The following is a 72,089-nucleotide window of genomic DNA, read 5'->3' as shown; positions in this document are numbered from 1 at the left end:
GTGGTTTTCATTTTGGAGTTGACTTAATCAAAAACAATCAGGCTAACAAAAGAGGGTGGGAGGGAGTCTGCTTTTCCCAATTTTACCATTGTGTGGCCAATTTAATGTCAGACTTTTCAAAGGGTTTTAAAATATAAGACAGCAGGAAAAACAATTTAATATAGAAATACCAGCATGGACTAAACTTAAGTAGACTAAATCAAGCATGAGGAAGTAGAGTGTATTAAGGGTACTGGTTTTGCTTTTTTTTTTTTTTCCTCTAATTTCAATGCTCAACAGCAGAGTACCATAGAGTTTGCTTCTCCATGCATGAACATAACTGGAGAAGACTTTCATAAGATACATGCCAGCAGGTACTAGAGTACTTCTCATCAGAGTCTTCAGCCAGTCTGATTTCCCTGTTGGTTAAATATGATGAGAATTTAAGATAGGCCTAGACAGAAAAAGAGAGTGATTATATAATGTGATATCCACACTTACCCAAAATATTTCTTCTACTCAGCTGGAGTACCTGAAATTCCTCTGTAAATTTTCCTTTGAGTTAGAGCATTGTAAGCCCTAGAGCACAGATATGGTATTTTATGTGGAAACAGCAACCCAGTGGCTATCAACTTTGACTGCATATTAGAATCACCTGGAGAGTCTTTAAAAAATATTTATGCCATTCAATATCTATAAGAAAATATAATTTAATTGCCGTAGGGTAGAACTAGGCATCAGTATCTGTTAAAAAAAAAAAAACAAACAAAAACGTCTTTCACACAATTTTCTGATCTGCAACAAGGCTTGAGAACAATTGCAATAACAATTTAAGCTCGGGTCCTTGGATATTTTTTTTCTGAATCAAAACGTCTGCTGATTACCACACAGTTTATCGATCACAGTTACTCACCTTGGCATTGACTCATGAGATAAAATCTTGGGTTGGGGTAAAGGGAACCGAGATATTGGAGAAAAACGAAGGAAAGGCTCATGTAGGGTGGACAAGCTCCTCCACAGCAGGGGGCGCTGCCCTGAGCTGTCAGAGCAGATGCTGCTTCATATGGTGTCCGCTGTTTCGCATACCCCTAACTTTGAGAATCAGGGTATCAGGAAACCAGTACCTACTGACTCTTTGACACCGAATTCATCCTATTAGCAGCAGTCTCCTAGCAAAAACCTAAGTCAGGGGAGGGAAGGGAGAGTTAAGAGTATTCAGGGACCACAGATGCAGGGTGTGGGACTGGCTGTCTAGTTGGGGTGGGAAAGGTTTAATAATAGAGCAGCACTGGACTGATTTGGGATAGAATAACAGGTGTTACCTGCTTCCTAGGGCTGCGTTGGTTCAGCCAAGTTCTTGGGTATTGGGAAGTTTCATAAACATAGTGCCCTTTATAAGAATTCTAGAGATGAACCATAAAAAACTTGGAGCTAAAAAAAAAAAAAAAAGGTCTTTTAATGAGAATTAATGGTTCTCAATAAACTCCTGAGGGTCACATAACAACCAAACTATAAATTGTAAAGCCTGAGACACAAGCAAGGGGTCACCGTAAATTGTGTACATCTTTAAACTAGTGACCTTCTGTTTGCCTGTTGGTGGCCATGGCCCTCTCTCCTGCAGATCCAATCATCTGTGTTTTTTATGAGCCTAAAAAGTTCCAGGGAAGAGAGCAGTCCTGTTTTCAAGTGCTCCTCCAATCCCAGCCTGGCTCTGCCAGCATTTCCTCCTACCCCAAAACCTTCTCTATAGCAACCCTGGTCTGTTGCTATAAGGCAAAAGTTGGAAATACAAACTTAATTGAAAATTCATACTTAAAAGTCCAATGTGTAATTGTCCTCTGATGTGGGAAATTTGCCTTGTCCCACATTAATCAAAGATGCTCTTTGATATTAGTCTACCTTTGACTCATTTCAAGTTGATTTGAAAAAATGATGAACACTGAAAAAGGTATGTTCTTGCGGCTATTGAGCATGCTCAAGAGTTTAAGATCAGAAATCTAAAAATCAATCCATGCCATGTGCCTTCAGACACATTTCTAAGCTGTAGTGATTTATTAAAAACATTTGCCAGATATTTTCTTGTTCCTCGTTTTCTACAAATGCTTAACTGCTCATGGACAAGATTTTCCTTGACAACAATGAAGCATTACGTTGCTGAGTGGTTATTTATGTGATTTTTGAGGTCACGAGGATATTTGATCTCACCATCACTACCACCTTCAAAGAAAAGGAGAGTTAATCTTATTTCCTAGCAACCTACTGGTAAGTGAAAAATATCCTGGTGGCAAAGACAGGTTGTTACGGAAAGGTCATTCCAGCTCCACTGTAGAACAGCCTTCATTCCTGGTTCAGAATCAGTGTTTAATGTCTGTACAAATGATTAGTGACAGGTCTTCATATACAGCTTCAAGGCTTTCTTCTTAGCCCGAGACCCCCATCCAACCCTTCTAAAACTGCTGCTGTATACATCTTTATTTATTTATTTATTTATTTATTTATTTATTTATTTATTTATTATTTATCTGTCTATCTAGCTATCTATCTACTTACTTACTTACTTACTTACTTACTTACTTACTTACTTTAAAAAGTTCTGTTGGTTTTGGACCTCCGGTAGAAGGCTTCAGTTAATTGTACTCAGCGGTTGCTGCCACATTATCCTCATTGTTCTATGAGAGATTCTCTTCTGTTCTGTTTGTCCCTAGTCCTAGTGGGATGGGCTGCAGCCACCCTCATTTTCCCAAAAAGTTCTCCCGGTGCTATCAGCATGGGCATGCAACTTCCCTGAAAAGCCAACAACTGTGCACGGCCTGTTTTGGCCTTCTTTTGCCTACACACAAGGCAGCTCTCAAAGCCCTATACAGGTGGGAGGAGATCTCCCTCCTGGGGCATAAGCCATGATACATCTGGCTGCACTCTGGCCCACGAACATTTCTGCACGAGATGCTGTCATGAAGGGAAGCTGCATGTCCAACATCCTGCTGCAGTCCTTCCCTCTGGGACTTCTGCTGTGTCCATATGAGGTTTACAGGGTGTGTGACAAAGCCTGCACTCAACAAAGATCTGCATGCACCTGTTTGCAGTCCTTTGTAACTGCTGCACAGTACTCTGTGATGTCATCCATTGAATTTTACCTAGTCTGCTGTCCCCGTAGTGGACACCCAATGCCTAGCCACCATACACGGTGTAAAAGAACACAGTTATTCATGTCCCATTTTGAACCTGGGGGAAGTTTCCCTTGGAGTAGAATTTCCAGGTCACAGGCAATGCATATATATAATTTATCTGAGTATTTCCAGGTGGCTCTACAATAAAAAATTGCCCCTCTGCTGAAAGCTGATTAGTAGTTGGATTCTGTTAGAAAATTGACCCTGGAAAGGTAGTCTAATCACTTGAATTGGGGACCTGAAGTCTTCCAAGTTTTGGAAATGGCCAGTTTCTGTCACCATGTCTAGAGTGGCAGAGAAAGCTGTTTTACAGAGACAGACCAAGTGGACTGTTCAGAAATACAGAGCATCATGCAGAGAGGTAAAGAGATCCAACAAATGGCTATCTAGTTCTTGGGTGCCATCCTCCCTTAACTATTTCCTGCCCTTGAGTTTCACAATATATTTTGTTCTCCTATCCCACAGCAATATTCAGAGAATTACTGTTACTTCTGACCAAAATGAGCTTTTAACACAAAAGGGATGAATCCTTATAAAAATCAAGGACAACAGCATCAACAACAACAAAAGCTTTAATCTGAATGAAAGTGTTGCTAAGTTTGCTTAAAGCCATGTTCTAGAGATTTTTGGAAATGAAGTCTTGGGTTTGAATGAAAGTCAAGTTTTATCAGTGACTTTTCTCATGAAAGATGGGATACTTTCATCAGATAGAAGCAGTCCTTAAATTTCTATTCAGGGGTTTAAAAAAATAAGGTAATAATATACATCAGAGAAGTTTCATAGGATGAGGACCCTACAGAAATTAGATTGCAAGTTGCTAATGTGAAGACAGCTGTTCTAAGATCTGACTTTCAAGCAAAATTTTTGGCATCCTGCAAGCATAGTGTGTGTACAATGAGTTGAACTTTTCCTATTTAAATATTTTGTATCAGAGTATAAATTGCTCTTCTTCATTTAATCATGAATTTTAGCATAACTTTAAAATTGTAGGTATTTCTTCAGTCAATTCACTCTGCCCTTACCTGTTCTAGAATGCTTGGATGGGCTAGACTTGAGTTTGAGTAGACACTGGTTTCATTAACATTTTTTTGCAAGACTGGTTAAAAACTGTCTAGTGAGTTTCATTTCAGGGAAATGCAGTGTTGAGTCAAAACTATAGGAGTTGAAGGATTTAAGATCACTGAAAATAGTTCCTTTGTTTTATGACCAAAAAGTATACAGAGAACAGAAAACCTTGATGGCGGGACATAAAATATGAAATAATGCCAAGATACCTCTTTCTCTTCTTTCTTTCTGGGTTGCGACAACACTAAAGGTAATGCAGCTATTTCTATAGCTTTATTAAGAAAAATGTTTTTCATCGTGTAGGGTTACTTGTGAGATCATTTTTTGTTTTGTTTTGTTGGAACTACCTCTTCCATCCCCATTTTCTCATATCTGACAGTTGTTCCATCCTCCGTGCGTCTTTTGCCCCAAAAGTTTATCTTTTCTTTCCTCCCATTGTATTTTTCTTGGTTCATGGCCCATATGTTGTGAATCTCAGATAAAATGTAGTAAAATCCAGATTTATGGCAAGAGAAAATCAGAATCAGGTGGTTTGCAGTTAAAGGAAAACAGGCTTGTGATGGCAAACATTTTGCAAAATCATATGTAAACCTGGAATATATTGGGTCTTCTTCACAGAAAAGAATAAGAAAGGTAAGTTGAAATGACCTTGATTTTTCAGTTGAACATTTCCACATGATCAAGGCATAGATTGGTACAACAGTTGAGGTTGTGAGAAAGCAAGAGCCAAGGTCTTGTGAATTCACCAAAAGGAAATTTAGCTTTTTCCAGTTTGTAAGCACTTGCTTTTCCCATGAAGATAAAAGGCAGAATTTCAAGGCCACAATTCTTTTGCTCCTAGGAAATATTTTTGTGTTCATACTATTGTTACAAAGTTTAACTTTTTTCTTTTTAAAATGAATTGTTGGGGTTTTACCACATGTTTAAGTTTTAAACCTCTTTTAGTCTTTTAAACTCATGAAATGAATCAGGAAAAGTGGATGTGGGCGCCCCAGTCCCTGGTTTCTAGGGTGTGGGATAGCCTTCTTCCCTCGAGTTGAATTTGTGTGGATACCCTTTGCTTCCTGTAAATAGAAAGCAGAGGTCTTGCATGGAGAGACTGTGGTCATGACCTGTCAGCAACAAAGCCCTCTTTCCTCTTTGAGGGCTAATTAGATGGGACTTGAGGGAGGAGTTTCCTGGACAGTCTCCTAAAAGGCCTACATTAAAAGCTGCCAAAAAGTGTAAAAATGTTTTATTTTGCCAATGTAGGGTTTCAAGAAAATGTTAAATTTCAATGTACTCTCTACCACTCCTTTTTACTAACCTCCAGCTTAATTCACACATTTATGCTACTTGCTTGGCCTCTGTGGGGATTTTCTAATGCTTGGCTTTAGACAATAGACAAATGGCACCTCACACTGTTTATTCATTTATCCATCCATCCATCCATCCATCCACAAAAGTTTACTTAGTCCTTTCTATTTACTAGGCACTGTGTTATATGTTGAGGATGTAACGGTAACATTAAAATATCAAGTCTCTGCTATCCAGGAACTTGAGTCTATACAAAAGACAGGCACTATTCAAGCAGCCCTACTGAATGAGTGCATCATTAGAAACATACCTAAACACTGTAAAGGAAAGACACTGCCTCTGGATGCAAGAATAGGATATGGTCAGAGAATGCTGTCCCCAGTAGACCAGTTGAGATGGAATCTGAAGAGTGAGCAGGGATTAATGGAGAAAAAGGGGGTGAGAGAGCACTGTGGCCTAAGGAAGCATTTGTGCAAGGTCATGTGACACCAAGGGCTTGGTGTGACCATAGCACAGTGAGGTGATCTTGAGCTGGCTGAACACATGGGGAACTGGCTTCAGTTGAAAGGGTCAGGTGCACAGTGGCCATCTCTACAAGGGCATATCAATTAAGGTATTTGTTTTTTATCCTAAGAACAATGAATGTCACTGAAGACAGGGCTGTAGCCTGGTAGATATTTCACAAGAGACACCTTGGCTGCTAAGTGAAGGCAGAGGAGCAGCAGGGAAGCAGTGAGACCAGCCAGGAGAAAGCTGTTGCTGGGAGAGAATGGTGGGTTGGACTTGTGTGCTACAGGGGACTTGGAGAGTGTTTGGCAGAGCAATAGATAGGAGATAAAAATGACAGGTGATGGGTTAGATGTGAGGGTGAGGAAGAGACAGGTATCAAGAGTGATTCCTAGATTTTTGGCTATGCAACAAGAGGGATGGTGGTAGATATCAGCAAAATAGATTACTTTGGAAGAAGTAATCCTACTGCTTCTTGGTCATTAGTGTCTTACAGCCTCTCTCTGGTCACCTGTGTTTCATCTCCAAGTCAGTATACTCCAGCTACAACTTGAGAAAGATAGTGCCGTGGGGAGATTTTGAAAGGTGACAGGTAGCAAAAGAAAGAACACATTTGAAAAAATGTTTATTTATTTTGAGAGAGAGAGCGCGCACTCATGAACATGGTGGTTGGGGAGAGCAGAGAAAGAGGGAGAGAAAGAATCCCAAGCAGGCTCTGCACTGTCAGCATGGAGCCCAATGCTGGACTTGATCTCATGAGCTGTGAGATCATGACCTAAGCCGAAATCAAGAGCCAGATGCTTAACCAACTGAATCACCCAGACACCAAAACAACACATTTTTTACTGAGCACTTACGATGTGCCAAGCAATGAGTAAAACAGTGGGGTTTTAGTAGTAGGGAAAGTTAGATCCTGTTCCTGCTCTTTTGGAATGCCTTGTCTAATAGGGGAGACAAGCAATAAATAATTAGAGTTACTTCATTAATTATTTTTTTTTCTGTGATAAGTACCATAAGGGTAAGACAAAGTGAACTAATCAGGTCTGGTTGGGAGTGGGGGAGGGAGCATGGTCAAGGCAGGTACCCAAAGAGGGAGAATAAGAATAAGAATAAGAATAATAAAATATTCCAGGAGAAGGAAATAAACAGTTTTTGGAGGTCCCAAGGAATAAAATGGATGGAATATCTAAAAAACCGAGGGGCACCTGGTTGAGCATCAGTTGAGTTCAGACTTTGGCTCAGGTCATGATCTCGCTCGCAGCTCGTGAGTTCAAGCTCTGCATCGGGCTCTGTGCCTACAGCTCAGAGCCTGAAGCCTCCTTCCCATTCTGTGTCTCCCTCTCTCTCTGTCCTCCCCCTCTCACGTTCTGTCTCTATCTCTCTCTCAAAAATAAGTAAATGTTAAAAAAGTAACAAAAAATAAAAATAAAAAACCGAGACAGCGATGTCCTTCCACCTGGTGAAAACAGGGGCATGGTGTGACAGTGATGTCTGATAGAAATGGGGTGGAGACACAGTCCTGGCAGTTAGGGCTTCACTGCTGTCATTTATGTAGGCAACTGAAAGTTGCTTTTTACACCTTCCCATTCTTAGAACCCAAAAGAAAAAAAGAGGAACTGAATGGATGGGGTGTGGTGCTAACAAGGCAGAAATTGTAACTATACACTAGTGGAAAGCAAGGAGGGTGGTCTAGAGGAAGAGTTTTGAACTTCATCTGTACTTCTGACTCAAGCTCTGATTCATCCCTTTTGTGTTTTGCCCTGGCATCCTTGGTCTGGGATTATTTTATTTTATTTCATTTTGTTTTTATTTATTTTGAGAGAGAGAGGGAGGAACAGAGAGAGAGGGAGAGAGAGAGAATCCCAAGCAGGCTCTGCACTGTCAGCACAGAGCCCAGTGCGGGGCTCAAATTCACGAACCGTAAGATCATGACCTGAGCTGAAACCTAGAGTCGGTCACTCAACAGACTGAACCACCCAGGGGCCTCTGGGATAATTTTATTTGATGTCCCTTTAGTTACCATTAGTTCTTGAGGTTACTTTTGGACCAGGGTTATAGAAGATGTATGATATGGCAGGTGAACAGCTTCCTTAAGCACCCCCTTACTCCCCACCGTGGACATGTTTTCTCCCGTGTACTTACCTCACCACCTTCTTCAGAAGACAGGGGCATCATTCTTGCCCTGGATGAGAAAGGAGGTGAAGATGATTCGTAAAAAATAAGATGCCACAGTGACATAGTCTTTGTGGCTCTGTGCACCCTGCCTGCCTTCTTTTCTGACATGTATTTTGGTAGGAGATACCCTGTGGTTCTCTTCCTCTTATTTTTTATTAAAATTTCCCTATCCTCTCTTCTCAGCTTTGGTGTCCTTTGCCCTGCATAATCAGAATCCTTTCCTCATGTTGTAAGTTCCTTTTGTGAACTACAGGAAAAATAGGCCCCGTAAAGAGCTCTGTCTCATTTAATAACCGGCTTGAAAGGAAGAAATGTGTCAAGGAGCATTTTAATCTTTCCCATTTTCTAGATACACTCAGCTGAACATTAATTTGAGGCACCTCTTTAGAAAGGAGATCATGGCTTTCGTATCTCAGTGGCTGTCCTGATAATTTCAGTCGTATGCATGTTCAGACATTGGGAGTTTCTTAATGGGCAGTTCTGGGGACAGCATGATTGGTTCTATCTGGGAAATGAAATAATCTCCCACTTGTATATTTCTGCTATCAAAGATGTTCCAGCAATAGCTTTTCTCGGTCTGAAGACAGAAAAACATAAATAGCTTTTAGATTTGTTTTGAAACACATTAGGCACCCTAGATTTCACTTGAGTTGATATGTGTGTGTGTGTGTGTTTGGGTCAAGGAAGGCACAGCAAACACAGGGCCATGGAAAGAACATAGAACAGGGATTCCAAGTTAGAGTCTTGGCTCTGTCTGCCTCCAGTCTAGCTGTATAATCCTGAGCACATTCTGCTATGGTGAACATTAAAATATCAAGTCTCTGCTATCCAGGAACTTGAGTTTGTGCAAAAGATGGGGTCTCTGTTTCTTCATCTGTGAAATGGAAATAAGGATCATAATTCCCACCCATCCTCATCAGTGTGCTGATTTGAAGATATGGAGAAATGCTTTCTGCACGTGAGAAGATTATTACAGAATTGCTGCTTTTCCTCCTATGGGATGATCATTCGTCGGTACATTCATTCAGTGATGCTGGGGAGTGGCATGGCCTGACTTGGTAGGGAGAGGTTGACTGGAGGAGTCACCAGTGGAGGAGGCAGAGGGGGCCAGAAAAGAAGTGAGAGTGGCCTGGACCCCTGTGGTGATGAGAAGGTAGCAAGAAGTGGACGATTCAAGATGAGATGCAGTGGTCTGGTCAGAATCTTTCGAGGGGGAGATAAAAGTAAAGAACAGGATGAGTTCTTGAGGACAAATGGTAGAAAGGTGTGCTCTGAGAAGGAATAGGTTGGTGAGGCTTGGGAACTACTTTTTTGTTTCCTTTTTAATCCTCAAAATCGTATGTTTAGAAAGGCTAAGGAAAAAAGTTGCTTTCTACATAAAAGACCACAAGTCATCAAACTGATGGCTTTTCATTTTATGTAACATATGGCATGAGTAATTTCTCTCTCTATTAACTTCCAATGACCTTAAACTAATTTCCCGGGGTGTGGCAATAGCAAACTCCCAAAGAAATTTGAACCTTGTAGCATGGTTCAAAATGACTTTTATGTCTTATTGAACAAAGGCTGACTTTTGGGAGAATCGCAATACCCATGGAAAGTGTTAAGACACAGACTCACAATGGAGCTGCCGACACTTTCATTTGGCTGTTACACATTCACTGTTAACAGAATCAGAATAAATATCAGTACCAATCTGTGTAGTAAAGCCTGCGTTATAAATCTGCGTAATGGTAACGGGCCTGTTGCCTGACTAACTTACTCTTTTTTTAATATTGCTGAGTGACAAATGGATAGCACGTGGATATGAGTTATGCTGTTTGAAAATATCACAACAGCAGACGACACTGTTTAAAGACTGATTGAATTGGATTAACTACAAAAAGCATGCCTACTTTTATTACATTCTCTACTTCTAGATGGGCTAGTGCATAGTTTTTTATGATAGAAGTTAACGTACCATTATTATTCCATCTAAGTAAATGAAGGACACACATTTGTGTCACTTTTCATTCACATAGTACTGTGAATTTTCTAGCTATATTTTGTGGGAGTCATTTATTTTTTTAAAATTTCCTAATTACTCATGCATTTGGTGAGCATTTGTCATACCATATGCTAGCCATTGTTCTAGGCAAGGGGATTCATGGAGGACAGGCAGAGATTATTTCTTCCCTTCTGAATGGGGAAGACTGACACATTCCCCAAAAGGAAACATGCAGATTCATAAAACAATTGCAAGGGGTAACATAATGCAGGGCCAAGTGTATTGTGGGGGGTACTTGAATTTTAGTTTGAGGGTAATGGGGTAGCTTTGTAGAGTTTTAGGCAAAGGAATATTAAGACGTAGTATAGATAAAAGATTATCATTTTGATCCTGTGTGGAGGATACATTAGGCAGAATAGAATAGCCAATAAGCACAATAAAAGGTATTCAACATCATTAGTCATTAGGGAAATGCAAGTCAAAAGCATAATGAGATACTCACCACAGTGAGATAGCACTTCACGTTCCCTAGGAAGACTGAAATCAAAATGAAAGATGCGATAAATATTGGCAGAGAGGTAGAGGAATTGGTAGGTACTTCATGTATTGCTTGTGAGAATGTAAAGTAGTGAGGCCACTTTGGAAAATGGTTAGGCAATCCTTCAAAATGTGAAATATAGAGTGAACCATGAGATCCAACAATTCTGCTCTAGGTCTGGGCCCAGGACAAATGAAAATATGTGTTCACAGAAATACTTGTATATAAATGTTAATAACAGCATTACTTGTAATAGCCAAAAAAAGTAGAAATAATCCAGATGACCATCAACTGATGAATGAATATAGAAAATGTATTATATCCACACAGTGTAATATTATTCAGCCACAAAAAAGAATAAAGTATGATACAATGAGGATAAACCTTGAAAACATTATGCTAAGTAAACCAAGCCAGTCAGAAAAGACTGCATATCATAGGATTCCTTTTATATGACATGCTCAGCATAGGCAAATCCATAGAGACGGAAGGGGATTCATGTGTGTCCAGAGGTAGAGGATGGGGGTGAGGATTGGCTTCTGATGACTCTGGGGTTTATTTCTGGGGTGATGAACATGTTTTGGAATTAGACAGTGGTGATGATTGCAGAACTCAGTGAATATACTCAGCGACTTGTACCCTTAAAAGGGTAAATTGGATGGTATGTACATTTTATCTCAGTAAAGATGTCAAGAAAAAGAAAAATGAGAGAGGCGACCAGTAAGAACCAGTAATACATAACCGGTGTCTCTTCTTGCTAATGTGTCACAATTGGACAGGCCTTGCAAGTGCTCCTGGGGAATGAAAGTGTCTAATACATACACACTAGCAATCAGGGTTCCCTCAAATTGCTCTCTGTACCTCACATACCAGCTCCACAAAATGACCTCCATTTCTCAGAACCAGTCGTGCACTTTTATTTTTACTTGCCTTTGCTCAGTCTGCTATGATTTTCTTTGCCTTCTTTTTCTATTAGAAAAAAAAATTACTGGGGTGCCTGGATGGCTCAGTCGGTTAAGCATCCGACTTCGGCTCAGGTCATGATCTCACGGTCCGTGGGTTCGAGCCCCGCATTGGGCTCTGTGCTGACAGCTCAGAGCCTGGAGCCTGTTTCAGATTCTGTGTCTCCCTCTCTCTGACCCTCCCCTGTTCATGCTCTGTCTCTCCCTGTCTCAAAAATAAATAAAACGTTAAAAAAAAATTAAAAAAGAAAAAAGAAAAAAAAATTACTAATTCTGCAAGCTCATTTCAGATTCCTCCTTGAAACTCTTCTTGGTTGCTTGGCCCTTTAGTACATCATTCCTGTTTTCTCTGGGCCTATTACATGTGGCCTGCGTGTCTATAAGAACTCAACCACGCATTTCAAAGAACTGCTTCATTTTTGATGTTTTTCTTTTTTTTTATTTTAAGTATAATTAACATACAGTGTTATATTGGTTTCAGGTGCACAGTATAGTGACTCAACAATTCCATACGTTACTCAGTGCTCATCATGATAAGTGTACTCTTAACCCTCTTTGTTTAACTCATCGTCCTACCACCTCCCCTCTGGCAACCACCAGTTTGTTCTCTGTATTTAAGAGTCTGGTTTTTTGTTGCTGTTGTTGTGGTTTTTTTTGGGGGGGGGGTCTCATTTTTTCCCTTTGTTTTGTTTGTTAAATTCCACATATAAGTGAAATCGTATGGCATTTGTCTTTATCTGACTGATGAATTTCACTTAGCATTATACCCTGTGGGTCCATCCATGTTTCACAAATGGCAAGATTGCATTCTTTTTTGTGGGGGAGTAATATTCCATAGATGTTTTCTAAAGAAGACCTACCAATGGCCAACAGATACACGGAAAGATGTGCAACGTCAGTCATTGTCAGGGAAATGCAAATCAAAACCACCATGATATATCACCTTACACCTATCAGAATGGCTAAATCAGCAACAACAAAAAACATTAAGTGTTGCAAGGGTATGAAGAAAAAAGAACCCCATGAGAATGCAAATTGGTGCAACCACTGTGGAAAACAGTACGGAGGTTCCTCAAAAAATTAAAAATAGTATTACCATATGATCCAGTTAATTCCACTCCTGGGTATTTACCCAAAGAATACAAAAACATTAATTCAAAAAGATATATGTACCCCTATGTTTATTTCAAAGATCCACTTTGAATTCACTCTTTCTTTCCTTCTCTTCCCCTTTCTCTTCTCCCTTCTCTCCTTTTCCTTTCCTTCCTTTCTTTTTCTCCAACTCCTTTTGCTCTCTTCTTCCATTCCTTTTTGACAATCAGAAAGAAGTTTCGGGCACCTGGGTGACTTAGTCGGTTAAGCATCTGACTCTTGATTTCAGCTCATGTTGTGATCTCAGAGGTTCATGGGATCAAGACCCACATTGGGCTCCACACTGACAATGCAGAGCCTGCTGGGATTCTCTATTTCCCTCTCTCTCCGCCCTTCCCCTGTGTGCTCTCTCTCTCTTTCTCTCAAAATAAATCATAAATAAATTTTAAAAAACCTTTAAAAAAAGAAGGAAATTTCTTTGCCCTCTAAAGCTGCTAAAGTAGTGTCTACTGTCTGTACATAGTAGATCTAGTGTCTTCAGATCTGCCTGCAGTTGGTTTCCCAAGGCTACTTGTATAATGGAGATGTTCCTCTTACAGAGGTTCACCTTACTCTCATTACAACGTTTCCCTCCTTCCAGAACTCAGCTTCTGCTGGAAGTGTCAAAAAGGCTGTAACAAGCAAATTGTTTTATAATCCATTCAGCATAACTTCCCAGTAAATATTTGTTGAGCAGCTACTACATGCCAGGCACTACTTCCAAGGGATGGAGCAGGAATCAAAATAGTTAAAGTCCTTGATATTAGTTAAGATCAGAAAATGACAAGCGTGCTGCAGAAGTTTAAGTTAGGAGATGTGAGAAAGAGTGAGTGAGAGGCATCTTGAGGTTGAATGGCCAGAGAAGGTCTGTGGGGAGATGTCATTTGAGCTCTGATCTGAATGACCGGAAGGAGCAAAGAAAAAGTATTTGAGGCAGAGGGGACAGCTCATGCACAGCTCTAGGGTCAGATGGCATTTGGAGTATTAAAGGACCGGAAGAAGGTTTGGTGTGACTTGAGTTTGGCAGATGAGGGAGAGGAAGCAGCAGGGCCTTTGGAGGAAGAGCCACAGGCTAGATCTTCTGCGGAGTGTGCACGTCAGTGGAAGGGGTTGAGATTGACTCCAATTCCAAAGAGAAACCACTAGAGGAAAATGGGCACGTGCACAGGTTTGTAAATGTGTTGACATGTGGGCATTTCACGTTAAAAGTGGTTTTTCTTTTTGGCCTCCAAAATAGGAACATCCTAGCTCAGAAAGTGAAAAAGGAAGGTGGAAAGATAGTCAAGAGGAGCTGACTAGCCAAGCATTGACCCGGTAAACAGGGAACAGTACACAATCCTGAGCTTCACGTGGCAAAGAGAGAACATCTAGGGTTGTGCTTGCCAGAGGTTGCACAATAAATATTGTGGCTATGGTATTTTTGCATAATTTAATTCCGGCTTAAAGGCAACAGGAAAGGATTCTTTTTTATTAGAGTTTTAAAAGCCCCTTCCTGTTAAAAACGTAAACCAAGATGGCCTTAAAAAAAGAGCCCTTTTATTGCCCCACAGAAGAGAATGTGGATCTTACAATGGAACTGAAAAAAGATCCTGTTGCTTAGAGAGACAAAGAACTATAGCAGCACATATTTCTAGCCAGGAATTTTAAAGAGCACTTTGGAAGAAATAATGCATTACGATAGAGAGCTATTGAATATAGCAAAAGCTTTAATAACGTTTATTCCTCTTGGATATTGGAAATTCCATTCCTAGTATTTACCTTTAGGACAAGTTCATGGACCGACACAATCATTTATCTCTAAGGGTGTTTGACCATTTTAAAAAAAATAGTAAAGATTTAGAAACCTTCTAAATACCCAGTAATAGCAAAATGGTTAACTAAATACTCTGAGGCAATGTAATATCTTGCATTAGGCACAATAATGTTGTAGAAGAATATTTAATGAGAAGAAATGTTTCTGTGAAGTATGGTTAAGTGAAAAATATGACACTTTCCCCCAATAATTGGCAGTTAAGTGGAAACAAATCAGGTTACAAAATAGCATGTACACTTTGGTCTCAGTTCTGAAATTGTTTAAAAAGCCAATTGGAAGAAAACTTTTTCAAAATGTTAACAGTGGTTATTTCGGAGAGGCTGAATAGCAGACGATTTTTTTTCCCTTTTAATTTATTTTCTGAAATTTCTAAACTGAATATAAATAAAATAATAAGAGAAATCCATTCATTTTTAATGGGTTATAACAAATTAATAAAAAAATTAACAATTTAATGAATAAAAATAGCTAAAGATTTACCTCCTGTGTGCCAGGCACTAATCACTTTACCTTTTCTGAAATAAGTTTGTTTAATGCTTTTATTCATCTTCTGAGACAGGTACTATTATTAATTTCACTTACCGTTAACAAAACTGAGGCACAAAGATGTTAATAACATACCCAAGCCACACATCTAACAAATACTGTCACTGGGTTTGGGATCCCACACGGCATGATGTTCCAAGTTTGCCCTTTTAACTGTAGTACTATACTTCTAGCAAATACCTATACAGAAAGTAAAAAGTTTCTCTGTTGTCAGACAGATAATGAGAATTGTTTGCTCAATTTCATTTTTAAAGATTATCACCAGTTCCTGGGGCACCTGGGTGGCTCAGTCACTTGGGTGTCCAACTTTGGCTCAGGTCATGATCTCACAATTCGTAGGTTCAAGCCCCACATCAGGCTCTGTGCTGACAGCTTGGAGTCTGGAGCCTGCTTCTGATTCTGTGTCTCTCGCTAGCTCTCTGCCCCTCCCCTGCTCATGCTATGTCTTTCTCTCTCTCTTTCTCTCAAAAATAAATAAACATTAAAAAAAAAAAAAAAGATTATCGCCAGTTCCTTAGTGAGGAGTGGCCAGATACTGTCTTTTACCATCAACTTTCTAGAATGTAGACTTCCTTATAAATATGGAGCCTCTCCAATTTTGCGATTAAGGAGCACTTCTTTGTATTCTCGAATACGTAGTTACTTAGACACATGGATCATTCCAGACTTTCTGAGTCAGGATTTTAATGACTCACCAATGGGGAAAAAAACCAGGTAAGCTGACTTTGCATAATTGGCTTAAGTAGGATTCTACCCCTCTGGGTTGGCAGTGGGCTACACCACTTGTATTTACTGTCTTTTGTGCCAGTTGGCTTAGGCCAGCTCTTGTCATGTGTTCTTTTCATAAGGCTAGAGTCTACTTTAGAAAGAACACACAATAAGAGACACAAAAGAAAACTTTATACCAGGAATGAAGCTCAAAAGAGGCGGGAGTGAGAACGGCCAGTAACTGTGACAATCATATATGTCATCTAACGTATATTGTTAATAAGTGCTTGCTCAGTGCTGGGCATGGTACTAAGCATACATAACTTAGGTTATTCCCATCATTCTTCACAACGTGTGCTGTGAGATGGGTGCTATCATTCTCCCTACTTTATGCTAGAGGAAGCTGGTGCTTGGAGAAATAAATTGCCCAAGGCCATGCAGCCGGCGCAAGTCCTTTGAATCACAAGGCTATTGTTGTTTCCACAGGGGCAAATGGCTTCTTTTACCGTCACCACCCTATCTCCCTGATGCTTCTCCAAATAAGAATCCATAAATTACTGTTTTTGGTTTTTTTTATTATTATTATAGTTCTACTGGGTGGTAAAGAAATTAAGCTTTTTTCTTTTTGTGAGCTCTCCATGTTCTTTGTGAGAGAAGGAATCCTTTCCCTCCTATTATAAAAACTCTGTACTGAAATGTTTGTGTTCCTTTGGCCGCTCCTAAGGATTCCTGATCCTGAGCTGTGCTGGCAGGCAATGTGATGCTCCATGGTACGGAGATCTGGGAACAGTCGGATCGTTGCAAAATGATTTCAGTGGGCAATGAGTCAGAGTGGCTGGAAGCCTTTGGAATCTGACAAATTCACACCCTTCTTTATTTACCTGTCACTGTGGCTTACTTGGGGTATTCCCCAGACTTCAGGGCTGACGTCCCAGTCACTCTGGTGTCTGAACACGGCTGAAAGGCTTTCTTGTTTTGCATCTCTCTGGCCTGTCTTCTGTGCAGCATCCGAGGCCACAGGCACAGAAAGAGCTTGTCACTGTCAGAGGATCGGGCTGGCTCTTGGCCTTCTGGGAGATCAGAGCCCCCATGTGGGGACAGCTCCTCTGTCTCTGCCTGCTGCTTGCCAGAAATCTCTAACTGTTTGTCAGCAGTTTTGCGGTGGTCCTTCAAACTGGGTATTCCCACCGAATGCATGGTCATTGCCGCTTGAGTCATTTTCAGCTCGTTTTTAATGTGGCACCTTTTCCTCATTGGCATTCTATACTGATCTCCACTCTCATGTCCTGAAAAAGATACTCTTTCACCTTGCTGTTGAACACATGCTCCAAGTGACTACGGTGCTTATAACCTCACTTGCAGCATCGCTTTTCTGTTTTAGCTCATGCTTCAGTGAATTATGCATTTTAAAAAGAATAATCACTCATTCCGTTACATAAGAAACAACCAATGCTCATTTTTTTTTTTTTTTTTAATAGAAGAGGTAAAAAAAAGAAAATGAAAACTGCATGCAATTGAAGTGGCCGGAGATGACCATTGTCATTATACAGGTGTCTTCCTTTTGTATTGGTGCATGTATCCTACACTTTATGGGTAGAGGTATACATATAGCCATACAGCTGTGAAAATTTATTTGAAAAATTGTCTGCACCTGTAGCTGGGTGACCAAGGAGGATGGACATATTCTCTTGAGAAAATTGTTGTTTTGTTTGGCTGGTACTTATTTTTCTCATTTAAAACATGAATACATCGGGGCGCCTGGGTGGCTCAGTCGGTTAAGCAGCCGACTTCGGCTCAGGTCATGATCTCGCGGTCCGTGAGTTCGAGGCCCGTGTCGGGCTCTGTGCTGACAGCTCAGAGCCTGGAGCCTGTTTCAGATTCTGTGTCTCCCTCTCTGTGACCCTCCCCTGTTCATGCTCTGTCTCTCTCTGTCTCAAAAATAAATAAAACGTTAAAAAAAACCATGAATACATCACAGTATACAAATACTCAGTGTATACTTTGAGAAATTCTTACATATATATGTGCATGTATATCTAGATTTAGATCTAGATATCTTTATATATACCTATACAACAGCTATCGAGACTGGGACAGGATGTTTTCAGTGCCCCTACCCCTCCAAGATTCGCACTTGTCTCTTCTCATTCTCTCCTTTAAGAGAAACCACTGTTCTGATCTCTCTTCCCATAGGTTAATTTTGTTACTTATTGAACTTCATATAATTGGAATCATACATTAATTACCCTTTGGTGTCTGATTTCTTTTGATTAATATCACACCTGTGAAAGTCATCTATGTTGTCGAATTAACAGTAGTTTGCTTTTTTTTTTTTTAACTGCATAGTGTTCCTTGTCTGAATATGCCACAATTAATTTTGTTGATGAACAATTTTGAATTGTTCCCAGTTTTAGGCTTCTCTGAATAAAGATGCTAATCTGAATAAGGCTGAGGCTTTTGTAGTGATTACTTTGTCACCCAGCATCTCCTCTGCCCGGTCCTACTTCCCCTTTTTCTCCCCCCACTGCCATCATTCTTAAAGGACTCCCTAATAATCTTCTCTCCTGGTAATTATCTCCACCTTGCAGTCCTCTTCCTGGGACCCTAACCTCTAACAACAGCCTTGATCAACAGCCTTGATGGATATGTTATATCAAAATGGCTGTATTGTTTTATTTGGCCCTAACACTTGGACAGAACAACCTTAGCAGTCCAGTTTTCATAAGGCCCTGGTCACAAAAGGGACAGAAACTGGCATGCCACGTGTACTTTGAGAATGAATATCTTGGTCAAAGGTAATTTTCCAAACATGAATGTGTCTTCTCGATACTTTTTGGCAAAAATGTCATGTAAAATGAGAAAAGTGGTGTTTTAAGAGGTATAATCCAGTTTTGTAGGTACAAAGTGAATTGGAGAAGAAGTCTATTTTGGACAATTACATTAGTTCGGACATAAGGAAACAAGGAAGGAGGGATGTGAAGAAAGGAGGCACAGTCTGAGGGCATCACGGCTGTGTGTAGAATTGTCAATAAGAAAACGGAGAAGTTAATGACGACACCTGTGCTTTCAACCCAGCTCACCAAGATTGCATTTCTCGTTCTCTTCATTTGGTAAAGAGTGTAAAGGAGCATGCTTTTAAGAAATATAGACATCAGGACAAAATACTGGTGTGGGGTTGAGGACATGCAAAGTTTAGTTTAAGAGCATGAAGAGATGTTTATGATGGAACTGTAAAAAATACCCATCAGGGAATAGGAGATGTGGGGCTTTTGTCAATGAAGAAATTTTATTTTATTAAAAAAATGTTTTTTAACATTTATTTTTGAGGGAGGGAGAGAGAGAGAGAGAGAGAGAGAGAATGTATGTGTGTGTGAGAGAGAGAGAGAGAGAAAGAGAGAGAGAAAGAGAAAGGGGGGCGGCGGACAGAGAGAGGGAGGGGGAATCTGAAACAGGCTTCAGGCTCTGAGCTCTGAGCTGTCAGCACAGAGCCCAATGTGGGGCTTGAACTCACAAACTGAAAGATGACGACCTGAGCCAAAGTTGGGTGCTTAATCAAATGAGTCACCCAGTCTCATGTATGAAAAATTTTTTAAAGAATAGAAATATGTAGACATTATATTGTGTATTACTTACCTACTGCTCCACAACAGATGGCCTCAAACTTAGCAGCTGAAAATGACCGCATGTTACTTCATAGCTTCTGTGGGACAGGAATTTAGGGGCAGCCTAGCAAGGCTTTGAGTCTGTCATGGTGCTGTGGTCATCTCCAGGCTTATATGGGAAGGATTCACTTCCAAGCTCATTCATGTATTTTCTGGGAGGATTCAGTTACTTGTGCGTTGTTGGACAGAGTTTTGGCTCCTTATGTGCTGTGGACCACCGTCAGTTCCTTCCCGGGTAAGCTTCTCTGTTGGGCAACTGACAGCACGGTAGCAAAGACGCAAGAGGGTCGGAGAAAATGCCAGCAAGGGAGAAAGCTAGCAAGATGGAAGCTAGACTCTCTCATAACGTCATCATGGAAGTGACATCCCATTACCTGTGCTATATATATATATTTTTTTTTTGTTAGGGGTGAGTCACCAGGTTTCATACATATTCCCATGAAAGGGGTTACACTGGATGTGGATACCAGGAGGTGAGGATCACCGGAAATCCCAGTGATCACTGTCACAGGCTGCCTACCACATCTATATAACGTTTGAGGACATGGTGCTGATACACCACAGAAAAGCTCTAAGCATTTTTCACCACCTACAACTTCGCAGCTAGGAACTTCATTAAGAATAGTAGAAATGTTTTCCTTTGATAGGAGGCCATATATCAGTGGAGGTGTTTTTGGCATTTACTAATGCACTCAGTAACTTGATTTGAGAAGTCAACTGTGCAATACTGTATAATTTCAAACACTTTTCTAGCAAAACTGTATTACTTTTAATTAGACTGATTTAAAGCTGTTAAGTTTCTTGTCAGAAATAATTCTTAAGTGGATGTGTCAAGATAAAAACAGCAGTTGTCAAGTGAAGAAAGCAGTAATTTGTGCATGTACTGTCTGGCTTATGAGCAGTTGGGTCTTTAAATGCTAACTGAGCATTTGTGCTTACAATTTCTTTTATAGAAGCCATTCTGGCAGTTAGATATTCAAACTGTTGGAATGCTATTGTTTGTGGTAAATATTTGTCCTATGACTAGTGAATTAAATTTGGTTCCTACCCTGTAATATAGACAAAAGCATCACTAAGAAGAGAAAGCATTTAAGCAATTCAATTCAGCAATTGGTCAAACACAGAGCATGAGCAAAGCATTCTGGGTGATTACAGAGTGGAATAATAACAATAATGAGGACCACTCTTTGATGAAAGCAAATCAGGTGACTTTATGCACTTGGAAAAGCTTAAATTCTTTTTGGAATCTTTTTAGGCTATTAATTTCTTTAGAAAGCTTTTTGCTGTTGGGCAATGAAAAGGAGGGCTTTTGCCTGATCTCTGTGGCAGGATTTGTTAGTACCGGTACTTGATATTTTGGGTCACACGATTCTTTGTTGTTGTGGGGGCTGTCCTGTGCATTGTAAGACATTTAGAGCACTCCGGGCTTCTACTCACTAGATGCTGATAGTTCTGTTCCCTCCACCCCAGTTGTGACAATGAGATATATTTCCAGACATTGCCAGATGGACCTGGGCTTGTATGGAGGCAAGCAAAATCACCACTCTGTGGGAATTAACACAGCTTTTGAATTAGGGAATCCTAAATTAACAAGATGTAATGTTATCTTACTTTTATACATTGCATTTATAAATCTGTTACCTTTTCTCTTGGTCCTCAAAAGCAAAATTCCATATGGTGAATAAAAGATCATTCATTTTCCTATTTGTGGAGTCAATAAACATTCATCAAATACTTATTGTGTGCAATTGGCTTTATGCAGGCATTGTGAAATATATGAAAAAATGGAGATTTTTCTTCTCAAGAAGCTTGAAATCTCAGAGGTGGTGTAGAGATTTAAGTTATATACATATATATATATATATATGTATATATATATATATACATATATATATATATACACATAGAGAGAGAGAGGGGGAGAGAGAGAGAGGGGGAGAGAGAGAGAGGGAGAGAGAGGGAGGAGAGGGAGAGAGTTATTTGTTATATATATATATATAGAGAGAGAGAGAGAGAGAGGGAGAGAGAGAGAGAGATTTAAGTTATATATATATATGGAGAGAGAGATTTAAGTTATATATATATATATATATATATATATATGGGGGGAGAGAGATTTAAGATATATATATATATTTTTATATATGGGGGGAGAGAGAGAGGGAGAGAGGGAGAGCACGAGTGTGCGCACTAAGTTTGACAAAAGAAAGAGGTAAAATGTATAGGATGTTTTAAAGAAGAACTTCTCTATTTCCCTTGAAGACCAGTAGTAAGTGTACGTTCATCCCTCAGCTGGGGTTCTGGAATCTGAGTTTAAGAGGGTGAAGTTGACCTGTCGTTTTAAGGTATGAGAGTAGACCTGGAGCTGGAGCTAGTCATCTGGGCCAGAACATTAAATCTAAGGGGCTAGGCAGAGAGGTAGAAGCCCAGCCCAAAGCCAAAGGTTCTCAACCAGAAGTGGCAAGGTGGAGGACACACATATTTAACAGGACCAAAAAAGGGAGGAGCTTGGAGAAGTTTCCTGAAACACTGATAAACAGAACTGGGTCCTTTTTGTAGGAAACTGGTAACAAGCCCCAGGTGCGGTAGGAGCCGTGAGAGCACTAAACTGGTTTCATGGGAGGGAGGTCTACAGTGGGCTCACGGTTCTTCTGTTACCCATGTTGCCCAGTAGGTCAGCAGTTTCACATGGAGAGCGATTCCAAGCCAAATGCAGGCAGTAGAAGACTAATTATCAGAGGGTCCTGCTTCCAAGAACAGAATGCTGGCCAGCCGTGCACCCAGCATCTTCACCATTAGAGCTTTGTGTGGGGGATGAGCCTCCAAAAACATAAAAACTCTCCCGAGAAGGTATTATTATCTACAAATCTCTTAGCATTGCAGTGCTCAAAGTATATTCAAAAGACTGTTAATATGTGTTACCCTGAATAGTTTTATCCGTTAATTAGTTTTGGGAATACTAAGCAAAATAAGTTAAACCTATTCCTTTACCTCAGGACTTCTCAGAGCCTTTAAGATGCATCATAAGTCTCAAATGGAGGCATCAAATATAAACATTTCCCACATTTATGTAATTACAAAGCCTTTCATCATGTAACATCTCATGAGAATACAGTCTATGCTACATGCTTTGTGTGACTCTGGTTCTGAGTGAGTTTGTGAAATGAGTGGCTAGACTTTAAGTGAATAGTGTATCTCAGGGAAAAATGCACCAACATGTGAACCTTCACAGATCTGCTTCCCTCACCTGCTGAAGAAAAACTTGACTTTGCCAGCTTGCCTCCGGGGCTCCTCCTGCTCCACCAAATAGATTTCTGTCTTGATCATCATCATCTTGGTCTTTATTATATACATCACTGCAAATGGTGAGGTCTGGAGATGCTAATTACTCTAGAAAGGTCAAAAAGCAAATGATAGGAGGAAAATGATAGAGATATTAAGGGGGAAATGAAAAGTGGGACAGGTTTGGAGAGGAATTGTTGGTGTTAGAGCAGCGCAGGTTCACTGACCTTTAGAGCCACCTTCATTCATCTCAGAATTGGAGAAGGAGGGAATGCTCAGAGAATATTTTTCCGGGAGTTACAAGAATAATACTTAAGCTGGCATTTTTCATATCAAAATGTAGTAAATATTTAAATTGATTTTTATTTACTTGTGGTTGCTAGGCTGAATTTCTTTAAGTATGAAAATGAGATGAAGTAGAGCTTTAAGATGGTCTCCAAAAGGCCGGTCTTTATAAGAGTTATAGCGGGGAATATTTAGTGGGAAACAAAGGTCATCAGTTAAGGCACAGGAGGGTCAGAGTGTGTGAGTATCCCGGAAATAAAGGCTTAATGAGGTAAGCCAGTGAATAGATGCTATTTTTGTCTTCCCACCCACCTTCTGGGAACACCAAACACACCTCTTTTCGTAGGAACTGTTCTGGTTGTGAGGAGCTGCTAATCACAAGACCTAGCCCTGTGGCTGCTGGCGTGGGCACACAAGTAGGCCAGGCCAATCATAGCTACCTGTTTCCAAGGCTACGGGAATGCGTGCATGACCCAGTTCAGGCCAATCAGAGTCCTTTCCTGCAATTTTATATAGAGCCATGAGGGAAGAGAGATGCTCTGGTGTGGCTAAGCAGGGGTGATGGAAAGCTGGAGTTTTCTGCACTCATGCTTCTTTACCATTCCATCGCTGAGGCTGGCCGCTAGCCAGCAGCCAATCAGTAGAAAAAGAGGACATCAAGGAGAATCTGAGCTGGGAGGTGGAGAGGGATGGTAAAATATAATCACATTGTCTAAGTTACTGGGCTCCTTGAGGCCAGCTTAACCCTGGACTTCCCCATTACTAGAGCCAAACACTCCCGTGTAGCTTAATGAATTTAAGTTTAGTTTCTGTCACTTGTAATCAAAGGAGTCCCGTGGATTTACCCAGCATTGTTCTGAGTGTCTTGAGGACAGAAAGGTAGAAATGGTTGCAGTGAAGGGCCATGAAGAGGGAGATAAAAGGTGTTACTATAAGCTTTCTCATGAGCTCTGCTGGGGGCAGAACCTGATGGGGAACCTGAAGTCATACCAGGGGCGGAGAGGCGACGGTAAAGTGAGTAGGAACTGAGGAATTAATATCTTTTTCTTGCGCTGAGTTGGCTGCCCTCTTGCAGTGATAGGGTGAGATGAACTGGGTTCCTTGAATGGTGATTTCATTTTGAATTACCTAAATTTATGCTCTAAAGGTTGATTTTTTTTTCTGTCTTGTCTGTTTCATCCCTGTGGTTGCTGTGGTATATTTGGGTAAAAATAATAGACTGGCCCACGGTTTTTATCAGTTGCTTGTTTCAACCACTTCATTATGGTTAGAAGAGGCTGTAGGTACAAAGAAAATATGATGCTCCTTAATGATTCATGTGGCATGGCGTTTGTGCTGTCGACATGAGTGTGATGAAATAGTGGAATCTACCCACATGCGCTGAGCACAGTTACTCCCATCACCAAGGCAGGGCAGTGTGCTTTGCTGCATTGCATCCACAGATTCTTCTCATGTACACTCCCCATGTATACCTTTTGGAAATTCAGTTCATGCTGCACAAATTAATGTCTCACTTTGTGTCTTTGTGAAAGGCAGTAACTAAACAGATGATATGCTTTGAAGTTGGAAGCATTTGAGATCTTGAAAGAAAAGACAGAGACCATATTGATTTTTTTGCCGTGAACCTGAAACACAAATGAGAGCGCCGCATCAGGTTTTTTTGTTATTTTATTTCTCCATCCTTCTGTTAAAAAGAAAGTCCTGATGTAGTTGCCTCTGGTCCTTACTTGTCACCTACCGTCTCTTCAATTCCCTCTACACCTATAGGGTTGACGTAGTAGAAACTCAAGTTGAGTTAGAAATCCCTTTCTAAAAGCAACTGAACCAGGAAATTAACTTACTCTTTGGTCTGTGTTCATGGGTGTGAGGTGTGGGCATGGCTTTGTGGAAGGAGGTTGGGCATGGCTTGTGGTCCTGGTCAGTAAACTCCTCAGAAACTTGGCGGCAGGGCTAGGGAAACATTCACCATAATCCAGGCACTTTTCTGTCAAAAAAAAAAAAAAAAAGTATCTGGGCTCTAGAGAGTCCTGTGGGGATTTGATAAATGTTTTCATTTAAAAAATAGCTTATACTACTAGGCATTGGATAAAGACACTTGGGGTGTGTAGCCAAGTGAATGGAAGGAACGTGGGGAAAGTGATGATGAGGATGATGATGGTGATGGTGATAACAATGATGATGATATGACTAATACTTACTAAACACGTGTAAGGCACTTTTTGAATCATTCTACGTGTGCTCTCATTTACTTGCTACAGTGACTTTCTGAGGTCACCTCTCAGATGAGGAAACTGAGGTACTGAGACAGAGCTCACACAGCTAGTGTAATGGAAGGGGATTTGGACCCAGATTTGTGGGACTTCAGGAGCTGACTGGGATTCAACTAGTGAATGATAATTTGGTATGCTTATCAAGGGAATGGGTGTCTTGCCAGGCTATTTCTGGAGATGCCCAAACCTATGTTGGGGGTTATTGTGAGGGAGATTATAAAGAGGCTTTTCATGTATTAGGCAAAGAGATTAAGAATAAGACTCAGAGGGGAAAGGCACCTGGTGGGGGAATGACCTAAGAATTTGGACAAATCAGCTGGGGTTACATATTATAAGGATTTGGTGTCTTAAGCCTGAAAGCTTTAGGAAGCATTTGGAAGGCTTCAAGCTGAGAGGGACTTGCATTTTTGTAAGATGACACCGTTTCACTGTGAAAAATGGACCTGAGTGGCCGCAGGAAATTTTAGGAGGTCATTCCATTGATAACGTTGACATGGGGAAGGTGATCACGGCTCAGACTAAGCAACTTGTTTAAAATAAATTCACCAATTTGGGCCGTGTCATCCCCAGATGTTTAGTCTGCCACACTCCCATCCATCCCTCCTGCCTTGTGATCTTTCCTGTTGCGCATCACTTTCAGCTGGTCTGAAAACTTGGGGGAATTTTCTGAACAAGCCACTCCTCAAATGTGGGTAGGCAGGGAGAATTAGCACAAATAAGTGACTTAATCTTGGCCCTGGATGGAGGTGTCTGGATGAAAGGCCAGTTACATCTTTAACTGAGATGGAAGGAAGTGGGTCTGAAGGATTGGGTTTGTCCTCAGCACCAGGCGGAAAGATTGAAGTTACTCTCTGTTCCCAAGTCAGGCATCTCTGGGGACTAGAAAAAGCTGTGAACTGAGTTGGGACGCATTGTTTTTAAACTCTGGGACCTTGGCCATGTCACCGAATGGCCTTAAGCCTGCCACTTTATCTAGATAGTGGGAATAATAATGCCTGCCCTCTGTTTCTCACAGATTCCTGGCAATATCCAATCCAATGGCGTACATGGAAATGCTTGAAAAGTCACAAACCATTCTATACACATTAACTGTCACGTCCAGTCAGTGGAGTGAAAGGCCATTTTTGGATGCAAAGAACAACCTTATGAGGCAAGCGTGCTCATTTCAGAATTTCAGTTTTCTTAAGTATCCGAGTATTTTAAGGGTCATTTCTAGGATCCGTTTGTACTTTCTATTGTAAGTAGCTGCATAAAAGCTGGCATTTCTGTTTCGGAGAAGCAGTACTGCAGAGCGCTAAGAGCATGGACTTTGGAGTGAGATATAAGTTCAACTCTATGCTCCGCTTTTTGACACCTGCGTGAGCTTGGCAAAATTATTTAGCTTCTCTGAATCTTCGTTTACTCCTCTGCAAAATGGGTGTATTAGCAGAACAGGCCTCATAAGCCTGTTTTGAGAACTAAACGAAACGTTACATGTAAAGTTGTTAACACAGTGGTTAGTCTATGTGAAGAACTCATTAGGTAGTAGCTATCACTATGTCTATGTTTTAAAATTTTTACCTTTTAGCTGCATTTCTCATTTAATTGTCTGGTATCAATGGGGGGAGGGCTGGAGGTCTGACTGTTATGCATCGTACTTATGCATGGTACTTACGCATGGTACTCATTTATCCACTTAGGTAGATTCTGCATGGTCATAGGAAGGGTCTCCTCCCCATCATTCCCACCCATATTCTTAGGAAATGCTCTAAGGGAAGGAATCAGATGGGAGAGGGGTAGAGACAGCTTGTTGTTGGAAGGCATAATGATGAGATCAAATGACATTAGGCCACTCCGCATTCATGACGTTCCCAGGCCCCCTGAGCACCCACGACACTGCAGAGAAGTTCCCACCGGGCTTGCATCATCAGTGGTGTTCCCGCTTGCAGCCTCATGGGAACGCACGTGGGGGCCGCGTCCAGGGGTGATGCTGACGCACAGCTGTGCGCTGGTCCAAACAGTTCCGGGGAGGCACTGGGCGTCGGGCAAAGCCGACACTTGTGATGTCACAGAGGAATCTCAGGGCTTGGAAGGCTGACAGAATGCCTTTGCCAGCCCTGGGCTGCAAATCAGAAGGGAATTCGGCCTCCAGAAAGTTCACTTTCACTCCAGCCTGGAGCCAGTCAGAATCAGTGCAGGGCTCTTAACAGATTATAGATTGATTCTGCTGAAATGGAGAAAAATGCAAAAGGGACATCTTCTCATTCCGAGTAGCACCCGCTGATCCTCTCTAAGCAGATGGACTGATAATTACTCCCATCAATAAGGAGGAAATGCTCAGCTCAGCCTTGCCGACCTGCGGATTCCCTCCTCCTTTGCCAAAGCTGAGAATCTGTATGGAACAAAAACTGTAGGGGGAGCTATTTTGTTTTGAATGACGAGTGTAATCTGCCTTTTCAAGTAAGCAAGATATTGAGAACAATTTCACTTTTTGGGGCATTATGAAAGTGCTTTAGAAGGAGGCACCGGTCATTGTATAGGAAACTGTGTAATATGCATCAGTGTGGATCTGAATGAGGTACGAGGCCCATGCTCTCCCAGTTATATCACATGGTGTTTGGGCATCTTGGGGTGAAGTTGGGGGCACAGTCTTGAAAGCAAGACAGCCCTGGGTCCAGATCACAGCTCAACTACTTAGCATCTCAGCAGCCTTGGACAAGTTGCTTCATAACCCTGTAAAAGGGTAAAAAGGAAAGAGGAACGTCTGCACGACCTCCCCCACTAAGTTCTTACTCAGATTTAATTTGACACTGCATTTAAAATTCAGCCGGTAGTCTGCACTCAACAAATGGTTTTTCTATCCTCCTTATTTCTCTAGAGTGTCAGATACCGCACTCTTTCATACTCATCTATGAATGTTGCGCTTCTAATTGGTTTCTTGCCTTTTATAAAGAAGATGCGATTGGGCTCACAAAATAGGGCACATACTCAAGATTAGTCCTGCTGTTAAGTGTCCTCTGTTCATTACTTTGATGGGATGGTTTGAGGATGAAGTCTTTGCTGAAGAGTATTTGATGCTGTAGGAGAATGTGTTTGTGCCTGAGCACAGGTCAGAAGAGAAACTAATGATGGAATGGCATTTGCTTCTGTGGAGAGGCCCGGGCAGTGACTTGAAAATGATTTTTGAACAAAAGCGTATTTCCTGGTATACCAAGGATATATGGCTGTGACAGCCCGGGGACCGCTCGGCTCCTTACTCAGACATAATACTGCTCAGGGTAAGTCTCCTCCAGAACCCAGAAGACTATAAGGTAACAGCAAGCCAATTTCTCTGCCTCCAACAAGATAAAGATTGCTTTGGAATCCATCTTATAAATCACAAATGGGGCTTACTACTAGGCCAAGGAAACGATTAGTAGTTATCCAGTAAATGGAATCAATAGAGGAAAAAACAACCGACCCACAAAAAGACAGCAACATATTACAAGGGAAAATGTTCTGCATATTGTCTTCTGTCGTGCTGGGCTAGGACATCTTAATGAAGAGCTATATTCTCTCAGGATGGTACCCCAGAGAGCTTATCAGAAGTGTTACTAAGAAGTCACGGTCTTAATTTTTTTTTTTTTCTCCAGCCTCGCGTATACAAGAGAATTCCATATTTGACAGCATCCTGGTACTTCCTTTTTTAACAAAGACATCTTAATGTTTCCATGACGGTAACATGTGAGTTACCTCACGTCCAGTCTTAAAATAGTTGTTACACTTAAGGAGTATTATTAGAATAAAGCTGGAAGGAAACATGGAGACAATTACTCTAATTCCCTCATTTTATAGGAGAGAATCCAGGGACCCTAGTGCCTTCTCAAGGCCGCACAATGACTGGGGTCAGGGCTGGCTTGAGAATTCAGATTTGTATTTCCATACCGATGCTCCTTTTATTTTTTGACATGTAATAATTCTTCTTGGTCTAGAAGAAGATTAGAGTATTAACAGTAGTTTACATGTAAGAGAATACCACCAAACAGGCCCACTGTATAAATCATTGCAGAATATCATAGAGGAGGGACCACAAAGACCACAACGGTTACATTTTACAGTCAAAGAAAATGTGGCACAGAGAAGTTGAATGACTTTCTAGGGACAACCTGGCTAATAATTGATGGAGTCAAGATTTGAACTCGTCGTGTCTGGCCTGTCTGGTACTAGTTAGAACATCGGCTGGAGTTGGCCTGGGGTTTTACTGGACTCATCTCTGTTTTAGAGTATTCTGAGAGATGTCCTGACCCTGCTTCCGCGGGCTATGAGGAAGCTTGCACTTTGGAAACACATGAGAGAGGTTGGAAGTGTGGATTATTTATAGCCTGAGAGGAGAAAGTTGTTCAACTTCATTTCCATCCCTAACCACATGGGAGAATAGGTTGGAGTAATAGGAAGACCCTCAGTGGTTGCGAAGTGTGTGTGTATACATTGTGGTGGGGACTGTATTATGCCTAAGAGTCTTTTGGTTTTCTCTTTTCCCTTCAGCTTTCTGAGATGCTCTGCCTTATAGCCCCAAAGAGGTGGCTTTCATGGCTCCTCTGACTGAACTCGGGGTAGATACAGATGGCCCCTCTGAGAGCGTCCCACCAGGGTTTTTGCAATTAGGCATAGTGACTGAATTAGTTAACTTTGGAGAGATGTGTTGGAGTCACCTAGACTTGTGATCCGAAGCCTCCGTCTCTGGGATGCCACAGTCTGACACGGGTTTGTAACCAGGAAGCAACTGTGTGGAGAGAGAGAGAGGGGTAGGTGAGGGAATGAATGCATTGCATATGCTTTCTCTTCTTCTATCTACAGGTACTTGAACCCTGATTTTTCAGCATCACCGTGAGTATTGTGACCATAACGCCAACACAAGGGAAATGAAAATGGGTCTTAATCATATCATTTGGGTCTGGAATCTAGTTGTGCCCCAAAGCCAGTGTCTATCCTGGGCATTTCTGAAAAAGAGGCTTCTCTCTCTTTCTTTTTTGATTTAAGTTAGTTCGAGTTGAGGTTTTAGTCCCATGCAAGAGAAGGAGTTGTAACTGACACAGGAGCTTTGCACTGCCAGTAAATTGCTTTGTTTTGCAGAATGCAAAGCCAAGCCTCAAGAAGAAAGAAAAGAAGTGCTGGGATGGCTCCTTTTTGATTCTAGTTTCTTATTTATTTCTTGTTTTGTTGTTTTTGTAAAGAACATATAAGAAACTCTCCAACTGAATGCCACATGGTGCCTAGATCCTGATCCTTCTGCAGCAAAAACGTTTTTCTGTTCTCTGGATCGTTCCTGGATACTGTAGTTCTAGAAATGAAGACATGGAGAGGGCTGGCTGGAGTCAAATTAAAAAAAAAAAAAAAAAAAAAAAAGCAACCTGAAGGGGGTAGAAATGATCAAAGCAAAGAAAAAAGAGTGAAATATCCTAATCTGAAGATGATTTCGTTTTCCAAAAGCTCCTAGCAAATTGAGAAGGCAACCGAAGGAAAGGCTTGTCTGGGAAGGTATGCATCAGATAAAAGCAACGGCCATGGAAACAGAAGGTCTGTCTTCTAAAATGGATTCCTGGGGCGCCTGGGTGGCTCAGTCGGTTAAGCGGCCGACTTCAGCTCAGGTCACGATCTCGCGGTCCGTGAGTTCGAGCCCCGCGTTGGGCTCTGGGCTGATGGCTCAGAGCCTGGAGCCTGCTTCCGATTCTGTGTTTCCCTCTCTCTCTGCCCCTCCCCCGTTCATGCTCTGTCTCTCTCTGTCTCAAAAATAAATAAAACATTAAAAAAAAATTTTTTTAAATGGATTCCTGACAGTGAAACTCACTGGCTATAGCCAGCCCAGACTGAACTCCTTTCTTCATCCTTGAATGAATCACTATGGTCCCAGGGATGTGATGCTGTGCTTGGTCAGACTTGAGTCACCTGTCCACTTCTGGATCTATGGAGATGATGGACAGCACCCTGCTGAGATTATGGAAAGAGCAGTACGGGGAAAATCAGGATGCAAAAGAGGAATGAATGGAAGTCAGGCGGGTAACAAACAGAAACCAACAGATGAGAGTTCTCTTGAAAGCAGGCACTGTGTAGAATCCAAGCTCCTTTAATGACATATTTCTGAATGAAACATTTGTGTCTAAGATAAGCATTTCTGTGGGATTTATAGGAAGCATAGCTGTCTCTCTGTGCTGGATATTTTACACAGGAATTGTTCTGAAATACTTAAAATGTTAAAAACCTGCAGAATACTTTTACAAATATAACAATACTGAGAAAGTAAGGATTGGATATTATGAAATTGCGAAGACTTCAGTTTCAGTTACTTGTTTCTTAAAGTTTATTTATTTATTTTGAGGTGGGGGAGGGGTGGAGAGAGAAGGAGAGGGAACATTCCAAGCAGGCTCCACACTGTCAGTGCAGAGCCCAATGCAGGGCTTAATCTCACGAGACGTGAAACCATGACCTGAGCCAAAATTAAGAGTCAGATGCTCAACCAACTGAGCCACCCAGGCACCCCTCAGTTACTTGTTACATGGCCTTATGATAGACTTAGGATTTTCTTCAGAGTACCTTAATATAAATAATTTCAGAGCCATAAAGACTGTAATTTTTGTGAAATTATCATCCCTAGGCTCTTTGAATATACCACATTCAGAACTTTCTCAGTGATGCAGCTATAGAGAAGGAAAACACTAGCTGGGGTGATGAATTGGCTCACTGGAATGGTTCTTAGAATTACATCACCACCTTGCAATAAGGTTCCATAAAAAAAAAAAATACAAAGATTTGGGTTTGGTAATTTTCTCACCGCACTTTTCTTATTCCTTTCCAAAAATTTTTAATACATCAATAACTTACTAATTTGAAGTTCTTCCCTCTAACATGGGAAATGTGTCTCTTTCTGAGAAGATGGATGCTCCCCCCAAAAATAAAGCATGTGGAAGGTAAATCGGTGTTTTTGGATGGATGCCTTGTTGGAAGAAAACAAGAGGGTGGTCAGGCCATTCTTACCTGACTTTCCCTTCTTCCACTTGATACTCCACCTTCAGACACAGGTAAACATGCCATCCATCATATTATCTGTTTCCTTTGTAGTAAATTTGACTGGTTTTAATCACTATATTTTGTTGACTTGATGTAATATGCAGTATTCGAGTTGAAAGGGGGGCATGAACAGCTAAAATGACATCTCATTTTTTCCAGGGACCTTTGTTCTTAAACACAGGAAGTTGTAAAATTTCCAGTAGCAAATTTCATTAGGTTTAGGCAATACTATAAGTGATGGCATTCTATTGAGTCAATGCCTTGAATGCGAATCAGGAGATTAACTGTTGTGGCAAACTGTCAATCTTGACTCCTAAATTATTGTGAGTAGCGAATTTTTTGTTCTGGCTTTGAAGTTGAATTATTCTTTTCACTCAGTATGTCAGTCAGAAAAGAGATTTGTCTTCTCAGCTGAGCTCTGCCTGGTTTTCTTTAGGTAATTAATATTTCCCCTTTCTCCCACACTATGCCATTACTTTGTTATTATTCTCATTCATCAAGACCCAAATAGTTCTTTAAAATTCTGAGGGGCTTGACAGGTTAAACTGTATCCCATTATTGATGATATTAAACAACACCTTCTGAAAAGTTGTCTTTAGGCTTTCTGTCAGATTTTCAGTAAAATGTCATCATATTTGTATCTTTATTTCTTTAAGAGAGAGGGAGAGAGAGAGGTCATTCAGAATCACTTGCTAACGCTCTCTACGACATGTTTTTAGACAAAAAAATATGGTTTGGGAAAGAAGAAAAATACGAATTTTTTGGAAGCATTGTAAAATATCCATCATTAACAGGCATGTGAGCCTAAGTGTGCACAAATGTATGTCCAGGAATGTTCATTTCTGCCATGTTTGTATCCCCTAAAAAACAAAAATGGAAACAACCTAAGTTTCCAAAAGGATGAAAAGTTAAATAAACCATGACACAATGTAATGTTATGTGTTATTTAAGAAGGATGAAGTACATTTACCTAGACTTGCTTGAAATGGAGCTCATGAATAGCACTAGGAATAAAAAAGCAATTGCATAATAGTCAGTATAGTAGAATCATTTTTTTGGTAAAATATATGTCTTTATCTTATATATGTTAATGTATATGAACTATTCATTGTAGTTAGATCTGAGTAATGAGAATTGTCAGTAATGAGTTGGGGAGGGCTTTTGTTGTACCTTAACATAACCTCTGTGTTTTTTTTTTTTTAATGATAAGCATGCATAAAGGTTTTCAAATGCATATGGACAAAATAAAATAAGTCATTAAGCTCTCTCATTTTATAAGTGAGAGAACTAAACATGGAGAAATTCAATGACTTTCTTACTCTAGTCCAGCTCATTCGAGCCAGAGATGGAATTTGGATTCAGCTCTTTGGGCTTCAACATCTGTATGATTACTCCTGCATATTACTCCTCTTTCTTACATTAATCATAAACATTGTTTTAATAACCAATATCCGCATCTTTGAAATCAAACAGAAATAAACCCCTTGTCCTCACCACAAAAACCTTGGAATTTAAATCTTAGAAGCTTAAATCTTACTTTTCTTCACCATATCGACAAATCCACTTTCCTCTAGGAATTAGAATTAAATTTATGCTGCATTTATGCTGCTTTGAGTCACAGTTTAATCACACAACGCAAGGAAAGTCTCTACGGCTCAGCTCTTCTGACAAAGGTGCTCACTGTAGTGATACCTGTGAATCCATTTCACAAAGACTCGCTATCCAGGTGGACTCTCTATTGGGCTGTTTCTTCTGCTTACTTCTTGGTCTCATTCTTTCTTTTCTTCCTGTGTGGCTGTCTGCAGGAAGTGGCTCCACATAGATGCTCTAACATCCAAATTCACACTGCTGAGTAATTTATTCACTGTTTTCTTCCAGTCTTTATGTTGCAGACATTTGGACTTACTAAACTGTTGATTCTCTTTCCTTCTGGGGGATCTGAACTCTCTGAGTGCTGAGGAAGGAAACCTTGCAAGGGCGAGTGGAAGACGAGCAACAGAACAGGGAGTTTCTGAGCGAAATTTCAATGTCAGCCAGTCATCGGTGTCCTCTTCCTTACCAACCATCGATGCAATTCTTGTCATCCTCAGTGCCACCTATTATTGGGCATTGACGAGAGCCTGGAGTAGGCACTTGACACAGACTTATGCCTCAGTACAGTCCTTTGGGCTGGATACTGTTAGTGTTCCATTGATACGTAAGGGGTGGAAGCAAATAAGGTAAGGCTTAGGTGATTTGTTCAAAGTCCTATTGGCTAAGGACTACCTTGCCTGTTTTGGAGGAGAATCTTCTTCTCTCAGGTTTCAGTCTTTGAGTTGGAAAAAAAAAGGCCAAGAAACCATAATAAGACTCATCACAGAAGTGGAATTCTCTAACACTGTCTTTCTCCCAATGTATTCAGCTTATTAGTGTATAGGGGAGCTCTAACTTTCTGAAAACATCTATTGATTTTCTTGTGTGTGGGGGGATTTACAGAGACAATTCGTAGGCCTCAGATGCCGTTGTAACATTCACTGCTTTGCTGTGCATAGGAAGGATGTTTGTGAAAGAAGGCCAAGTAATGTCATCATTTGGCCTCATTTGTGAAATGAATGGCTGTGTTCCTGGCACTAAGAAGGATGCCCTAAAGCCATTTGAAAGATGAAAGGGCTTATCTTGAAACAAGGTTTTCTGGAAGATCACAAACCAACCGTCTAAAATGTTAGTTCAGATAAAATGAGAGCAAAGAACTATTGGAATCTTCAAGTTGAAATTTCTAATGAGGATTTTAACAACTTGTACAGAAATTATCCTCACTGCAGCCTTTGGAATTGATTCTTCTTATAGGAAGGGGAGAACGTTTTCTTATCCCTTGCTTATGGACTTCAAAGATATACAGTGATTAGAGTGTTTTCATTTTGCCCAGCTTTGGTATCGGGGCGTTCCTGTTGGATTCTCTAGTCAAAATTCTTGTCTGCAGCTTGGAGCTGATTTTAATATAAATAGCAGGTTTGTCGTATCTCAGGTGCTTATTAAAATGTCATTCAGCAATTAGCTGAATCAAGAAAGGAACATAGTACACCTTTATTCTGCCTCGAAGCTTATAGATATCTACGTTGGGAATCTCACTTTGCTTCCATCATACTGAAGCAGCTGTTGGTTTGGGTGACTGGGCTATACATTTATAAGGAGCCATTGCTGCTCTTTGGAGATATCTGAAGGGGAATAACTTCTGCTACCTTCTCTCTACTAACATCACCAATTTCGGAAGTGATAACAATCGATTCCCTAAGGCCATCAGCCGCTATGTAGTGTGTTATGAAATCTAAAAATTACATTGAAATATTCTACACGTGTTTAGATTTCACATAATCTTGAAAGTTGGATGTCAAGTGCTATCCTAAAAGAAAGAAAGAAAAAGAGAAAGAAAAGAAGGAAGGAAGGAAGGAAGGAAGGAAGGAAGAAAAAGATGCTTTACCCCTCTAAAATCCAGACTGCAATAATGTATACATCACTATTAGCAGTGGGATTCCCCACCCCCGTCCTGCCCCTGCTCCTGCTCCTGCTCCAACGGATTTGGGGGCAATCTCTGAGATGTTGCTATCACATTAAAGGGTTAAGTTTTTTAGGACAAGTCTGAAAGAGTTTAATTTTCTCAGCACGTTGCCTCATCTCTGGTAGCTGCCACAACATGCCTCATTTTGGTAGCACAGCAGTTGACACATTCTTTGGGCATGGAAAAAGTAACAAAAATCAGGAATCTCCCCTCCTCACTCTCACCAGTGAGAGCTATGAAGAAATATAATTAAGGATTTGCATGCTTAGTATAATGAAAATATTTTTTTCCAGTTCTGTTTGGTTCTGAATTAATAATAAGCAAAAGGAAAAGAAGCTCAGTACACAGGGTGTGCTGTGCACCTAACAAAATTTAATAATTGGTTAATTGGCACATCAATTTTTCTGTTATTTTTTATAATTGACAACTAATCCACTTGCCTACTTCCTATTAAATACATTTCCACCCCCCCCCCCCAAGGAAATGTCTCAAGTCTTCTTTTTTGTTCATTCTTTTCAAAATTCTGGATTAGGAATCTCAAAAAAAAAAAAAGACATTGGGCCAGCTTCTGGAATAGTGGAAGAAGGACCTCCAAAAATTCACTGTTCCATAAAAGAAATGAGAACACTGGCAAAAGTGTCAAGATCAACTTTAGGGGATCTCCGGAAATGAAAACTTACAAAAATGTAGGAAGGGTTTATTCAAAAACAATGGGTGAATCTTAGCAAGAACAGCAAGATTTATGACACTTTTAAACTTGCCATAATTCTACCCTCTTCCTGAGCTCGGTAGCCTTGAAAACCAGCAGGCTTGCGCTGTCATAGCTGTGAAAATCAGCAGCCTTGCCAGCCACTGGAGGGGAAAAATGGCTTTGGAGCTCCCCTAAAGCTTACTCCCCAGAGAATTTCCACTATCTGGCCTGTCTGTAAGTTTGCTGAAAACAAGTTCCAGGACTTGTTTGTTTGTTGAAGTCATCATGATGTATATTATTAATAAGAGGTTCTGAACGAATATTTTGTGGTTCAATGACACTATTGAAGACCCAAGATAATCATTTTCCCGTCACCCTAAGTGAATTGATTCATCTTCCTTGTGTTGGTAACCTCATGGTCACAGGGTGGCTGCCACAGCTTTAGGCACTGTGTCCCTAGCATCCCATGCAGGAAGGAGAGTAGTATGTGGGAGATCAGTCTCCTTTAATTAGTGGAGAAGGTTTGAGAAGCTCAAATGTTCTCTTATGTGTCATTTCCCAGAATTGGGCCACATAGCCGCTCCTAGTTGCAAGGGAAGCTGGAAAAGAGAATATTTGACAAGGAGAGGAGAATTATCATGATTTATTCAGAGAAATTATGACTTATCTGTGGAAGTTCGGCACATTAAAGCCTGAACAAAAAAGGGTTTTCTTCTTTCTTTCTCTCTCTCTCCTTTCCTTTCTTTTCCTTCTTTCTTTCTTTCTTTCTTTCTTTCTTTCTTTCTTTCTTTCTTTCCTTCTTTCTTGCTTTCTTTCTTCCTTTCTCTTTCTTTCTTTCTTTTCTTTTCTTTTCTCTTTTCTTTCTCTCTCTCTCTCTTCCTTCTTTCCTTCCTTCCTTCCTTCCTTCCTTCCTTCCGCCTTCCTGACTTCCTTTCTTTTTAATTTTTTTTTAAATCTGGGAAGATTTGGGGGCAGAAGGAAAGTAATAGTGTTAGTTACAGGCAAGGATTGTCCCTGATTCATCTTTTTAAATTGAAGTATAGTTAACATATAACATCCTGTTAGTTTCAGGTGTATATCATAGTTATGTGATATTTTTCTACATTATGAAATGATCCCCCACAATAAGTCTAGTTACCGTCTCTTACTATGCAAAGTTATTACGGTATTATTGACGATGTTCTTTCTGCTGTACCGTTTATCTCTGGGAGTTTGTCCTCCCCTCACTCTGAAAACTTCTTCCCTGTGGTAACCAGCAGTTTGTTTCCTGCATCTGTGAGTCCGTTTCTGTTTTGTTATATTTGTTCATCAGTTGTTTTTTTTCCAGACTCCACACATAAGTGAAATCATACAGTATTTGTCTTTTTCTGAATTCACTTTGTATGATGCCCTCCAGCTCCATCCATGTTGTTGCACATGGCAAGATTTCATTCTTTTTTTTTTATCATTGAGTGACATTCCATTGCATACATATACCACATCTTCTTTATCCATTCACCTATCAGTAGACACTTGGGTTGTTTCCTTATCTTGGCTATTGTAAATAATGCTGTAATGAACATAGGAGTACACGTGTCCTTTTGAATTGATGTTTTTGTTTTCTTTGGATAAAAAACCACAAATGGAATTGCTGGATCTTATGATAGTTCTTTTTGTGTGTGTGTGTGTGTGGAACCTCCATTACTATTTTCCGTAGTGGTTATACCAATTTACATTGCCACCAATAGTATATGAAGATGCCCTTTTCTCCACATTCTCATTAATGCTTGCTATTTCTTCTCTTTTTGATGATAGTTATTCTGACAGATGTGAGGTGACACCTTGTTGTGGTTTTGATTTGCATTTCTCCAATGGTTAGTGACGTTGAGCACCTTTTTGTGTGCTTTATGGCCATGTGTATATCTTCTTTGGAAAAATGTCTCTTTAGATCTTCTGCCCATTCTTTAGTCTGGCTGGTCTTTTTGATGTTAGGTTGCATAAGTTCTGTATATATTTTGGATTTTAACTTCTTACTGGTTATATTATTTGCAAGCATCTTCTGCCATTCAGTAGGTTGCCTTTTCATTTTGTGGATGGGTTTATTCACTGTGCAGAAGCTTTTCAGTTTGATGTAATTTCATTTGTTTATTTTAACTTTTGTTGCCCGTGCCTGAGGAGAATGGTCCAAAAAATATTGCTAAGATCACTGTCAAAGAGCTTCCTGCTTATGTTTCCTCTAGGAGTATAATGGTTTTAGGTCTTACATTGAAGTCTTTAATCCCTTTTGAATTTATTTTCAAATACGGTGTAAGATAGTGGTACATTTTCATTCTTTTGCATGTAGTTGTCCAGTTTTTCCAATACCAGTTATTGAAGAGACCATCTTTTCCTTGTGGTATATTCTTGCCTTTGTTGTAGATTAATTGACCACATAAGCGTGAGTTTATCTCTGGGCCCTCTATTCTGTCCTGTTGATCTTTGTGTCTGTTTTTGTGCCAGAGTCATACTGTTTTGATTATTTAGCTTTTTAGTATAATTTGAGATCAAGGAACACAATACCTCCAGCTTTGTTCTTCCTTCTCAAGATTACTTTGGCTATTCGGGGTCCTTTGTGGTTCCATACAAGTTTTAAGATTGTTTGTTCTAGTTCTGTGAAAAAAGCCTTTGGTGTTTTGATGGGGAGAGCATTAAATCTATAGATTGTTTTGAGTAGTCTGGACATTTAACAATATTAATTCTTCTAGTTAATGAGCATGGTATCATTTTTTCATTTATTTGTGTTGGTTTTAATTTTTTTCTTTGATGTCTTACAGTTTTCAGAGTATAGGTCTTTCACCATCTTGCTCAAATTTATTCCAGTGAATTTTATTTTATTTTTTTTGATGCAATTGTCAATAAGATTGTTTTCTTAATTTCTCTTTCTGGTAGCTTGTTATTGGTATATAGAAACACAAATTGTTTCTGTGTGTTAATTTTGTATCCTGCAACTTTCTTGAATTCATGTATTCTAATAGTTTTTTTGGTGGAGTTTGTAGATTTTCTGTATATAGTAAAAATCTTGGTGTATGTATGTATATAAATATACATACATACACAATGTATATATAGGTACGTACACAATACAATATTATTCTGAATACCACTATATGCTACAACATGATGCTAAGTAAAAAAGTCCATCCAAAAGGCCACATGTTGCAGTGTTCCATTTATATGAATTGTCCATCAGCAGATTTATAGAGATACAAATTGATTATATTTATAGATTATTTAGATTTATAGAATCTTTAGCTATTATAGATTATTGCAAGGATGGGGTGGAGGAGAAGGTGGGGAGTGACTTTTAGTGTTTAACGTATGGGGATTCTTTTGGGAATGATGAAAATGTCTTGAAATTCGATAGTGGTGAGGTTGCACAACTTTGTGAATATATTTAAAACACTGAGTTGTACATTTTAAAAGGATGAATTTTATGGTATGTGAGTTATATCTCAATAAAGCTGTTATTAAAAAAAAAAGTCACTCCCCAGCTGTTTTCAATTAATGCTCTCAGGGCTAATGTGTATGAATGACTCAGCAGAACCCCGTTGTTTCTAACTTATATTTTTAAGAGAGCCAAACTATTTTGCAATACAGCAAACATATATTAAACAAAATGTAATCATCACATTTCACTGTTATAAACTGGATAAACAAAACAGATTTCTTTACAGGCACCATATGGAGATGGGATTCACCCATAAATACATCCAAGTTGCTTTGGTCATTTTATAGTGAGCTTGGGTTGGCAGAGAAAAAGAGAAAGGGAAGTTAAGGCAGAACAACTCAAGCCTGATGATTTTGCTCTTGATCAGCAACACTAAAAAGGCTTTCGTTGGATTCTTAACTGACCAGCCTGGCTCCCTTTTACTGATTACTTTCAACAGATAATAGTTTCTTGGCTAGGTACTGGTAATTATTTTAGATGTTGAGATTTTACTGTGATTAAATTAATTAAAATCTGTCTTCCTGGCATCCTAAGAAAAGACTATACCTCTCAGAGTTTAAGCAGTTTTTTTCCCTTAACTTGGAGAACGATTAAAAAGAGGTTGGTATCTCCTTGAAAAAGAAAAACTCAGACTCCTCTACCCAGTACCATAATAAAAAATGATAATCAATAAAACACTTGAGCTTTTAGCAATGAAGATGACTTTAGACCATTCCTCTGTATTTTTTGTTGGTTTGACCCATTTCTTTCCAGGTAAATACCTTTGTTTACTTAATACTCACATCTTATTCTACCATTCCAATGTTAACATTTTTTTCCCAGTCCCTGGGATGTACAAGAATATATTACAAATAGATAATATCCTGCTGGCATGCTTTTAAATGCTGTTAGAAATAACCAAGTACATCATTTAAAAAAGAGCGCACATGAGAACTTTTAACAGTGTGAGTTTTGAAACTTGAGTTTTTAGGTGTTCACATGCCTAAGTATTTACATTTTGCTCTGTGTTTGCTAACTTAAGTCTTACATGCTCGTATGATCTTGATATAACCAAGGATGTAAACCTGAGGAAATGTAATTGTGAAATTGGATTGCAATTTGCATATTCCATGGAAGCAAACTAAGAATATTGTTTAGGCTATGTGTTGACAGGTTATTTCAGGGAGTGGTTGAAACATACATCAAGTATAACTCTTCCTCCTAGTGAACCTCTTTTGCTGTTTGACAGTTACTTTACTTTGGACATATTTGTATTAATTTTGTCACAAGAGGGCAAAGAGGAAGACTTTGAACTGTCATTTGCAAACTGAATTATTTATATCATTTTTTATATTCTAAGGAATCTGGGGGCAGAACTTGTTGAGACCTGATTTATATTGTGGAATTCCCATATGGATATGAATATGGTAATATTGAAGGATAATTGAAATTTTGTTGCTTTTTCCTAGTGAATGGTTTTGCTGAAGAATGCGTGCTAATTACAAATTAGAAGAAACAATGTCTTTAGAATGTTGAACCTGTATTGGTGACCAAAGTAGTCTAGCATTTGTCATAAACAACTGAAAGATCTCAAAATGTTCCTAAATGAGGTAGGGTGGTATTGTCCCAGATCTGCTCAGCAACATTAATCCCAAAAGGAAGAATTAGATTAGTAGGAAATTGGGGTTGGCCTAATTTTGGAACAATTACATCCAGAATGGGAGTGCTTTTTCAGAACTTGGTCAGAATCAAAGCAATCTTCGAAAATTTTGGAGATTGAACTCAGGAATTTTAGGATAACGGATCCCCATGCATACATGTATGAATCCATGATAGCATTTCTATGTCCCATTCATGCAGGCATCATTAATGGATCAGGATAAACTTTACTCTTAAACCCTAAGATAAAGTATGATAGCGAGCCTCCAAGATGTCCCCCAATAGTCCTAGCCCCGTGTATCCATGCCCTTCTGTAGTTCCTTCCCATATTGCACAAGGCTGGCCTGTTTTACCAGTAGAATACTGCAGAAGTGAAGGATAGGAAAAGTGTGACTTCTGAGGCCAAGTCATAAAAGACATTGTAACAACTGCGTTGCTCTCTCTTGCATCCCTTCCTCTGCGGGGGAGCCAGCTGCCATGTCATGAGGACCCTCAAGCAACCCTATGAAGAATTCTAATGATGAGGCCCCCCCACTAACACTCAACACCAACTTGGTAGTCATCTGAGTGAACCATCTTAGAACTGGATCCTCCAGCTCCAGTGGTGTCTTCAGTTACCGAGACCTCATGAGAGGCCCTGAGCCAGAACCGCACAGCTAAGCTTCTCCTCATTTCCTGACCTCTAGAAACTACAAGAGATAATAAATTTTTTATTCTTGGGGCACCTGGGTATCTCAGTCGGTTGAGCAGCCGACTTTTGATTTCAGCTCAGGTCACGATCTCATGGTTTGTGCGATGTAGCTCCCATGTCAGGTTCTACACTGACAGTGCTGAGCATTGTTGTTTAGCCTGCTGCATTCGGGGGTAGTTTGTTACAAAGCAATAGATAACTAATGCACAGGGTGTGAAAGGTGATCCTAGCAAGCTTAAATGAGGCAGTGGGGGAAAATGAATGAGGGAAGACAGGTAAGGTTTGTAAATGTGGGCAACTGGACTCAATCCCATTGGGGAAACTTTGAGGATTGTTTAGTTTGTACTGAGAGTTGTGTCACAAAGGGGTGGGGAAGCTTGTGTATCTTCACACCAACTGCCCTTCCTCATTGACTGAAGATTGCCCAGGGGGCCATTAAATCCTCAGTACTTCCTGGCTGCCTTGCCCTTGGCCTTTGAAAGAATCAGAAAATCCTCAGAGAAGCAGAAAGCTGTAGGTGGTTGAAATGGAAGGCTGTCAGCCTGTAAAAGAACTGTCCCATCGAGGCTATAGGTGAACCCAAGATGGGAGTGGATTGAGTGGATTAGGGGGTGGATTATAGAGTGAGGCTTCAATCATGTCTGCCATACAGCTTCGGTCTTTTTCATCGCCACACTTGGAGCAGCCATGCCCAAACAATTCGAGAGGAGATTCCCACTGGTCTTCCATAGTCCTCTAGTCTAGAATATACTCCCCACTCTTTGTTCTGCCTTTTCCCTCAACACCGCTTTCCACCCAGTGAGGTCGTACATAACGCTCAAAGATCAAAGGTTAGCTTCCCAGGGAACCTTCCCTAATAATCCCTTGTTTGGCTAAGTTGCTGGTTGTTGCTTTAAATAGTCACATGGATGGTAATCACTTCTTTATGTGTTTATCTCTCTGACTTGCCTGCTGGTGAACTTTTGCTCATCCTTAATACTCCCTGTGTCTGGCATATATTAGACCCTCAAAACATAGGAGCTAAAAGAGCAGAACTAGAGGCCTCGAGGTAAAGGTGCAAACCTCACTGTTCCACAATAGTCCCTCAGAGCTTATTCTCCCTCAGAGGTACTCACAGACATGTGTTTTACAACGGGGAAAAGAATTGTATTTACATACTTCTGGATTACTTGGATTACTCTCTATAGAAGGAGTAATCCAACTGAGAATAAAGATTTTGCCAAACTGGGTTTAGGAAGATAGAATTTTAATCTCTAAGCCATCCAGTACTTGAATTTGCTTACCGTAGGTACTTTTTAAATTGTATTCTACTGGCTTGGTAGAGAAACTTTTTACTTAAAAAAAAAAATGGACTCTCCTCAGCAAAGTCATTGAACAGCTATGTTACCATGTTAAGTGTGGCATGAGGTTTGGTTCCCATTATTAAAGTTTGAAGGATATTGTTTATATGGGGAGAAGGGGGAGGGAAGTGACCAGCGCTATTTGAAAGCTGGCATTGTTTCTAAAGGTCCTTGGGGAATGTTACCATCCCCAAACATAAACAGATGTCATTCTCCTGTCCTGGATTGACCCAAGGCCCTTACCCATGGTTCGCTTGTGCAGCGATTTAGCTCGTGTGGATTTTGTCATCTTTCCCTCCAGGGCAGGACGGGCAAGTAGAAGAGAAGTGAGTTTCATTTTACCTCATTTTGCTTTGTTTTCCTCTCATCGCAGCCACTCTGCGGCTTATGTTTAGAGCATCCAATAGTTGCTGGACCTGGAGGATCCCTTCTTGTTGGATGCCAAGAGTTAAATGGATTCAGTGCATTTTCCAGGGGGCATTATGAAAGGTGCTAACAGATGTCGATTTCAGCTTTGTCATTAAAGTGCTTCTCAAAAGCCACCTGATGTCTCTGGGTTAGAGCTTTTCTTTCAGCCTTTTCTCATTACATTTTAGCTCTGTTTTGTGAATAAACCTTTGAAGAAATCTGAGAGCTATTTTGGAAACCCAAGGAGTAGAACACTTGAAACGTCTAAGCTCTGAAATACGCGTTTGACCTTATTCCTCATGCCAATGGTCCAGAGAAGGCAAAGGCAGATGCTGAGTACTTACTGTGCTCTGAAAGATGATATTTCTTTAAAAAATTAGCCATAAGTTTTATTATAATTGCATATACGCATACAATTACCCTCTGTGGTCTTTGTAAAAAAAATTCTTAAGATTTGGTGTTAAAAATTCATGTCATGTTTGGAAGCTTTGAGTGGTTTTATTTATCCTAAAGGTGGATATAGTGAATCTAGTAATATGCATTCAAATACTCTTTCTTTCTATAGTTACCTGTCATGGAGACAAGGAATAAATACCAGTATAGCTTTACAATGTGCATTTTCAGACATGGCTTGGGACCTATCTGACTTCAAGTAAACCATAGAAATCTCTTAATTCAGCTGATTTCATTTCACTTTGGTTCTAGTTGACACCACATCGTTTTTGATGGGGGGGGGGGGGGGGCTAATTCAATTAGGATTGTGTGCAGTATTTGACTTTCAGCTAGTAGGAAATGATCTGGTCCAGACATAAGATGTCAAGGATAGATCTTGTATTTGCTGACCAAGCATCCCTGCCCTTTTTCTTAGAGAAAAGCAGCCCAAGTGTCCATGTAGGAACCACCAACCTGTCATTTTCAGTCTTTCTCCCACTCCCCTAGATGGGGATGATTTTACTTTGAGGCTCCTGTAGTGGGCACAAGACTCAGACTGGGCCAATCCAAAAACCAAGTTTTACCAGATTATAATGATTGTTTCAGGGATGTACGGGCACCTGTCCTAAATCAAGCCTTCCTGAGAACTTTCGCTGGAATTAGCAGGGAAGAGTTGCACATATCTTCAGGATCTTGGATGCCAAGAATCTTAAACTCAGACTTGTCAGTGACCATGGTGGTAGAGAGAATCTTCCCTTGATATGAAGCGCTTCAGAGAAAAGCTGAGGCAAGAGATGGTGAGAAAAAGAGTCCTGTGAGATCTAACCATGCCAGGAACAACTGACCTTAGCCTTCCCTCATAAATGAGCCAGTAAGGTCCCCTTTGTTGTTGTTATTGTTGTTATTTAAGCCCAACAGTTGGAGCCCAAACTAAACTACAGAACTGCGTGGCTGATCTTTCGGAGGGTGGACTGTGACTTCCTGAAGACTTGACTGGGTCCTGGGAAGTGGGGTAAGGAGGGCTATAAAGAAATGTGCTGGTCTGTCCAGTTCTTTGCCTGGAGCACCCTCATTTCTGGCAATTACTTTCTTTACTCCTTTTTGGGTAGAGGGAGCCAGAATGAATGCAGAACACGTGCTGGGGGTCAAACCCCTGCTTTATACTAAGCCAACAACCTCATGCCAGTCCTTTCCAGGACTAAAAGCTTGAGCTTCCCATCTGTGGGCTGCATTTTCTTCAATGTTGGATCAAGGTGGATACGTTTCAAGCGGTTTTGAGGAGCCTTTGCCTCGAGGTCTTGGGGAGGAATTCACTACAGGAAATAAAGGACATTAAGTCATCACAGTTGGGGTTTCCCTCCTGCATTTCCCATCCTGTTCAAACTGCAATGGTGTGTTCATCATTGCATTTGAAGAAGGAAAGAAAAGGCTTTTTCTTAACAGTGTTTGAAAACACCTTACATCTCTAAGCTTCCTTCTTGCTTGTTTCTCTGATATCTTCAAGATGTTAATCCCTGAGAACTTCATGTTGAAGTGTCTAGAGCCTGGTCTGCAACTCAGCTGAGCTAAATCTCTAGATTGATGCATTGAGCCAAAGATGCTGTGTTTACCCTCTCCCATTTCTACATCGTTGGTTTGAGTTCTTGGTGGTGTTAATGATGTTCAGATCACTGACTTCCTCTCTGAAAAGGGCCTACTTAACGTTTGGCTTAATGTATTTCTTTCTTTCTAAAGGAAACTGTTAAATTTTAAAAAAATTACGTGAGTAGTACCTGTTCATTATAGAGATTTTAGAAAATCAAAATATGAAGGGGGAAGTTATCTTCCATAGTCCCACTACCTCAAAATAAGCCACTTTTCTGCTGAAATCTCTCTGATAGCTTTCCATTGCATTTGGAATTAAATCCCCTCTCCTGAGCCTGGCCCACCACCCCCCTGCCAGTCCCCAAGCATACCTGTTGGCCCCCTTGCATTCTATGACTTCCTTGACTTCTTTTAGTTCTTTGGAAGGGTTCATTTGCTTTCACTTCCAGACCTTTGTGCCTGTTGTTACCCTCCTTCTTCACTTTGCTAGTTGCTGCCTGCCCTTACGGTCTCAGCTTAGAGGACCTCTGGGAAAGCTGCTTTTCCCAAAGGGGTCTTTATTAGGCACCCACTTCCAGAATATTCTCTATTGTCCTGAGCAGTATCCCAATTTAATTTTGTCACTTGTTTATTTACTTTTATTTCCCCATAGCTCCATGATAACAGAAACTAACCAAATATTTTTCAGCATTTATACCCCCAGTGCTTAGTTCTCATCTGGTATAAAGTCATTACTCAGTATAGATTGGCTGACTGAATCAACGCTGTTCAACAATTTGTTTTAAATTGAGACTTCATTTTTTATTTTATTTTATTTTATTTTATTTTATTTTATTTTATTTTAATTTAATTTTATTTTATTTTTTAATTTTTTTTTAACATTTATTTATTTTTGAGACAGAGAGAGACAGAGCATGAATGGGGGAGGGGCAGAGAGAGAGGGAGACACAGAATCCGAAATGGGCTCCAGGCTCTGAGCTGTCAGCACAGAGCCCAACGTGGGGCTCGAACTCACGGACCGTGAGATCATGACCTGAGCCGAAGTCGGCCGCTTAACCGACTGAGCCACCCAGGCGCCCCGTGACTTCATTTTTTAAAAAAGGTTTTAGGTTCCATGTAAAGTTGAAGGGAAGGTACAAAATATTTCATATACCCCTTCTCCCTCATATGTACAGCCTACCTGATTATCAGCGTGCCCCCCAGAATGGTACATTTGTTATAAGTGATGAATCTACAAGGATGAATTATAATCACCCAAAGCCCATAGTTTAATTACAGTTTATTCTTTAAAAATTTTTTTTGTTTATTTATTTTTATTTTATTTATTTTGAGAGAAAGAGGGTGGTGCGTGTGTGTGCATGTGAGCACAGGCGTGGGCATGCGCGTAGGGAAGGGGCAGAGAGAGAGTGAGAAAGAGAGAATCCCAAGCAGGCTCTGCACTATGGGTGCAGAGCCTGATGTGGGGCTCGAACTCATGAACCCTGAGATCATGACCTGGGCAGAAACCAAGAGATGGCTGCTTAACGGACTGAGTCACCCAGGTGCCCCATGCTACAATTTATTCTTGGTATTTGGACAAATGTATAATGATATGTATCCATCATTATGGTATCCTAACAGGGTATTTCTACCACCCTAAAAATTCTCTGTGCTCTGCCTGTTCATCCTTCCTTCCCCTTCCCAGCAACCACTGATCTTTTTACTGTCTCGATAGATTTACTTTTTCCAGAATGTCCTATAACTGGAATCATACAGTATACAGCCTTTCAGGTTGGCTTATTTCACTTAGTAATATGTACTTAAGTTTCCTCCTTGTCTTTTCATGGCTTCCTAGCTCATTTTCTTTTAGTGTGGAATAATACTCTCTTGTCTGCGTGTACGACAGTTTACCCATGCATGAACTGAAGGACATCTTGCTTGCTTCCAGGTGTTGGCAATTGTGACTAACGCTGCTATAAACATCCAGGTGCAGGTTTTTGTGCAGATATACGTTTTTAACTCTCTTGGCTAAATACCGATGTATGTGATTGCTGGATTGTATGCTAAGAGTATGTTTAGTTTTTTAAGAATCTACCAAACTGTCTTCCAAAGTGTCTGTACTATTTTTCTTTTCCACCAGCAGTAATGAGACTTCTTTTTTTTTTTAATTTTTTTTTAACGTTTATTTACTTTTGAGACAGAGAGAGACAGAGCAGAATGGGGGAGGGTCAGAGAGAGAGAGAGAGAGAGAGAGAGAGAGAGAGAGGGAGACACAAAATCTGAAACAGGCTCCAGGCTCTGAGCTGTCAGCACAGAGCCCGACGGAGGGCTCGAACTCACGAGCCGTGAGATCATGACCTGAGCCGAAGTCGGATGCTTAACCGACTGAGCCACCCAGGCGCCCCAGTAATGAGACTTCTTATTGTTCTGTATCCTCACCAACATTTAGTGTTATCAGTGTTCTGGATTTGGGCCATTCTGATAGGTGTTTAGTGGTATTTTGTTGTTTTTAATTTTGCATTTGTGTGATGGCATGATTTGGAGCATGTTTTCACTTGCTTATTTAACATCTACATGTTTCTCTGGTAAGGTGTTTGTTAAAGTCTTTGGCCCGGTATTTAATTGTGTTTTTTTTTTTTTATTATTAAGTTTTAAGAGTTCTTTGTGTATTTTGGATAGCAGTTCTTTATCAGATATGTCTTTTGCAAATACTTTCTCCCTGTCTGTGGCTTGTCCTTTGACATTTTCTTTTGCAGAGCAGAATTTTTTTTACTTTTAATTCTTTCATGGATTGTGCCTTTGGTGTCATATCTACAAAAGTTATAACTATACCCACAGTCAGCTGGATTTTTCCTGTGCTGTCTTGTAGGAGGTTTATAGTTTGCATTTTTACATTTAAATTTGTGATCCATTTTTGAGTTTTGTGAAGGGTATGAGGCCTGGGTCTAGGTTCATTTCTTTGCATATGGGTGCCTAGTTGTGCTGCAACCATTTATTGAAAAGACCGTCTTCACATTTTTATATTTCCTTTGCTCCTTTTTGAAAACCAATTGACTGTGTATACGTGGGTCTACTTCAGGGCTTTCTACTCTACTGCTATCAATGTACTCATTGATCTGCTTATGCATTCATTTGCAATACCATACTGTTTTGATTATTGTAGCTTTATAGTAAGCCTTGAAGTCAGGTAGTTTTGGTCCTCCAGCTTTGTTTTCCTTCAATATTGCATTGGCCATTTTGCATCTTTTGCCTCTCTGTATAAACTTTGGAATCAATTTGTTAATATCCATGAAATAACTTGCTGGGATTTCAATTGGGATTGCTTTGAATCTGTAGATTAAGTTGGGAAGAACTGACATCATGACAGTACTGAGCCTTCCTATCCTTCAACACAGACCATCTGTCCATTCATTTCGTTTCTGTGAACTTTTTGATATACCTCTTTGGTCTGTTTTTTCTCCAAAAATTTATTTTTTAAACATAGTTTGTGCCAATAGTTGAAGCTTTAGCCTTTCTTTGGGTGCACTGTTAAACCTTGATGCAGTAGGGAGAACAGTTTCTCCTTGTTTTAATTGCTGTCTCTTCCATGCTGGGCATTGCCATAATTTATGTGCCCTGCCCCTGCTCTGTGCCAGGCACTGTGCTGGATGCCTGTCCAGATGTTCAGATCTAGTGTATTGCCTAGGACTGGGCAGTATAGCAAGGCTATATTACTCCCATTCTCTAGGTAAGAGAATGGAGGCTTCTAGAAGTTAAGTAACTTACCCAAGGACACACAATGTTTAAGTATCTAAATTAAGGTCTGAACTGGAATTTGGAAGTATGAATTCAAGGTATTGCTTTACCCCTATGATTGTTGCCTGCCTATGAACACAGGCCAGACTGTAAAGAAGTCTTTGTTGATCCATATTCAAGTTTTCACTGGATTCCAACAAAATAAAGAGCTTAAAACATGAAATCGTCTCCTAATTCCATTAGCTTATCTGGATGGTGAGGTTGCATACATAGTAGACATGAAATTGTAAGTAAAGGTTTGACCCATCTTAATATGGAACGTCTTTCGTTGTTGCTGCTGCTGCATTGGAAGAGGTTGTTTAGCTGATCTGAGAATGAGATGTCTTCCCGAAGGATGACAAGGAAATAGTTCCTCACTTCCATGAAATAGAACTAAGTAATTTGATTTTGAAAACCAAGCCCTCCCTGTCCTGAAGGGAATGACAACCAAATTTTGGCCTGCTGAAATTAGGTTCTGCTTTAAATAAGGCACTGGTTTCCTGGCGGGCCAAACAAAGAAAATAGGTTTGTGGATGGTGGGTAGTTGAGCAGTAGTCTATGAGAAGAAAATCATAGAGAAAGGAGCCTAAAACCTGTGGCTCTGGGAAGAAGGGATTCGACACTACCTAGGAGCTGTTTGGGAGGTGGTTGGTGAACTGGCCCTCAGAAGAAGCCCTGGGTCAGCACACTTACTAGCACACTACTCACTCCCACAAAATTACTAACTTCACATGGCATATGCCGAGCTCCAGCTGACAGTCTAATCTTCATAGAAGAGTATTTGAAGAACCCTTGGCAGGGACAGTCTGGCAGGAACACCTGACCCAAGGCCTTTCTCTGCCTCCATCTAAGAATTCATGAGTGTATCTTCCCTTCCTTCTCCCAGATCTACTGTAGATTTAAGGGGACCTCTTAAAGCAGGATGGAAATGAGTGCCCTCCTGTTGTGAAATGGGACTGACCATGGAGCAGACATGTCTCTTAAGCCCACTTGAATGAAGAGCCTTGCTTTGGGTGGTTTCAGAATGTAAGACTGGAATCAGAATGCAGACAACACAGTCCAGATACCCTTTCATCTTTCATAGAAATGGTGCCACAACTAAGCTGTCAGAGGTGGTTTCTGATATGTGTTCTGATGAAGTCATGTTTCAGCAGAATCTTGCACAACTCAAGGACAGTGGTGAGCCTTCCTCATGATTTTGTAGCATTAGTTATTTTTGCTTCTCTCTTTCTGCTTCCTGAATCTACTTACCCTTCCAGATTTTGTATTATGTTTGATCCTACCATGAAATTCTGACTCCGCTCTTCCTGTAAAAAGTCCATCCTCCTCAGTATTTTGTGAAGCATCAGTCGTTTCCCTCTAGAGTTGGGATGCACCTCAGGAAAAGGTTGTATCAGTTATCTACAGCTAATTACTGTGACCTTCGGATACTGGAAGTAACCTTCCCTGCAATGGCAGCCATCTGTGAAAGTGTGCTTTGATGGTTTACCTTGTAGATTTATATCACAGCGCCTGGCACAGTGCCCATAGCTCCATCCTTTCCATCCTCATTTATGGAATGAATAAGTTTTTGCATATTTGCATGAGTAAAAAAGCAAAAAAAAAAAAAAAACAACAAACTACATGCACCTATAATATCAAAGTGAAATTGGGAAGTTTAGAAATTGGCAGAGTGAAAGGAAAAGTCATTCTCTTATCTGAAGAGTCCACCAAATACACCAGTGAGAAGCAACATTGGTAACTGCCCGTCATACCTCAGAGGTCAGTGTATGTCCCATATCACCAGCCCAGACCAGTTCTCTTTGTCATGCCGTGCACAGGTAGAGCCTCTCCTAGGTAGCCCTTGTAACAGTGACAAACTCCTTTCTCACTGCTGTGACATCACATTTATTGCTTCCATCTCCAGCTAAGTTTTATAACCTGTGCAACTTTGATGTCTAGACTGGCCTCACATTTAAAGAGTGAGTATATGGGGGATGAGGTAGTGGTAGCAGTCCCACAGCTAGAAGCAGAATCCCTTTATTTCACCTTTGGTTCAGAATCTTTTCCTCTTTAACTTCCTTTCCTTTCCTGTAAATTAGGACTCACGTGCTCAGATGTTTTCTGAGGTTGTAGTGGGAAATACAAACGAGGGAAGATGCCAGGTTTAAGATAAAAGGGAGTGGTAGTGAGTGTGGTGAACTCAAGCCTGTGCTCCTTCTGAAGGACAAACGTACATTTTAGTCCTAAGTATTCATGCATGAGAGGGCATTGACAAACCTTCTCTTAGAAAAGTCTGAAGTTTGGGACTGAGTTGGGGCACCTGTGTCTCCTAAGGCCATGAACATGTAAAAATGTTCAGCTTTTGTATTTTGGCCGCAAATTTTTTAAAAAGTTGAAAATATCATGTGGACTAAATAGCACATGTATTCAACACCTGCCTATAGTCTTTCACTGGAAAAATTCTGCTTTATACTTCCCATTGAACTTGACTGCAAAGCTAGCACACACATGTATAAGTAGTGTCTCAAATCATTTGATAGGTTTTAAAGTTTTAATTTAAGTTCCAGTTAGTTGACATATAGTGTAATATTAGTTACAGGTGTACAACATAGAGATTCAGCGTTTCTGTACTTTCCCTGGGCCTCATCAGGACAGGTGCACTCCTTAATCCTCATCACCTATTTAACCCATCTCCCACCCACCTCTCTTCTGGTAACCATCAGTTTGTTCCCTACAATTAAGAGTCTGTTTCTTGGTTTGCCTTTCTCTCTCTCTTCTCTTTTTTCCCCTTTGATTGTTTTGTTTCTTAGATTCCACACATGAGTGAAATCATATGGTATTTGACTTTCTGTGATTGAATTATTTTGCTTAGCATAATACTCTCGAGCTCCTTCCATGTCATTGGCAAATGGCAAGGTTTCATTCCTTTTATGGCTGAGTAATATTCCATAGTGTGTGTGTGTGTGTGTGTGTGTGTGTGTGTATCACATCTTCTTTATCCATTCACTAATTGATGGACACTTGGGATATTTCCATAATTTGGCTATTGTAGATAGTGTTGCTATAAACTTTGGGATGCGTGTATCCCTTTGAATTAGTGTTTTTGTATTCTTTAGGTAAATACCAAGTAGTGGGATTGCTGGATCATTGGGTGGTTCTATTTTTAGCTTTTTCAGAAACGCCCATGCTATTTTCCACAGTGCTTGCACCGGTTTGCATTCCCACCAACAGTGCAAGAGGGTTCCCTTTTCTCCACATCCTCTCCAGCATCTGTAGTCTCCTGATTTGTTCGTTTTAGCCACTCTGACCGGTGTGAGGTGGTATCTGAGTGTGGTTTTGATTTGTATTTCCCTGATGATGAGTGATGTTGAGCATCTTTTCATGTGTCTGTTGGTCATCTGGATGTCTTCTTTGGAAAGGTGTCTATTTGTGTCTTCTCACTTTAATTGGATTATTCATTTTTGGGGTGTTGAGTTTTATAAGGTCTTTATATATTTGTTTTCTACCTCTTTACTGGATATGTCATTTGAAAATATCTTCTCCCATTCCATAAGCTGCCTTTTAGTTTTGTTGACTGCTTCCTTTGCTATGCAGCAGCTTTAAGTAATTTGATACTTATCTGTGCCTCTCTATACTAATATCTGAAGATGATTTCTTTTCTAAAAACATCTTTATGTGAATTTAAAGTTCTCACTCTAATGCTACCCTTTCACTCTCTTGTGTTTTATTAAAAGAAACAAGGATGTGCTTAAATTTGTGTCTCTTTGCAAGTAGGAGAGTTAGTGGTCAAGAATACAGTCTCTGGAAACTTTATGCCTGGATATGTGACCTTGGGCAAACTACTTAGTCTTGCCATGCTTCAGTTTCTTATATATATCAAATAGAGATAATAGTAGTACCTAGTTCATAGAGTTGTTACAAGGATTAACGGAGTTATGTGTAAATTGTTTAGATTAAAGCCAGGCACACAGTAAACACGCAGTAATTTTTGCTATTTTTAGGATTATCTTGTTAGTATTTTTAGTGAATTGCTTATCCTTGGATCTACCCATCGATTTTGTTTTTCGTGTAGATCACAGCTGAATGACGTTTGGTTGTATGGACTGCTTTTTACAACATGTTGGCAGATGAGTGTTAAGTGTAGCAAAACAAAATCCCCAGGTGTTCTCAGTTGGATATCCTCTTGTGGGACTCAGGAAGCCCCCAGGACATGTAGACATTGGCAAAAAAGAAGGGACAGAACTGGGAGAGACCTTCCAGAGACAGCTTCTGAAGTTCTGAGATAGGGGCCCAGGCTGATTTAAAACTGAGATCCCTTTTATACTAGACTGAAGCTATTTCTGATGTTGTCACCAATATGCCATTAAATACAGCAGCCTCTGTTGCTCTGATGGCTTACTGGGCTATTCCTTTTTCTTAAAATTTCTACTAAGAGGTTTTAATCTTCAGAGTCATTTTCTGATGCTCTTGTCTTTTATTAACCTCATTCTTTATCATTGAATGTAGTCATTATCTTGTAACACATATATACCATTTTAGAGCATACACTTTCTGGCTGGTTGAACAGCCTAGAACCTCCTGCTCAAGTAGAGGAACAAACCCATTTTATGTGGCAAGGGTGTGTCCAGAAATAAATCATGCAATATATTGCTTGTATTTCTTAATAGTGTACACAGCAAGGGTGTGATAGCTTTTGTGTATTGTATGGTGGTAGGACCAGTCCAGGATCGGACCTCAGAAACAACTCATAGTTGGACTGCCTACCTGTAGCATGCCTTTGACTTGAGGCTACCTTGATATGTGCAGAAACCCTCTAAGGAAGAGGAGATGAGGACATCTATTCAGATGGCAGGTAGGTGTCGTATGAAAGGACTATGGAGCATCAGTGGGTTGTTGCCATGATGTTAAAATTGCTGCATTTTCTCTTTGAGCTGTCAGAGAGGCAATGGTGGTTTCACTTGGAGAGGGGTTCTTCTTCTTTAGAAAGGTTCTTTCTTAGATGTTCTTTCTCTGACCCCTTCTTTTGTATGGATCTTCTCTTTCATTAATCTTTTTTCTTCCCTTTTCAGGGAAAAGGCCGGAAGGGATTTTACTTTCAGGGAAGAGGATGGAAGGACTTTACTGGGGTGTGCTCACCAGACCCTGCCACTTCCCACACTAACATTTATGAGGTAGAAAGAAGAGAACTTGGAGAATCTGTGAAATTTGATGTGGAAGACCGAAGGATGTGATCATTTCCTGAGGCAGGGGACATCTTGACAGGGTGACTATGGCAGGCACCCCTGGTCTCCTCGGTCTGCCCTAGGAACTCATTTGATGGTGGACTATGTCTGTGAGATAAAGCATGGCTGGACAGTAAGAGGTCACTGGACTTCCACTGTGACCCCTTTGGGATTACTTCCCACATGCCTGGGCCTTATCACTTCCGTTGATCAGGACTTTCTCTTACTATAAAAAGTGCAATGGGACCAAAATCCATATTATCCACATCTCTGCTCATGTGCACCATGACCCTATTATGCTTGGGATTAAGTGATTTCGTTAGAGTTTTGGGCTTTGGTTCAAGAATTTGATTGTTCTTTGATGTCTTCTCTGATTTGTAGGAAACCAAACTTTATTTCTCTATTTTGATTTGCTTTTTCTTGAAGTGATTTCCCCCTCGATTGAAACAGAAATGTTATCAAGAGTAGAAGCATTGTGGGCTGCCTCTTGGGTGTTCATCGTATGATGTCTTCGTGATAGCCCAATTACAGGGAACAAAGCATTTTAGGCGACATCTCACCGGAGACTTGTAAACCATATTGTCACTTTGATTTCTCTTCTATCGCTTATTTTTGTATTTTCTTTGCTTTGGCTACAGTCCTCCATGTGGTTTTTAATCCATCCCAGGTGCTCAACTTTTAAAATGTATTTGTGTGGTCAACATGTTACACCAGAATGGCCTTTCTTAATCTGGAGTGAGTTTAGGGCTCATTTTACATGTGTTTGTACCAATTCTTGTTTTGAAAATTCAAAGGCCTTTCCATTTTTATGGATACTGTTAAGGAAGCTATTCATATCCTGGTAATCATATGATTAATACACACTCCATTTCGTGACTTCTAACATAGCCAACTGTAGATGAAATATTTTAGGTAGCTATGAATTCTATTTGAAGTTGTGATAAGAACCGACATTTATGTTTGCCACTGATAAAGGGATTTTTTAAATGTCCATTTACTGATTCAGCACTGGGAATTCTTTATAAGCAGAAAAGAAAATAACATAACTTTGGCATCTTGGCCTCTGTTGCTGCAGAGTCTCTACCCTAGGCCTTAATGCAGCAAGGGTGATGACTTTGCTGTCTAATAGAATTTCTTGCAATACTAGAAATGTTTTACCCTGTATTGACCAATATGGTAGCCCCAGTAACCACATGTGACTGATAAGTGTTTGAAATGTTGCTAGTGTGCCTTAGAAACTAAGATTTTGGCTTCCTTTTATTAATCTAAATTTAAATAGTCACATGCATCTTGTAGCTAGTTGTAGTATTCATGAACAGAAGGTTGATTATGGAGACTTCTGTTAAGTTTGTGAATTATTTTCCTGTTCTTCCTCACCTTGTATTTAAATCTGCCTTGAAAAATGAATAATGATGGTGATAATAACATTCTTGAGTCCTTATTATGTTCTGTGTGTTGTCTGTGCTATGTGTTTTAACATGCATTGCCTCATTTAACCTTAACCTCAAACTGTAAGAGAGCTGCTATTTCCATTTCTGCTTTTTTGTTGTTAAAGTGGAGACAGAGAGAAGGGAGTTAACGTGCCCATGGTCACCCAGGGAATTGGTGTTGTAGCCTGAGGCCAAGTGATTCCACATGGGTGCTTTTGTATCTCTACCAGACGCTAAGCTGTTTATGCTTCTCCCTTGTTTATGATTTGTCTAAATGGGAGCTGTAGTAATTCCCTAGGGCTGCCGTAATAAACTACCACCAATTGGGTGGCTTAGAACAACAGACATTTATTGTCTCGCTGGCTGTTTTGGAAGCTCCTACCCACAGGGCCCTGCTACCTCGGAGAAAATGTGGAGAAGAGCCCCTCCTTGCCTCTTCCTGGCTTCTGGTCGTTTGCTGACAATATGTCCTCAGCATCCTTGCCTGTAGGTGTGCCACTCCCGTCCTTGTAGTGACATGGTGCCTTCCTGTACGTCTCTGTTCATGTGGCTTCCTTCTTATGAGGACAACAGTCACATGGGATTGGGGGCCCATCTTCCTCCAGTATGAACCCATCTTAAGTGATTACATCTGTGAGAGCCCTTTTAACCAATAAAGTCACATTCTGAGGGATTAGGGGTTAGGACTTTAACATATCTTTTTAGGGGGACAAATTCAACCTAAAGCAGGAGCCTACTTTATTTTGTTAGGATTAGTGGCTTTTCTGCGTTCTTACATAATTTTATACCACAAATGTCTGGAAGCACAGTATCACAATGGGGAGAGCATTACACTGGGAATCAGAAGACCTGGGGTTTGAATCCTGGGAGTACCTTAGTCCCACCATTCCTTGGTCTTCTCGTCTGTAAAATGGGGATTGCAAAAGCAGCCATCTGATTCCCCATTTCTCTCCTTTTTTTCTGTCAGATCTTGCCAAGGGAAGGAAGCATAGAGGCTGCGACCAGCACAAAGCCATTCCTTCCATAGGCTGAGCCTTTGAGTTAGTGGCAGTGGCTTTTTCTCTCACAGCTCCTGTCTCCGTGCAAATGTCAAGACCCAGCACTTCCCACAAGTTCGGGGGAAGGCAGGGAAACATCATGGCAGAAGGCAGTATGACTTTGCACTCGCACAGGTTTTCAAGACTCCCAAGATGCTGTTGTGTTGCACAATGGCTGATCCTGGTGGAAGAGGAGGAAGCAATGGGGCTAAGAGGCACCACCATGTGGCGGGATGCTGTGGAGAGAAAACTAAGCAACAGAAGGCCCTGCTGTGAATCCAGCTACAGTGTCCAGCTGCGTGACCACAGGGGACAGACTCCCTCTCTGTCCTCAGTCATCTCCTCTACTGTCACATGGAATTAGATTCTGTGCTCACTGAGCCCTCTTCTGCCCTTCCTCTTATTGACTGACGTGGAGTTCAGCCGAAGAAAAGTTTGCTTGTTTGGCCCACAGTCATTTTCATCTTTTTCAGATTTGGCATTTCTTTGGAAGCGCGGAGGGAAAGTTTGACCGTTGATTACATGCAGTCTGCAGCTTAGTGCTGGTACCTCCTTAGAAGCTAAGGAATGTTCGTTATATGCGTGCTGCTCATCTTCCTCATGTCTAGAAGCCAAAACTTCAAATGCCTGTACTGCTGCTATCTAAAAAGTCTGGCAGTAATTCTTCTCAGTACCTCTTAATCAGTGTTCTTGCAGAAAGTGGTGTGGGGTGCTCTCCTCTCTACCCTCCAGGCCTCAGTCTTCTAGGACGGTTCCACAGTTCAGTGACTCAAGTCTCTGTGTGTAGCTTAGCAGCTAGGAAAAGACACAGGACATCAGTGGGCAAATAAAGAAGAGCTGGGGACTGTACCCATTCTTGTCTTCAGGATTAGCCGTGCCTCAAATTATAAACAGAGACAGAAACTTGACTTTCACAGTATTTTTTCCAGCATTGGAAAGCCAGCGGCAAAAGATGTCCATCGCTCTAGTCATTAGCTGCTGTGGTCTGAGCAGACCTGCTCAGATTGTTAGATGTCTATTTATTCCCACACTCTACAACTTAGTTTCGTAAAGAAGCTGACTTGCTGGAGTAGGAGTAGTGTCCAGTGATTTGAAGAATGCCTTGAAAAAGTAATGATTCTCAGGGCACCTGGGTGGCTCACTCGGTTAAGCACCCGACTTGAGCTCAGGTCATGATCTCACAGTTTATGAGTTTGAGCCCCACATTGGGCTCTGTGCCAACAGTGTGGAGCCTGGAGCCTGTTTCAGATTCTGTGTCTCCCTCTCTGTCTGTCCCTCCCCCACCCTCCCGCCCCACTCATGCGCTCTCTCTTCTCTCTTTCAAAAATAAATAAACATTTAAAAAATGATTCTTGTTTATTTAATTATTTTTAAAGTTTATGTATTTTGAGAGAGAGAGACAGACAGACAGATGGAGCGGGGGGGTGGGGGGGCAGGCAGAGAGAGAGGGAGAGAGAATCCCAAGCAGGCTCTGTGCTGTCAGTGCAAAGCCCAGTGTGGGGCTTTATCTCACAAACCAGGAGATCATGACCTGAGACAAAATCAAGGGTCGGAAGCTTAACCAGCGGATCCACCCAGGCCTCCCAATAATGATTCTCTTTTAAATGGACATCTCTTAATTTGTTATGCAGCATTTCTTCTTAAAATACGATTTTTCCTTTCAAAGATTTTGTGCAAAATGTACACTAACCTTGCTCCTCACTTAGAATTCTTGAGTGAAAATTTATCTTCCAGTTATGATTATGTCAATTTCCTAAATCATGTAATAGCATTTTAAAGGAGTTTAATAAATGTTTATTTAATATGCAGCACTGGGTTAGGTTGCATTTAGATGGAAATAAGGGAAAAAAAATCCCCAGACAGCAGTGGCTTAAAGAAGGTTGAAGTGAATTTCTTTTTCATATTTTAGAAGCTAGGGGAAGTCCATCTAGGGATGGTATATGGCATCAGAGAACAAGGTTTCTTCTATACTGTTTTCCTGTCACATGTATTTTCTTTTCCATGTACGTCTCCTCGTCCAAAATGGCTGCTCACTTCCAGCCATTACATCAGTATTTTAGCCCGCAGTAAAGATAATGGAGTTGCAAAGGGCACTCTCCCTGTTAAGGAACTTTGCTACAAGTTGCACACACCATTTCTGCTTATATCCTATAAATCACTTAGGGCCAAGGTTATAACTAGTTGTAAAGAAGGCTAGTGAATGTAGATTTTATTCCAGGTTGCCTTGTGCACAGTTGAAAAACAAGTGTTCTTTGATTGAAAGAAGAGTAGAAAGGATTTTAAGAGAACAGGTAGTGGCCTCTCCTCAAGCACTGTGCCCCAGACCAAGCAGGTGTTAAGCTGTCTGTTCTCTGCTTAACTCTTGAGTCTCATCTTTCAAATTATTTTTTTCATGAAAATTCTAATGTCCTATAGAATGACCTCTCAGTTTTTCAGACTGCACTTTACTGGCATTGAACCTTTATCTGAGCTGTTTCCCAGTCTAGAATGCTCTCCTCTTTCTCACCCTGATCCCATATTCAACTCTGACTTGGCTTCTGGATCTTTGTTCAAGTTCCATATTTTCAACTAACACTTACATGGTCCCATCCACGTAAGGTTCTATCATCAAATGTTTTTCTAGAACCATGTTCCCTTTCCTTAGAGCATTCATCACTGTCTTCATTTATATCTGTCTGGTGACCTATGACCTCCCAATCCATGAGACTATCAGTATTCCCTGAGGGTAGAAATTATGCCTGTGGTTTTCACTGCCAAACCCTCTGGACTATCAGAGTGCTCGGCATATGATAGACATTTAATAAATATATGTTGAATGAATGAATGTATCAATAAATGCTCTGACAAAAAAATTAGTAGTTTCACTAGAGTGAGACAATATACAGAGTTTACTTAGTACATCCATGAAATATATGCAAATAGATAAAATCATTAAAGAAAAAAATTGAGAGTGAAGCAATCTACTGAATCAGTGTATCTCTCTGATAGATTCCATTTTCCCTTCCACCATGATTTTTTGTTATTGTTGTGATTTAGATTTAGCATAGTAGTAAATCCGGTCTTCACATTAGTGACAATGGTGGTTCTCTCTGAGTAATGAGTTTGTTGATAAGCTTTACATTTTTCCAATAGGCTCTGTTGGTGTTGTTTTGATCTGATCATGCACATGAGGGAATGTGGTTCTGTTCCTACCTTGTACACACAGCTCTATTCTCTCTGTGTTGGTTTTCTCATTTAGAAATGGGCATAGTAAGAGCACCCAACTCTTAGATATGTATTGGTTTGGATAGACTGTGCTGCCCTAACATATCCTCCCCAAACTCAGACGCTCAACCCAACAAGGGTTTATTTTTCATTCACACAAAATCTGCTGTGAGTCAGGGGGCTCCCCAGGGCAACTGCTATCCATCCACTGGCTCAGCAGTCATCCAGGTCACCTCAATCTTGTGACATTGCCACTTCAATGCATACCTTGCTGGAAAAGGAAAGAGAGCTGGAAGACAGGGATCATTATTCCTCAGCTCTTAAATGCTTCAGGTTGGAAGGGACACATGCCACATCTGCACAGAGCCCATTTGTCAGAGCCAGTCACACAGCCCCCTCTAATGCAGAGGACAGGAAAAAGCAGGGGAGCACATGAATTTCAGGGGGCAGAGAATGTATCAACCATGGGGCAACTGCACCAGTTAAATAATGGTTGATGCTGATGGGGATGATGGTGATGACAACGCCAACAACATTCTGATAGACATTCCCTTGAGAGCACACATTTCATTTCCCTTGATCCGTCACACTCCCTGCCTCTCCAAACAGGCAGTAATTAATACCACAAAGACCCTGAATAATATGTTTGCTTTATAACAGAACACACAAAAAAGAGCCTTTGATGAGTGCTAGCCGTATTGATGATGACGGGATTCTAATGAAGGAGTGAGAAATTGCGGCTAGGTATACCAGAGAAGTCTCCATAGAAATACTGAATACATTTGAACTGAATACATACAAATACTGAATACGTATGTGTGTCAAAAAGGATTTCAAAGAGTAGGGGAAGTAGTCAGAAGGGAGGATGTTGGGAATTCCAAATAAAGGACTAGTAGGAGCAGTGCTCCTGAGGCATCACAATGTCACCTGTGATGGAGGGGAATGACACATAGCCTGGCCAGTAGAGAGGGAGTGAGGTGGGCATGAGAATCCCCTTGAAGGGATTGTCAGGATTGTTGAGTTGCTGCTAAGAAAGTCTTCTTCAACTAGAAAGATGCTCTAGCCTTTCTGTCCGCAAATTCCTGGTCTCCACTTGGCTCTCCTTCTCTGCTCCAGCTTTCCGTGTACCAGATCCCAAAGAAAGGAAGACACTCACATTTTTGTGATCTGTTCATCTGATACTCTATGAACAAAGAAAGCCTTTTACTCCCCCAGACCCACGCTATGATTTCGGTACACTTTGTAATAAAAATATGGCAAATGACTTTGAAACAAAAATATCTTCTTATTTTTTGGATACTTTCATTGACTCTCCTGTTCTTCTCTAGTAGTTGGTAGGGTTGGGCTATCTATCAGGCTTCCGTCTCTCTCATCTATTTGGGGAAAATAGGTTTGTAAGAGATTTTTGATTTGTCTTTTCATCTGTTGGTTTTCAAGTTTTCAGAGAGTGAGCGAATGTCACTGGGCTTTGCTGTCCTTTCTTTTCCTGAGGAACATGTCCTTTCTATCTCTGTGGAAACTCTCTGGAAGTGCTACCGGTATTGTTGCTAGAAGTGACTGATGCTTTGTGCTGTAGGAATTACTGCTTCCTCCTGGAAATGTGAGGCATTATTACTTGATTGGACTAGATTCTCTTAGGGAGTGTTCTATGTTTCTTATAAAAGTTACATTTCTCTTGGCTAACATTAACAACTCAAGCAACAACAGATGTTGGCGAGGATGCATAGAAAGAGGATCTCTTTTGCGCTGCTGGTGGGAATGCAAACTGGTGCAGCCACTCTGGAAAACAGTATGGAGCTTCCTCAAAAAACTAAATATAGAACTACCCTACGACCCAGCAATTGCACTACTAGCTATTTATCCAAGGGATACAGGTGTGCTTTTTCCAAGGGACACATGCACCCCCATGTTTATAGCAGCACTATCAACAATAGCCAAAGTATGGAAAGAGCCCACATGTCCATTGATGGATGCATGAATAAAGAAGATGTGGTATATATATACAATGGAGTATTACTCGGCAATCAAAAAGAATGAAATCTTGCCATTCACAGCTATGTGGATGGAACTAGACAGTATCATGCCAAGTGAAATTAGTCAGTCAGAGAAAGACAAAAATGATATGACTTCACTCATCTGAGGACTTTAAGAGACAAACAGATGAACATAAGGGAAGGGAAGCAAAATAATATAAAAACAGGGAGGGTGACAAAGCAGAAGGGACTCATAAATATGGAGAACAGAGGGTTACCGGAGGGGGTGTGGGAGGGGGGATGGGCTAAATGGGTCAGGGGCATTAAGGAATCTACTCCTGAAGTCATTGTTGCACTACATGCTAACTAATTTGGATGTAAGTTAAAAAATTAAAAAAAAAATAAAAGCCAGATTTCTTATGATATCCCAAGAAGAAAGAGAAGAGAGAAAACTCAGGGTGGAATGTAAAATGCGGAGTAGCCCAGCTCAGAGGATGAAGCTCCACTGGGATTCTGTGGAGACTCAGGGGAAGAACATCGCCCCAGGCAGAATGTGGTGACTACCACTATTGCATGCCATGGACACATCCTCCCAAATGTGATTGGGAACAAAAATGAAGGCTCTCAGGGTGTATCGGTACATTAATCAAGGGGAACCGGGATCCTCATGCTTTCTTTATGCATGCAGGAATAAATTAAAGTTAAAAACAATCCATCATAGCCACTCCAAGGTGCAGGCCCCTTGCTTGGAAAACGAAAAGCAAGGGAAGAGAATTGCATCTGGTAGTAAGGCATGTTGTTCTGGAACCAGCCGAATTAATGAGTACTTAGAAGAGGTCTGGCAGCCAAGTGAGTTGTCAGCTTGTTGGTATCACTCTAGTGGCTGGGGAATTTGAGATAATGGGAAAAGAAAGGGAGGATTGGGGCATTACAGGCTGAGAGAGAGCAGGCTGTATCAGATGCCCATGGGAGCAGAGAGCTTAGATGTCATTATAAAAAAAATGACCTGACTAGCAACAAAGATTGATGATAAAAGAAGAAAGGAAAGGGAAGGCCCTTTTGAAAGAGCTTTTGCCTTGATCAGGGGGTAATTTATTTACTGTTTAACATGGCAAGAGATGCAAAATGAGATTCCGGGGTTGGATAGGGGGTTTTCAGATTTGGCAGTCAGTTGGGGGCTTAAAATAGAGTGTTCTGAACCTGTAGGCCAAACAGGTATGGCAGTTTAGCAGTGTGTGCACGAGGAGGAATTAGCCTACAGCGGTGTGGGAGGACAGACATCTGGTGGCTGACGCTGCACGTGGATTTGCAAATAGAATGTGGAAGATCTGAGACCAGACCAAACAAGGAACACTGCCAAAGGTGTACGGAGCAATGTCTCTGGGCCACAGTGTGGAGTAGGTTTTCATCAAAATAATAACTCTCATTTGCTGAGATTTAACCAGCAGTATTTATATTTTTAATTTTTTTCAACTTTATTTATTTTGAGAGAGAGACAGTGTGAGCATGGGAGGGGTAGAGAGGAAGGGAGAGAGAGAATCCCAAGCAGGCTCTGCACCGCCAGCACAGAGCCCCATGCGGGGCCCAAACCCACAACAACTGTGAGATCATGACCTGAGACGAAACCAAGAGTCAGACGCTTAATCGACTGAGCCACCCAGGAGGCCCTTCATCAGGAGTATATTATTTTACTTAATCCTTATAACAAATTATGAGTTAGTTTAAATTATTTTGGCTGTTTTATAGATGGATTAGAGGAAGACTCAGAGATGTTAAGTGATGTGACCAGAGCACATAGCTAAGATGAAGGGGCTTGAGATGAGAGGTACTGAACTCAGAGTTCAAGCTCTTTTTTTTTTTTTTTAATGTTTTCATTTATTGTTGAGCGAGTGAGAGAGTGTGAGTGGGGAAGGGGCAGAGAGAGAGGGAGGCACAGACTCTGAAGCGGCTCCAGGCTCTGAGCTGTCAGCACAGAGCCCCACGTGGGGCTCGAACCCACTAACCGCAAGATCATGACCTGAGCTCAAGTCTGACGGTTAACTGACTGAGCCACCCAGGTGCCCCTTGAGTTCAAGCTCTTAACTGCTGTCTCTTTTATGGGACTCTAAGGGATAGTGTACATGCATGAAGATCAAGGTAAACATATCCTGCCTCAGGCAGGGGTCAAAGGGCAAAAATACATGTTGAAAACCATGTTGTTTCCTATATACTTTTCTTGACTCTGTTGCCTCAGATCCCTGGCCTAATCTTTGTTTTGTTTTGTTTTGTTTATTGTCTTTTCCCCTTCCTTTATTCATACCTGCCTCTTAGACTGTGGTTTTGATCTACCTTCTCATTCAGTTTTGCTTTTTGTTTACAGCCAAACAGTCATCATAGGATAGTAATTAAAAGTGTGGCTTCTGATGCGGGGTTGCCTGGGTTCAAATCCCAGCTTTGCTACTTGACTAGCTGTGATGGCCTCTTATGCTTCAATTCCGTCATCTGTCTTATTTATCATGCCTGTAGAACAAACCACCGCACAACTCAGTGGCTTAAAGTAACCACAACTACTTCGCTGTTCACAGTCCTGCCATTTGGCCAGGGCTTGGCTGGTCTCTGTTCCCTGTGGTCCTCTAACTGGATGTGAAGGAGCCAAGACCGCCTCATTCACAGGCCTGGGAACCTTAGGTGGGGTGGATGGAACAGCAGAGGACTGATTGACTCTTTCTGTTTCTTCATGGTCTCTCATCATTCGGCGACGTAGCCCGTGCTTCTTCACACGGCATCTGGATCTCAAAAAGGCACAAGGAAACCTGCCGAATCTCTTAAGGGGGTAGGCCTAGAAATCACATAATGTCATTTTGGTTGCTTTTTTTTTTTTTTTTTCAGTCAGAGAGTGTCCTGAGGCCAGTCCAGTTTCAAGGAAAGGGAAATAGCCTCCCACCCCCCACCTTGGTGTTAGGAATAGCATGTGTGTCAGGGATAGGTGGAATTGTGGGAAAGTATTTTTGTAGATCATCTATCACATGAAGATCATTGGGTTGTGGAGACAGGTAGTTCGTATTATCCTGACCACAACTTCCTGAGTCGTCAGGAGAAAAGTGTAACTTGGTAGAGACTCTGAGATTCTTTTTTGAGATAAAATACACATCAGTGCAGATTTCGAGCAGGACATGAATTTACTGGCAGCGAACCCTCAATATAAGCCAACTGGATGTATTAAGGTAAAAAAATGAAAACAAATACCATTTAGGTGACATTTTGTTTCCTTTAAAGGCAGAGGCATGCTAAGTGTTTCCAAATAGCTCATTCCTCCATAGCCATATAAATTATAATTTGATTTCCATGGGGGTTTAAAAAGATTATTACTGGGGCACCTGGGTGGCTCAATTGGTTGAGCATCTGACTTCAGCTCAGGTCATGATCTCACCACTTGTGGGTTCGAGCCCCACGTTGGGCTCTGTGCTGGCAGCTCAGGGCCTGGAGCCTGCTTCGGATTCTGTGTCTCCCCCTCTCTCTGCCCCTCCCCCACTCACACTCTGTCTCTCTCTCTGTCTTTCAAAAATAAATATTAAAAAATTAAAAAAAGTAAAAAAGATTATTATAGGAATGAGTTTGAAATAAAGCCAACTTGCCTAAGAAATCCGGAGTTTACAGGTTCTTCTTGTAAGTAGCTTATTGTAGACAACATGGAATAGTTTCTGTCTACCGCTTTGACAAAACCTATGTCACAATATGTTACATGTATCATAAATATGTGGACCCAATCAGTGCAGGTGCGCTCATGATGATTGCTGAGATGTGTCAAAACTTCTGAAGAAAAACCCATGAGTTGTGGGATATATAGTCATACAAGGTAGAATGAGACGGGGGCCTCAATAAAGCCAGTAAGCTAAATATCCTGAATCTCATGTCTTATTATAGATATGAAGATTCCTTTTTTTTCCTTTTTCCTGGAGGCTCTTTATAGCATTTCATGCCCCGCTTCATAGACACAGAGCTGCGTGCTGAGTTCTCTAGGCCACCTCCATGGATGACCGTTATATGCCCATTTGACTTACATGACATAAAATACACACAATAGGTAAGCCCCCAGTTACTGCATTCATGGATGAAATTAGTCCAATTATATAGGAGAAACACAGAGAAAGAATGGGTAAATGATTTCAGAGGTTTCACCAACATGGAAAGTGACACCTCACTCCTTGTTCAGGAGGCAATTAAGATTTCTTCATGCTCTGGAAAAATCTAGAGGCCATGAGAAAGGTTGACTACTAATTAGAATGTATTCTGGGTGATCTAGATGTAATTTAGATGGTGCAGGAATTTCATCTTCAGATGCTAATATCTTGGTAAGATTAGACTCTACCTTCATACTTCTACTGTTGCACTTAATGTATGGTGGTGTATTTGTTTGCCCCCTCTATTTGGATCTAAGTTAACTTGCAGTAACAGAGAGAGGCCCCAAATTATAGTGGCTGAAATAAGATGGAAGTTCTATTCCTCTCTTACAGAACAAACAATGAACAGTCTAGAGTGCCTATACTATCCTAACCATGGATCTTCTATCTCTAGGTCCAAGGAGGTGGCTTTAGTTATTGTTATCTCCTAGCCACCTGGAGGGGGAAAAGGGAAGGTGAAGGCAAGCAGCTTCCTTAGAAGATCATAGTGTAGAAGTTGCATGTATCACTGATGTTCACATCCCATTGGCCCGATTTTGGTCACATGTCTGTATCTGATTAAAGGGAGGCTGAAAAAGGTAGTTTCTAGCAAGGTAGCCATGTGCCCTACTGCACTTGGATGGGTGGGTAGAGAATCTGTAATTAAAAGGAATAGCGTAAAATAAATACTACAAGATGATTAACAAATTCATACTCCTCATTATACTGTGAGGCCTTTGAGGGGCAATACTTTTATTCATCTACAAAAAGCAGGTGCTCGTTAAATGTCTCTTTAATACAATCAGGTATTATATAATTTTTTCCTGAATGTGCATTTATGCTTATTTGTCTTTCTTCGAACATTAATTATGTTCAGCAAAAGCTTCATATTATAGTTTACACAGATTAGGCATTCACCCATAATCAGCAGATATTTGTGAAGTATCTATATGCAGTACACTTTTCTATGCTCTGGAGATTTGGCAGAGAATAAGACTGACATAATCCTAGCCCTCCAGGGTCTTCTTCCATGAAGGATGGCAGATATTTAGTAAATACTTCTAAGTAATTAAGTAAATAATTTTAAGAGTACATAAGTCACAAAGGAAAAGTTCCAGTTGTTATGGAATATATATTAAGGACCCCAACTCAATCTAGAGAATTAGAGACCCTTCGCTGAGGAATTACATGTTTAAGTAATCAATCAGTCAATCAGGAAATAGTTATTGAGTATCTCCTTTATCCTGAGTACTTTCCTAGGAAGTGAGGTGGAAAAGGAATAAGATAAGAGTAGGGAATATTTAGATGAATAGAGTGGGGAAGAATATCTTAGGCAAAAGAAATGGCATGTACGGTGACCTGGAGAGAACCCATGGTGTTCCAGGAACTGAGGAAAGTCAACATGGCTGGAGCTAAAAGAGAGATGGAACAGTGGAAGGAAGGAAGGCTGGAGTGGTGTGTAGGATTCCAATAAAAAAGTCTTTGTGAGCCATCTTAAGGTTTAGGGTCTTCAGCCTATAAGCAATGGGAGGTCTTTGAGTGTATAAGCCAAAGAATTCCATTCATTCGTTCATTCATCATTCATTCATTCATTTTTATTGAACAAACGGCTTCTTTAACCTTTATAATAGGCAAGCATTGGTCAGGTCCTAGATATAGAGCAGCAAATAAGACAGGTGTGTTTGAGACTGCTAATTTCACTCTGATAGTAGTTTCCCCCTTTTTCTTTAATAATAAAATCCTTAGTTTTTTACTGAGCCTGTTCAGAAATAAAGACTGTTTCCCAGCCTCCCTTGCAGAAGGTATGTCCATGTGATTCAGTATAGGCCAATGAGACATAAGCAGAAGTATATTTAAAGGAAGGAGGGCATTGCCTCTTTTCACCTTGTCCTTTCTGCTGGTTGAAACACAGAAGATGTGACTGAACCTGAAGGCAAAAGCCTTTAAAGGTACAAAACTCAAAAGATGGAAAGAGTCTGAGCACCTTGAAGATCTTGGAGCCACCTTACCAGCCCACGACTGCTTATTTCTGAACTTCTTATCTGTGAGAGAGAAATATGTTTTTATCTAGTTTAAGCCACTGTTAGTTTGGATTTTCTAGGAGCAGCACAGGAAGCTCATCCTCACTGGGTCTATGCTCTCATGGAGTTTATACTCTATTGTGTGGAAATAGGACCTAAGTTGAAGGGAATGCCATTTGGAGAAAACTACCTTGAAGAAAATGTTGGATGGCTACTTTAGATTAACATACAGTCTGATACACGAAAGCCATCTTCGAACAGTACAAATACTCTGACATACAAATACCTCAAATGGAAGTCTGAAGGGACATCAGCTCATCAAACCTGGACCCCCACACTCATTTTAGTTACCAAAGTGTTCCTCTAACCTACCAGGCATAGGAGCAAGCTGCCCTGAATCTGCACTGCTGCCCAGAGGTGAGTGTGTTTTGTTTGATGACAGACTTTGTGGTTCAGTTCACCCTGCCAATCTCTATCTGCAAATCATAGATTTTAGACTTGCACAGTGACATTACTCCATGCTGAATCTGATTAACCTTTTGCAAAGGGTCAAATAGATACTTGGGAAGAGAAAGCAATGATTTGTGGGGGGTCCATTGTTCACAGAGAAGTTGTACTTTATCTGCCAGCAAGGATACTCTTTCCTCAGCACTCTGAAATTAAGACTTTTGTCATTGAGCTAGAGGTCATGCTTAGAGCAGTTGATGGGTGTGGTTCACTCCTCCTGACTTGGCTTCTTCCTTCCCAGTACTACACCATCACTCTGTCTTATTCCCTGGGACTGACAGACGAAGATGCTTTTTTGATTGACTAGACAGCAGATGGAGCATAAGGAATTTCGTCCTGTGGACAAAATAGATGGAATACTTTACTCCTTTCTTCTCCAAGACAGCAGGGATTATAAGAAGGACTTCTGTAACCAGGGGTTGGGAGGGGCATTTAGATCCCAGATTTGACTCTAGTTTCTATCCATAACTTCTGACTTGTCTCATTGTCGTGGAAAAGCCACGTCACGTTTCTCCTTAATCGGGTTCGCTTCTTTCTATCAAGGTTAACGTCATTACCTGTTATTTATTAGAGAGCTGTGAGGAGGTTACTTGGATGAACTTCACAGAAGAATGGTTTGTGTCCTGGGTAACCAATTTGTTTATCTATGGGAAGAGCCCTGGCCTGGGAATCAGGGGACTCTTGTTTTAGTTTTAAGCTCTTTCTCTGATTCACTTATCTAGGGACCTTTAGTCATGCTGGTAATGACCCCAGCCCACTAACCAGTTCTCAGGAACTCTGCGGACAGGATATCATGTTTATAATCACTGAACTATTAGGAACGCCAGAGCTGTGAGTAATTATGCACATGGAGCTCAAACAATGCTTATATGAACTCATTCACTATAGTTGATAATCTGAAAGGAGATATCAAACAATGGTTAGTCTTGGACTGTGGAGTCAGGTAAGCACAGGTTCACCCATCTGCTCTTCCACTTTTAACTGTGTGAACTTGAGCAAGTTTCTTAACCTCTCTGAGGCTCAGTTTCTTTATCTACCAAAGAAGGATGATAAAATAGTACCTTCCTCCAGGATGCAATGATGATTAAGTACATCCATGCATAGGGAGTTTTTATCACAATGTCTGGCACCTGGTAAATAGTAAAAAGTAGCTTATAAATTCGTTTAATTTATTAATACATAATAATAAGTGAATGAGTGAGCACTTTTACATACCCTAAATGACTTGACTTGGAAGTCTTAGTGAAGAGAAAATAAGAGAATTTTGCATAAGCAACAAAGCTGTGACAGTGCGGTATGGACTGGGAAAAAAATGGTACTCTTTGGAAGCTGTGGAGTGTGGAGGTAGTTGGGAAATCCTCATGACAAGAAAACTCAGAAAATGGAAATTTCTTGATTGCCTTTAGAAACCTTATGTAACAGTATTGTTTGCCTTCTTTCCCATCCATATCAAAAAAGAAAGAAACAGAAAGGAAGGAAGGAAGGAAAGAAGGAAGGAAAGAAGGAAAGAGAAGAGAAAGGAAGGGAAAGGAAAGGAAGGGAGGGGAAGAGAAGGAAAGGAAAGGTGAAGTTCTCATTCTTTAGAACTCCTGCTCCACTAGTATTCCTTCAGCCAAAGGGTAGATCCTCATTTGTTTGATCCCATCAAGAATTCTTTTTGCCAATAAATTATTTTAGGAGTAGGCATGAAATCTAGTACTGGTCTTTAAAAAATGAGGAGAGGTTGGCTAGGGGACTTCTCAGAAAGAACTTTTCCAGAAGGTTCTATTTCACTCTTTAAGAGGCAGTCTTTTTTGCTACATCTTGTTTCATCCACATATGAAACTTGGAACTGTGTGGGAGCTATCTTGTGATTATGAGGAGAGCTATTAACTGCTTGAGGGCCAATCATGGAAATTATTTGTTCTCTTCAGGAGGCAAGTTACCCAAGAGTCAGAAGGGTATTTTCTTCTAAATGAGTAGTGAAGTAGAACACACTGAGTTCCTGGATCATGTGCATAGTATAATGTGACACACACACACACACACACACACACACACACACACACCATTGATAACGTTAGTAAGTATGAGATCTGATTACAGGTCTACAACTAAGAAGGAAACATGGTTGACATATTGGAGTCCATTGACTTTTTTTTTTTTTTTTCATCTGTGTGGTTCACCAGAAGCAAAATTAAAACTGATCTTTATTCCAGGGTAACTTAAGAAGAACAACCCAGAGGAAACTATTTCTTTCTCTCTCTCAGGTAGTATTTAGCCTAGTAGAACCCAGTAGAACTTACTCCCTTATAGAGTAGGTGAGAGCATTTACACCACTCTGTCCCCGCCTCACAGGTGAGATATAGAGGAGTTCAAATATTTTAGTCCCTAGTGAGAAATGGGATTCACAGGAAACTCAGGAATGATGCTGTCCATTTCTGGATGCTAGAAATCTGCTCTCCAAACTCAGATATCACAAGGAAACTGTCCTTCGGAGTTTCGGAGACCCAACTGAAGGGGACTAAGGACTGTCCTTTTATCTTTAGGTTTTTACTATTTTCCTCTATAGGTATGATCATGTGGCAGGCCATGGAAATTGGGCAAGTTTTTAAGCTCTGTTCATTAGAATTGTATACTTTTAGAGTATTATACTTAGTA

At 40.6% G+C, this 72,089-nt stretch overlaps 2 long non-coding RNA genes across 5 annotated transcripts; one reads left to right on the top strand and one right to left on the bottom strand.

The window, feature by feature from the left end:
• Positions 1–24,209: 24,209 nt before the first annotated feature.
• Positions 24,210–27,372, bottom strand: LOC122214535. Its single transcript, XR_006199941.1, has 3 exons — positions 27,028–27,372; positions 24,945–25,087; positions 24,210–24,728 (listed from the first exon to the last, which is right to left on the bottom strand). It is a non-coding gene; the product is annotated as an uncharacterized LOC122214535 (long non-coding RNA).
• A 66-nt stretch (positions 27,373–27,438) lies between these two features.
• LOC122214534 lies at positions 27,439–30,737 on the top strand. 4 transcript variants are annotated; one of them, XR_006199940.1, is made up of 3 exons: positions 27,440–30,095; positions 30,189–30,218; positions 30,566–30,737. It is a non-coding gene; the product is annotated as an uncharacterized LOC122214534 (long non-coding RNA). The 4 variants fall into 4 exon arrangements; XR_006199938.1 differs by having other exon boundaries at positions 30,465–30,737; XR_006199939.1 differs by having other exon boundaries at positions 27,439–30,218.
• The last annotated feature ends 41,352 nt before the right edge of the window (positions 30,738–72,089 follow it).

This window comes from Panthera leo, chromosome A2 (assembly GCF_018350215.1).
Source record: "Panthera leo isolate Ple1 chromosome A2, P.leo_Ple1_pat1.1, whole genome shotgun sequence".
NCBI classification, from domain to species: Eukaryota; Metazoa; Chordata; class Mammalia; order Carnivora; family Felidae; genus Panthera; species Panthera leo.
Note: the sequence above shows the minus strand (reverse complement) of the source record. Positions and strands in the feature narration are given on the sequence as shown.